This window comes from Pantherophis guttatus, chromosome 4, assembly GCF_059756535.1.
Source record: "Pantherophis guttatus breed Tessera chromosome 4, ASM5975653v1, whole genome shotgun sequence".
Taxonomy (NCBI): Eukaryota; Metazoa; Chordata; class Lepidosauria; order Squamata; family Colubridae; genus Pantherophis; species Pantherophis guttatus.
Genome location: NC_142066.1, coordinates 38765745 through 38837833, shown reverse-complemented (window position 1 = coordinate 38837833; position 72089 = coordinate 38765745). Strand labels below are relative to the sequence as shown.

Here is a 72089-nt window from a genome sequence, read left to right as displayed (position 1 = left end):
CCAGGATGTTACCAAATATTACACTGGGATTCAATATTTATGACAGCTATTTAAATTCCAAATGGACTTATTATGCTGCAATACAATTTCTCTCTTCAAAAAACAAGCTTGTGCCCAACTACAAGTGTGGCATCCAGGATACTCTCTTGGCAGTTACCGAAGATCTGACTTCTGAACGCTCCTATCGGAAACCCAATATTTTGGGCATCTACAAGATTCCACAGGTAGGATATTTCTATGTAGAGAAGGAGGTAGAAATGCATGAGAGCTTTTTCATGCCTAGAGATATTTCTCATAGCTATTAGAAAAAGAAAGAAGAGGAGAGGATGATTTTTAATTAATGATTTTTAAACTCAGGAATAGATTGTTTTACTTTGCTTTCCTATATTTAGGATACTTCTACCCCAGCAGAAAGATATTTTGCTCAGAATTGTATTCCATTGCCTGCTGTATTATAGCAAAAAAGGGATGAATTTCATTGTTTTTTACTTAAAATATGATACAGTAAAAAGTAGAAATTGGAAAACAACAAAAGGCTTTTTAATAAAAAGATAAAAATATCTTAAGTACAAAAGGCTTTGGTAAAGGGGGCATTTATTATAAAACTTGTATGATTGCAATAAAAGTAAAAAAAATCAATAAAAATCTTTTGTAAAATTATATGACTGAATAAGTCCTAATTTCTATACCTAGTGAAGTAGAAGTACAGGGAACCTTATGACCTTTTGAAAAACACTATTTTTTATCTGAATGTCTTTTCAGTTCATATACGGTTCTGGAATGGTGGTGACAGAAAAGGACCAACTGTTTTACTACTATCAGATGACTCCAAATGTACTTTATCAGTATAGAGGGATTATGAAGTTACTCCAGCATTTCAACTGGAATTGGATTGCATTCTTTATTGCCAATGGGATGCATTTAGAGACCGTCATGAATGTCATCATTCCAGAATTTGCAAAAAATGGTATCTGTATTGCAGATATATATACATTCATTATATGCCATGGTGAAAACCACATGAAATGTGTAGAAATGTGTTACTATGAAGTCATGAACAGCAAAGCCAAAGTGCTGGTTTTCAGTGGAGACATGAGTTCCATGATCGTTTTGAGATGGTTGCTATCTTCTGAATTTGAATATGTGGTAGAAAAACCTAAAGGCCATGTTTGGCTTATGACTGCTGGGATGGAACTAAAAAACATCATTGCGCCTTCTAAGATGCCAATACTCGAATTCCATGGGTCATTTTCGTTTACAGTTCATTCTGAGGAAATCCAGGGATTCCAGAAATTTCTCCAGAACAGAAACCCTTTGAATTCCGAAGGAGATGGTTTTATCAGAGATTTCTGGGCTCGGACATTTGACTGTCCATTCCAGGATTCTAGGTTCCATCCTAAGAATAGGGATGCCTGCACAGGGAAAGAAAAACTGGAGAGCCTTCCTGAGCATGTCTTTCCAATGAGAATCACAGGCCAAAGCTATAGCATCTACAATGCTGTTTATGCCGTGGCTCATGCCTTACACACCATCTATGTTTCAGTCTCCAGACACAAGGCAAAGGAAGAACAAGAGAGGAGGAAGTGTCTATATCAGCAGCTCTGGCAGGTAATGACTTTGAAATTGTAAAGGAATGATGTGTGATACTTTTGATATGGCGAAGTTGCAGTATCTATCCGTCCTAGCCAGTATAATGAAGGAGCACCTATAGTTGGTTTTATAGGTAATGAATATTATATTCTGGTTGATTAAACTTTAACTGCCAGCCTGAATTCATTTCCATAAAATTATTACAATTTCAGGTATGAAAGAGAGAATAACATCAATCTGAGATACAGCCGTATATACAGTTGTATATGAGATATAATGGCAACTGAAGCTTAAAAGTTATATTATGATCATGAATTTAAAAATACATTATTCTACTCTTTATTTCATTTTTTTTTCATAAAATTATCATGATTTGGTTTCAAACAGAAAGTTAACCAATTACAAAATATAGGTATTTAATATATGAACAGAAAAGTATTGATATAAGAAAGTGTAACAAATAAGGGAATTGTGTATGATGCTGACATAACTTTTTTAATGTCAGGTAAACCTCCTTTACAATGTCCCTGAATCCAGAATTGGAACTATCAAAATCTTAGTCACCTATTCCCCCCCTCCCCTCCTCAGGTTTCTAATCTGCTGAAAACATTATCATTTAACAACAGTGCTGGAGATAAAATTTCCTTTAGCCAGGAGGGATCTCTGCTTGCAGGATTTGAAATCATTAATTGGGTCACATTTCCAAACCAATCTTTCATTGGATTGAAAGTTGGAAGGATGGATCCTTCGGCACCTCCACACAAACAACTTATCATTAAGGAAGAGGAGATAGTATGGCATCATGGATTTAATCAGGTAAATAGTAATTTATTACCCTGCATTGAAAATCTTTGGCTACTTGATTCTTTCATTGAACCTCCTGCCATTAATTCCAGTGAATTTAGCTTGAAATACATTCCCTTCCAGTTCTTCCAAAGAATGTCATCTATTTTTGATCAGAATTCTCTAGATTTTCTTCCATATGCAGCCAGTTAAAGAAAACTATTTAGAAAATTTAATCAAGTACCCTTAAGATTTTACTTGGTCAGGGTTGTCCAGAAGTAGTCTTATCTTCCAGCATATTATGAATTCTGCATTGATAATTTAGAATTCGAAAATCAGAATTTCCATTTTGTGAAAAAACATCATTTATAAATTTGATAATATTGAACTGGACTTTCTGAAATAGGAGTATCTCACTCTCACAAAATTCACACTTTTTCCCAAGCTGTAGAAATCTCAATTAAATCAATTATTTAATATTAAAGAATCATGCTTTATTACATCTTGAAAAATGTTTCACCAAGAGTTAATCTACTTAGTAATTTGAAAATGTCACTGCATGCCATGTTGTAACCCAAGCATTAATGTTTCTGAGACTAAATCTTTGAGATTGATACTCTTCATCTTATCTTGTCAACAGACACAACCTATCTCTGTGTGTAATGCCAATTGCCAGCCTGGTTATCAGAAGGAGACAAGGGAGGGAGAACCATTTTGTTGTTACAATTGTGTGCCTTGTCCAAAAGGGTGGATATCTAACAAAACAGGTAAGGTGGTAGCTAAAAATAAAAGATCAAACAAATGGCTGTAACATGTTTCTACCTTTCTTAAAGATAAAGGTTTCCCTTGTACATAAGTGCTAGTTGTTCCCGACTCTAGGGGGTGGTGCTCATCTCCATTTCAAAGCCGAAGAGCTAGAACTGTCCGAAGATGTCTTCGTGGTCATGTGGCCAGCATGACTAAATGCCAAAGGTGCATGGAAAGCTGTTACCTTCCCACCAAAGGTGGTCCCTATTTTTCTACTTGCATTTTTTTAAAATGTGTTTTTGAACTGCTAGGTTGGCAGAAGCTGGGACAAGTAACAGGAGCTCACCCTGTTACACGGCAATAGGGATTCAAACCACTGAACTGCCAACCTTTCAATCAACAAGCATAGCGTCTTACCCATTCAGCCACCGTGTCCGCTTCTACCTTTCTTATAATATGAATAAAAACAACCTATTTGTCTATTCAGTGTCCTACATGTGTGTTGAGAAAATGGAACATAAAGCCAAAGAATTGTTTAACATACCTGGACCACTTCTGAAATAGCTGGTAACCCAATAATATTAGTTAATAATAATAATATCAATAATATTATCAGAGATGTTCTCCCCACCTAGATCTAAGCTTCAGCATAAGCAAAATGGGGGAGATTTGGCAGGAGACTTTCGGCTTGTGTCCCAGTTTTGCATCACTCATTCTTTTCATTATTGCAATGGATTTTTTTCCTCAATATTATTCATAAATATCATGATTTGCTTTGTTGTCATTATACTTTAGATTAGTTCTTTTTTTAAAAAAAAGACATTCTTTTTTTTATTTACTTTTATTGAAAAGTTTTACAAAGAAATTTCCCTCCCCCAATATTCCCCCCACCCTTTTTCCCTCTCCATCATCCCCACACCCCTTCCCCCCTTCCCATCCCACCCTCCCCCCAGATTTCCCAGAGCAAAATACAGGGTATTTAAAATTAACAATCATAAGCTAAATTAGCCTAACTATTCTTAAACTACCAAATCCCCCCCTGAAACCTTAACTCCACTATGGATAATACTTCTAAAGTTTAACGTTCATTCATAAGCTATTTGATATTTTCTTGTCTGATACTTATTTTGAATATAATCAATCCATCTTCTCCATTCTGATATGTATCTTTCTTGTGTATAATCCTTCAAATATGCTGAAATTTTCGCCATTTCCGCTAAATTTGCTACTTTCAATGTCCACTCTTCAATAGGAGGCAAAGAGTCCTTCTTCCAGTATTGCGCGACCAACAGCCTAGCTGCTGATATTAAGTTCAAAATCAGTTTAGTCTCTAATGCTGTACAATCCGTCGTTATACCCAATAAAAACAATTGAGTAAATTTCAACCTTTTTTTCAGAATGTTCTGCATCATCCACCAAATTTTTATCCAAAATGCCTTGATTTTCTTACAAGTCCACCATATATGTTAATAAGTTGCATCATCACATTCACATCTCCAACATTTAGCTTGCAAATTCGGATACATACATAATAATTTTTTTAGGATCTAAGTGCCATCTGTAAAACATTTTATAAAAATTCTCCCTCAAATTTTGTGCTTGTGTAAATTTAACATTTCTAACCCAAATCTTTTCCCATGTTTCCATCATCACAGATTCCTGAATGTTTTGTGCCCATTTTATCATACAACCAGTTCCATTTCTGAATCTATTTCCAATAAAGCATTATACAACCTTTTAATATGCATCTGACTTTGATCTCTAATCTGTTTTACCAAGTTTTCCTCATTTTATTTAAAAGTAGTTTTTATTGAATATAAATATTAAAAAGACATACGTAACATATACACAACAAACATTTATACAACATATACACAAAAAGAGTATAATTTCTTCTTAAGCATTTTTTCAGAGTGACATTCTACAATTCTACTTATGATATATTCCTTCACCTCTCCTTAATCTAATAACATTTTTAATTATATATATATATATATATATATATATATATATATATATATATATATATATATATATTTAAGTCGGTAATATTTCCCCCTATATTTTTTGTATATTTCTGATTTTTAACCAATTATACCAATTATTCCATATTTTATAATAGTCTGATTCTTCTCTTTCTTGTAATTCTTTGGTTAACCTATCCATTTCAGCGCATTCTAAAATTTTTCCTATTATTTCTGTTTCACTTGGTGTTTTTTCTTGCTTCCAATTTTTTGCGTAGGTTATTCTTGCAGCAGTTAATATGTGAATTGTGAGATATTTGATATCCTTAGGGTATGATTTGTTAAAGATTCCTAATAGAAATGTTTCTAGTTCTTTTTCAATCTGTGTTTTTGTTATTTATTCCAACCATTTTTTGATGTTAGACCAAAATTTCTTTGCTGCCGGGCACATCCACCATAAATGATAGAAAGTCCCTTGTGCCTTTTTGCACTTCCAACAAATCGGGCTATTTTTAGGTTGTATTTTTGCCAATCTGGTTGGAGACATATGCCACCAATAAAAAATTTTCAGTTGGTTTTCCTTGTACGCCGTTGCTTTCATTAAATTTAGGTTTACCTGCCAGAGCTTTTCCCATTTTTCCAAAGGTATTGTGTGTTTGATGTTTTGAGCCCACTTAATCATCGTTTCTTTGACTGTCTCTTCTTCCAATTTATAGTGTAGAAAATATTTGTAAATTCTACTAATTAATTTATTTTCTGAATCTAATATAATTTTATCTATTTCTTGTTTTTTATTATAAATTTCATATGTTTTTATATGTTCTCTGTATTTGGATTGTATTTGAGTATAAGTCCACCAGTCTATTTCTCTGTGTAAATCTGTCTCCAATTGTTGTTTTGTCTTTAATTTGCCTTGATAGTCAGTTATATCTTTATATCTAATTATTTTTGTCTTCTCTGTTAAATTTGGGTGCCTAATTGATTCTGCTGGTGCTAGCCAATTTGGTATCTTCATATAATGTTGTTTTTTAATTTTAAGCCAAATTTATAATAGTGAGTTCCTTATTGTGTGTCTTTTAAAATATGAATGTGTTTTGTATTTCTCATCCCACATAAAGGAGTGCCAGCCAGTTTGAAGTTCGTGTCCCTCAATTGTTAAAATTCTAGAGTCCTTTAATTCTATCCAATCTTTGATCCACGATAGTACTGCTGCTTGGTAATATACCTCCCAGTCAGGGAGTGCAGCTCCTCCTCTATCTTTTGTATCCTGAAGCAGCTTACATTTTATCCGTAGCCTTTTCCCTTGCCATATAAATTTAGATGTTATTTTATTCAGCTTTTCAAAAAATGATTTATCTATTTTAATTGGGGTGACCTGAAACAAATATAAAAATTTAGGTAATATAGTCATTTTGGTGGCCGAAATTCTTCCTAGAAATGAAATGTGTAAATTTTCCCATTTTTCTAAGTCTTTCTTTGTTTGTTCTAGTAATTTATTATAATTGTTTTCTTTAATTGCTGATGTTCTTGTAGATAACCAGATTCCTAGATATTTTATTTTTGTTGTTGTTTGGATTTGTACATTATCTGTCAATTCTTTTGTTTGGATTTCCGTAAGGTTTTTTACAATTAGCTTCAATTTACTTTTATTGATTTTTAGTCCGGCCACTTCTCCAAATTCTTCTATTTTTTGGAACAAATTAGGTATAGATTCCATAGGATTTTCTATCAAAAACACTAGGTCATCAGCAAAGGCCTGAGCTTTGTATTCTTCTCTATTGATCCTTAAGCCTTCAATTCCTTGGTCTTCTCTAATTTTTTTCAACAGGATTTCCAATGATAGAATATATAGTAAGGGGGAAAGTGGACAGCCTTGTCTGACTCCTTTTGTTATATTAAATTTGTCTGTTATATCATCATTCATAATTATCCTTGCTGATTGCTCGGTATAGATTTCTGCTATAATTTTCCCAAATTTTTCACCGATTTGCATATTTTGTAATTGTTCAATCATAAATTTCCAATTTTGATTATCAAAGGCCTTTTGGGTGTCAAGAAAAACCAATGCTGCCTGCTTCTCTGGGTGTGATTCATAATATTCTAGAGCATTAAGTACTATTCTCATGTTGTTCTTTATTTGGCGTCCCGGCAGAAATCCATTTTGGTCTGGGTGTATCTATGTATTTAATACTGATTTAATCCTTTCGGCCAAGATTGCTGCAAATATTTTGTAATTGGCATTCAATAATGAAATAGGTCTATAGTTTTGTATTAACTGGAGATCTGTATCTTCTTTTGGAATGATTGTTATTATGGCTTCTGTCCATGAATTTGGTATTTTGGCTTTCTCCATAGCTTCATTATATAATCGCAACATATTCTCTCCCAATACTTCTTGCATTGTTTTATATATTTCTACCGGTAGCCCGTCGGGTCCCGGTGTTTTATTGTTTTTTTGCTTTTTCAGTACTTCATCTAATTCTAATTTGGTTATTGGCCTATTGAGAGTTATTCTTTGTTCTTCTGTGATTTTTGGCATTCCTGATTTCCCTATGTACTGTTTTATCTTGTCTTCCTCTATTTTCCCCTGATTATATAAATTCACATAAAATTTCTTAATAATTTCTTTTTTGGCCTCTTTGCTATGTTGAATTTCTCCTTTATCATCTTTCAATTGGTATATCGTTCTTTTTTTCTGTTTTTTTTTCAGGTTATAGGCTAGCCATCTGCCCGTTTTATTTGCGTGTTCAAAATAATTTTGTTTCGCCATTTTTATTTTTTGGGCTAGTTCTATTTGGTTTATCAAATTCAATTTATACTTAATCATTTCCCATTCTTCTCTTATTGTTTTATTCTGGGGCTTTTCCTGGAGTTTTTGTTCTATTTGTTTTAGGTCTTTCTCTAAATTATCTAATTGTTTTTTCTTCTCTTTATTCTTTTTCCTCGTATATGCTATTACTAGGCCCCTTATATATGCTTTTAAAGTATCCCATGTGTTTTGTAAAGAAGTTTCCTCTATTTTATTTATCTGAAAAAAATATTTTTACTTCCTTTTCTAACATCGAATTAAATTCTTTTTCTTTACATAATCTTTATGTAAATCCATCTCTTACGTCTTCTTTCCCCTTTCCAGTTTATGAATAGTGGATTATGGTCTGCCCATTGGTTTGTGCCTATCTCAATTTTTTCTACTTCTATTTTGATATTTGGGGTCATCCATGCCATGTCCAGTCTTGACCAGGAGTTATGCGGATGGGAGTAAAAGGTGTATTGGGCCTCTTCTTCATGTGTTTCCCTCCATACGTCTTCAGCCATAGTAAAGAATTCTTTTGGAAGTATTTCTTTTTTCTTTTGTTTTTTTCCCCAGTTTTGTAGTCCTTCTTTGCATTTACTATTGCATTATAATCCCCTATTACACAAATATCGTCATATTCTAATTCTGCTAATTTTATGTGTAGATCTTTAAAAAAAACCTGTAGTTTTTGGTTAGGTGCATAAATCACTACAATTAACATTTTCCTCTTTCCTATTTCTAGTTCAACCATCACCACTCTACCTTGCTCATCGGTATAAACTAGTTTAGATTGTATTTTTTCTTTTACGTAAATCACTACTCCTTTTTTCTTTTTTTGGGCCAGAGATGAATATAGTTTTCCTAATTTGGGGTTTTCTAGGATTTTTTGATAGTCTTTTTGAATGTGTACTTCTTGCAGACATATCACATCTGTTTCTAATTTTCGTAATTTTGTGAAAATTTGATTCCTTTTCTTTGGGACATTTAAGCCATTAATGTTTACTGAAAAGAGTTGATCTGTTCATCCATTGCCTATCGTATCTGTTTTTTTGTGTTTCTTGTTTCCATCCGTGCCTTAGCTTTTGCACCTTCTCTCTGTTCTCTCTCTTTTTCTTGCCTCTGTCTTATTTCTTGTTCTTGATTTGTTTCTATTGGTTCTTCTTCTTGACTTTTACTATCTGTTTCCTCCTTGCTTTCCTGTTCTTCTTCTAGTCTAAAGTGTGTGTTATAGAATTCTCTTGCCTTTTCTAGAGTGTCTATTTTATATTTTTTGTCTTCCCACGTAATTAAGATCCCCTCTATTGGCAGCCATCTGTACATTATCTTGTATTTGATCAACAGTTGTGTTAAAAACTGATATTGTTGTCATAGATTTCTTACTCTTCAGGGTATCTGTTTTAAGATTATAATTTCTTTATCATTATAGATCACCATTTCTTCTCTAGATTTCTTATAGGCTTCATCTCGGATTGATTTTTTTAAGAATTTGACATGGACTTCTCTCACCAGTCTGTGTTTTCTTATATAATTTGTTTGTACGTGGTAAGTTTCTTCCAATTGTCCTTTTATTTCTTCTGGCTCTTTTTGTATCATTCCTGCGATAATTTCCACCATATTCCCTTCTAAATCCTCATTTTTTTTCTTCTGGGATATTTTGAAAACGCAAGAAGTATGAGGCCTTTTCTATTTTGAGCATGGCCAAGGAATCTGACATTTCTTTATTTAGTTATAGGATTTTTTGTTCTATTGCTTCTACTTTTAATTCCACATTATCTATTTTTGTTTCAGTTTTCCTAATTCTCTGTTCATTTTCTGCTATAGAATTTTGAATGCCCCCAATTTTATCTTTCATGGTCTTGATATCCTCCTTGACTTCTCCTAATTCATTTCTAATCTCTGCATGGAACGTTCTCATTTCTTCCTGATTTTCAGCTATTTTTTCTTGTGTTTGGAGCAGTGTTTCCTGGATCTTTTGAAACCTATCTTGTATTACATTTGGTGCCATTTCCAGTTTTTCTTTTTCTTTTTCTTTCCCCATCATGCTATCTATTGTTTTTTGTTGTGAGGGGGTAGGAGTCATTACTAACGTATTGGTTGTAGGTTTTTTCCCTGTCTTTGTTATGGTGGATGTTGTAGACATTTTCAATATTCGTGTAAAGCTTTCCAACCTTAACATCAATTATTAAGTTATTCCTTAGTATCTCTTTTCCCCTCCAAACACTGCTTATACACCGCACAGCTTGTATATAGTTATATTATATTATATTGCCAATTATCCCAATTGAGCAATTAATTCTTATTCACAGTATAAATCAATTTACTTATCAATCAAGATTTTAGTTTAATTTTCTTAATTTTCTAATTAGCAATCTTTTCAATTACCTCCTTTTTCAATCAGTCTATCTCAGACATACAGTCAACTCATCTGTTATTTTGTATAAAAATCAATCTTTCACTTTAACAATAATTCCTTATCTAACCACAATTTCACAATACAATTTATAGCTATAAAAATATTATCAACTTATATATTTCTTTCAAATATTAAACTTACTAACTAATTAAACAGTTCAAAATTAATAATTCCCTTACCTCTTGTCTTAATTTTTATTTTCTTTAGTCTTTATTGTCTTCTTGCTTTACCTCTCTCAATCAGTTCTTTCACAGTCATAAAAAACGTGATCTGTGTCCGTCTCAGTCTTTTTTTTTTTTACTTCTCCCAGTAATCGGATCTCTGCATTCAGTTTTCAAATCTTTTTTTTTTAACTTAAGTTCTTATTGTCCAAAGTTATTTGTAAATCCAAAGTCCAAAATCCAGACAGGTCTTCTGTATCCGTGAATTTCACCACTTAGTCTGGTATTCCAGTCTCTGCACTAAGTTTTCCGATATTTTGGGGTTTGAATCAGTTATAATTCCCAGGTTCAAACGACTTGTCTATATCCACAGAGTCCACAGGCTGCTCCCTTTGCTCAACTGTAAAAGTCCGCACTCACACCGCTTCGAGCGCTATTTCTCCTTTTCTTATGTTTGCTTAGTCATTCTATGGGTTCCTCTCTTCCGCGCTGTAGTTGTTTCCCCTTTTTTCCTTCTCCTCTTGTATCGCCGCTGTTGTAACCCACTTGTCTTCCTCTGATTCGATCGCGTGTCCCCTGTTTACCGCCTCTATTGTAGGTGATCTATCTGACAGTCACTCGGATTTGCTTCCAATTTTTGCTTCGATCTAGGCGGGCGCCATCACTCCTGTCCGCCGGTAAGGCCTTCTCCACCAATTTAAGAAGTTGATCGCTCGACCTCCCTGATGACAGCGCAATACCAGGGGGCTTCGCGAGTTCCTCTTTCGTTTCCCGATCCCTCCAAGTTCGGGAATGCCCTTAAAGAGCAATTAATGAGGAAATTTGGGTATCAGAGATGGAGCCTCTGTTTCCTCACCCGTTCGTGATGACGTCACCGCCAGAAGTCCTCAAGTTTTCCTCATTTTGCATGACACCAATTTTTTGATCTTCTCTCCATCTAGCTTGAAGCTGACCATACTGAAACCAAGTATAGATTATCCCTTCTTCTTTCAATACATTTTTTTGTCTATACTTATATTTTCTATTGCATGTCTGGGATTTGTCCATATAGATATCTTGTAGTTTAGCTTATACTTATACTTTTTCCAAACCCTCAGCAACGCATTTCTAAGTATATGACCCTTAAACACTTTATCCACCTTTTTTTTTCATATAACAAATAAGAGCCCATTTTTCTTCTCTGGAGCTGATGCCACAAAGTGTGTACCTAATCTTGAATTTATCAAATATTTTTGGTCTGATAGTCTAATATGTGTTTCTTGCAGACAAATAATATCGTTCTTAAATTGTTTCAAATAAAAAAAAGATATTCTTTTTAGCTACTCGATATTCATGCAGGCAGGAAAATGATGTAAACATTTTTTTTTTTAAATTACAAGTTCCCTAGAACATTGCCTAATATTCATAAGGAGACACTGGTGCATGTCACAATTCATAGGCTTTAATGTTAAGTCTGATTAACAATAAAGCTAAGGTGTCATTCATCCAATTATACGGCAACTATTTTTTAACCTATGGGGAAAAAAGTCATTACAAGTTCCAGTGCTACTATACTGCTACTAGAAGGGAATAAAAACAGAGACATTATTACTTTATTCCTTTTAATTTTGTGAACTTTTGCAGATATGGACAATTGTTTCAAATGCCCACAAGATCAGTATGCAAACAAGGAACAGAATGGATGCCTTCCAAAGGTCATTAATTATTTGTCCTATGAAGAACCACTGGTTATCAGCATAGCCACTTGTACAGTCTTGTTGTCAGCTATTACTGTTCAGATCTTGAAAACATTTTGGAAGCATCACAATACTCACATAGTGAAAGCAAACAATCGTGACCTTTCCTACCTTCTGCTCATCTCACTTCTGCTCTGTTTTCTTTGCTCATTGCTCTTCCTCGGCAAGCCACTAACAATAACATGTCTCCTCCGCCAAACTACTTTTGGGGTCATTTTCACCATGGCAGTTTCTTGTGTCTTGGCAAAAACTCTTATTGTAGTTCTGGCTTTCATGGCCACAAAGCCAGGATCCAAGATGAAGAAATGGACAGGGAGAAGATTGGCAATCTTCATTGTTCTTTCTTGTACTTTTCCTCAAGTAGGCATCTGTGTTGTGTGGCTTGCAACATTCCCCCCTTTTCCAGATAGTGATATGGTTTCAATGAGTGAAGAAGTGGTCCTTCAGTGTAATGAGTCATCACCCCTCATGTTCTATCTTATTTTGAGCTACCTGGGATTACTGGCCATTGCCAGCTTCACTGTAGCTTTCTTTGCTCGGAAGTTGCCAGATACTTTTAATGAAGCCAAATTCATTACTTTCAGCATGTTGGTGTTTTGCAGTGTGTGGCTGACTTTTGTTCCAACTTATCTGAGCACCAAAGGAAAATATACGGTCAGTGTGGAGATCTTCTCTATCTTAACCTCCAGTGCCGGATTACTGGGATGCATCTTTGCTCCCAAATGCTACATTATTCTATTGCGACCTGAGCTTAACAAAAGAGATAACTTAATCAGCAGAAAAACCTGAAGATGTCAATTTTGCAGTGGCTGCATCATCGATATTACCAGAAATGGGTTGGAATGACATTTAAGTGGCATAACTTTGTGTATTCATGAGCTAAATTCTTTGTTTGTTTGTTTGTTTGTTTGTTTGTTTGTTTGTTTCTCTCTCTCTCTCTCTCTCTCTCTCTCTCTCTCTCTTTCTCTGTTTCTCTGTTTCTCTCTGTGTCTCTGTCTCTCTGTCCCTTCCTTCCTTCCTTCCTTCCTTCCTTCCTTCCTTCCTTCCTTCCTTCCTTCTTTCCTTCTTTCCTTCTTTCCTGTTTTATATCTTTTATATTTTATACTCAATACTCATTTTCTGGAATACAGATATAGTGTATCTGACATCTAAACCAACCAAATCCCTTTGAAAATGTAATTTAATTTTATTACAGTTTATAGAGCGCACAGTATACTGCATGTCCAATAAAGTGGAACTTTCCTGGCAAAAAGCAGAGGCAGTGTTTATATACATTTGGCCCACTACATATGAATGATATGGGCACAAAAAAAGGTAAAGATACAGTGGAAATTAAAGCTTGATGTTGGAATCCTTGGGATAAATACCTTTCTTTGGCATTTTTATTATTTATTGCTTCCCACTAAGTCAGCATTCTAGCTGTGCTATAGTTGAGATATAGTCAGCTGATAAGATTAATTTGGGCCATAGGTTCCTGATTTATTTTTTCTCCTATTGCCCCTTACAATCTATTCAGTTTGCTGTGAATATTTTCTTAAAAAGGCAATATCAGCAATTAATCTTCTTTTATATGTGGATATACAGAGATCTTGGAGGTATGGAAGTGAATATAGCTGACATGTACATTAGGGCTTAATATTTATGGCCAGATTACTGCTTTAGGTACTGTTAATTGTGGTATCCTTGGTGGTGCAATATTGAGCTGGTTCAGTCCATCTGTGTTAATAGAGAATGAGAGGTCCATTCCATTGCCATTCCCCAGTGGAGTGCCACAGGGCTCTCTATGTTCCCTGTTGCTCTAACATGTTTAGGAAACTGCTGGGTAAGATCACCATAGGATGAGACATTATCAGTATTCAGATAAGAGCCATCTTTACAATACAATCCAAGATAATCCAAGTCATGCTGTAGCTGATCTTTTGCAGTCACTGGAGGCTTGAGGATCTGGGTGTGGAACAACAAGTTTCGGATAAGATTTCAGGCTATGGGTTCAAGGACCCCTTCTATCTTGATATTTGTCATCTTTAGTTCTGGATAAGATTGCAAAATTTATTTGTTCTCCTAAAGTCACAACTATGACAGATCTAGTGCACAACTTGGGTGTTCTCCTAAACTCACAACTCCTGCTTAAAGTACTGATGGCAGTCATGTCTGAGGATGTCCTCATTTAGTTTATGAGGCCCTGAATATATTCACTCATGTGTTGGTCATCTCGCAGTTGGATTACTGCATCCCAATCTGCAGGAGGCTATCCTTCAAGAGTATTCAGAAAGTCTACCCACCAAAGAATGCAGGTCCTTGGCCATTTCTGGGGGATCCTAGGGTGGTACATATAACATCCCTGTTGTTTGAGCTGTGCTGATTACCAGTTCCCAATCAAGGTGTTTTATATTACTTTTAAAACTGAATCTGGCATGTGTCCAAGGTATCTTACCCCAATTAGACTAGCCCATCCAACTACTTCCAGTGGAAGGATTCTGGCTGGTGTTGTCAAGGAGAACAGCCTTTTCCATTATGTCCTATGGGTTATGTGTTTTCTAATTCAAGATCACATAGGCACTGATCCAACAAGAACAACAATTGAAAATATGAAAACTATTTCTAGTCAGGCTCTAGGGAAGGCCCACCGAAGTCATGATTTTCATGAAATCTCAAGCTACCTCTGACCCCACTACAGGGATAACAGATTGAAGTTCTTCAGAACCAAAAGCCTATGGAACTCCATTGCTAGCCCTGCACTGCTCGCCCTGCAGTGAGGTTGATTAGCCCTCCCTGTGAGAGTATTTTGCTTATATATTTCTCCCTGTTCCCATTTTAAGGTCATTTCAGCCTGTGAATGTTTTTTATATGGGCAGTTTGAATAGTTAATATGTAGTGGAAAGAGGGCACCTTAGAATTCTGATAAAGAATTAGCTTATATGCATATGGGAGGAATTACCTTTTATTACAAAATATGTCTGGATAGCTAACAAAAGTGATAAAAATCACAAAAAATAAAGAAATTGTAACTGAAAAAGATCAGTAAAATTCATACATCCAATCCATCTTCTACAATCCCCTGGTCTCCATTCATAGTATCCCAGTGTTTACCAGAAAAAAGAAAAGGAAAAGAAAAGAAAAAGAAAAGATCATTAAGGATGTCTACATTATTAAGAGAAGAATTTCAACTAGAAGTTTGTTACATTTCTCAAATAATTTTATTAGATTGTACAGAACATACACTAAAAAAGCATAAGAGAAAGAATAAAGAGTAATAAGAATAGAAGTGTGCAAAAGGATAAAGAAGAAGAAATATGCACAAAAATATACAAAGTATTCCTTCCAATTTCTTCTTTGATGGATATTATTATTAGCATATACTGCTGTTACCTTAGCTACAAGATGCTAATGCAGAATATTAGTTTGGCTGTCAATATAACAGCTCTGTTGTAGGACATGCTCGTGCATTTCCGAAGGTGAACCACAGGAGAGTGAACTGGCTTCACAGCAGAAAGGAAGACAAATATCTGTTCCTGCAGCATCTTCCTAGGCAGCCTTCTCTTCCCGGAACCATCTCACAAAAAGGCATCACAAATGGGAAGTTCAGTGCCAGCAGGAATTGGACAGCCTGCACAAAGCACCAACTCATCTTTTTACCAAAGTGGTACCTATTTATCTACTCCCATAGAACATGTTTTGAAATGTTAGGTGAACAGAAGCTGAGGCAAGTGACAGGAGCTCACTTTGCAACACTGAGGTCAGACTTGAACCTCTGGAACAGAGTTCATCTCCAGCATTATTAAGCCACTGAACCATCTTGCCTCTTTCCATGGATATAATGAACATTTACTTTCAATTCTTCATTTAAAGCTATAATAAAATGTCCATTCCTCCCCTGCCCCCGCCCCCCCCCAAAAAAAGAAAAGAGGAAATATGTTTTAAACTATTTTCCTTTTTTTGAATTTTAACAATCATTAAATCCATAAGACAAAATTTGATTTTTCTCCATCTCCTGGAAAAGGTCCACAAAGGGATTCTAGTTATAAATAAATTCCTTCAAAAAAGAAAATTATTTCACAAAGTCTGTTAGCTTGTCCATTATTGCCAATTTTGTAATCTTTTTTAGCCCTTTTTCTATTTTGGATATTGTAAGATATTTCCGATGCTGAGCATATAAAAGTTATGTTGCTGTTGTCATATATAGCAATAAAATACTCTGGAATTTTTTTTCAAAGTTTTATCCGTAAACTTTAACAAAAAAAAGTTCTGGTCTAAATTGTGTATCGATTTTCAATTTTTTTTTTAATTATGTTACTATTTTCCCTTCAATATTATTAGCTCTATTGTCTATCAAAGGCAGTAAAAAGCTCATGTGAGTCTTTCATTTCTAACTAACATTCATAGGACTTTATCCATCATTTTATAAACATTTTCTTTGAGATTGTAGTATAAGGTAAATTTCAATCTGTTTCTTTCTATTGATTTTTTTCCCCCAGCTTATCACACAACTTTTAATTATGTCTTCGGTTTAAGTATGTCTTCGGTTTTCAATTTTAAGAAAAGTTTATATATTTTACTGACAAGTTTAATCTTTTGTACACAATTCTGTTTCAAAGATTGTTTTCAAGGCAAATACAAAGACATATATAAAATGAGGAGGGTGTATACAAAAATGCATATCGAGAAGGGGACGTTGGCAATTCCTGATACGCCCCTTCTCGTTGAGTGGAGACAGCAGCCAGATGTGGGTTATGCTCATTGGTCAAATGTGGACTGAGCCTGTCAATTAATTATTAAATCCTGCCCCTATTCCTAGGGATTCCAGCTTTGGTGAAGGAGGAAGACAGACTCTGAGTGTGGAAAGTAGAAAAAAATAAACAAACTGTTAGATAAATTTTACTCTTAGTGCCCAGACTGATACTGGGTGGGACTGGCTGCTATCTCCACTCAACGAGAAGGGGCGTATCAGGCATTGCCAACATCCCCTTCTCCCTTGAGAGTGGAGACAGCAGCCAGATGTGGGACATACCCAAGTTCACTGTCCCAACTCATGGGAGAGAACAGTCTGGGCCGAAAATCTCCTCCCTGACCCCAACACCTTGTAATACTCTTCTCCCAAAATCAGCCTCTGCAGAGGCAAATTTATCTAATTTATAGTGTTTAACAAATGGAGAAGGAGAAATCCAAGTAGCTGCTCTGCATATTTCAGACAATGAAGCCTTGGAGGCAAAGATCGCAGTTCGTATGCCATCTTAATCGTTGTTCGGATCCATCGACCTAACGTCGAAGAAGATACCTTATTTCCTAATGAAGCCGGAAGATAGGAAATGAACATTGACTCTGTCCTACGAATATCAGCCGTCCTCTGGATGTATAACTTCAGTGCCCGTCTGACATCCAACATGTGTAATCTGTTTTCCAATGGATTGGAAGGTGAGGAATAAAAATCTGGTAAAACAATTTCCTGCAAACGATGAAAAGAAGAGTTAATTTTAGGTATAAAAGTAGGATCCAATCTGAGGACCACTCTATCTACATGGAATACACATAAATCATCTCGGACCGACAATGCTGCAAGTTCTGAAATACGTCACGCCGAAGTAATCGCGACTAGAAAAACAACTTTTTCTGACAATAGACGTAAACTGGTAGAGTCTATTGGTTCATATGGCGAACCCATAAGTGAATCCAACACAATTGAAAGTTCCCAAGAAGGGTATCGATGTATTACTGGTGGAAAAAGGTTAGCTGCTCCTCTGAGAAAATTTATTTATTTATTTATTTATTTATTTTATTGAATTTCTATACCGCCCTACTCCCGAAGGACTCAGGGCGGTGCACAGCCATGAGATAAAACACATAAATATACAAAATTTAAGATCAAGTAAAATGAATTAAATAAATTTGGCTGAAATTAATACTGATTAAAAACCCATAATTTTAAAATACATTTAAAAATTTAAAATTTACAGTTTAAAGGGAGAAGAATTAGGCGAGGCCGGCTTGATGAAATAAAAGCGTCTTCAACTCGTGGCGGAAGGTGCGCAGATCCGGAATCCTCCGTATCTCTGGGGGGAGCTCATTCCAGATCGTCGGGGCCCCCACAGAGAAGGCTCTCCCCCTGGGGGCCGACAGCCGACATTGTTTGGCCGACGGCACCTGGAGGAGCCCCTCTCTGTGGGAGCGTACTGGTCGGTGGGAGGCTGTTGATGGTAGTAGGCGGTCCCGTAAGTAACCAGGTCCTAAGCCATGGAGCGCTTTAAAAGTGGTAACCAACACCTTGAAGCGCACCCGGAAGACCACCGGGAGCCAGTGCAGCTCGCGCAGGAGAGGTGTTACATGGGAGCTCCATGTTGCTCCCATAACCACCCGCGCGGCCGCACTCTGCGCCAGTTGGAGCCTCCGGGTGCACCTCAAGGGGAGCCCCATGTAGAGAGCGTTACAATAGTCCAGACGAGAGGTGACGAGGGCATGAGTGACTGTGCGTAACGAGTCCCGATCTAGAAAGGGACGCAACTGGCGAATCAGGCGAACCTGATGAAAAATCCTCCCGGTCACGGCCGTCAGGTGTTCTTCTAAAGACAGCCGTGAATCCAGGAGGACGCCCAAGTTGCGAGCCCTTTCCATGGGGGCCAGTGATTCGCCCCCAATAGCCAGCGATGGCGTCAGCTGACTATATCGGGACGTCGGAAACCACAGCCACTCGGTCTTGGATGGGTTGAGTCTGAGCCCGTTTCTCCCCATCCAGATCCGTACGGCCTCCAGGCACTGGGACATCACTTCAAGGGCATCGTTGGGGTGGTTCGGGGTGGAGATGTACAGCTGGGTGTCGTCAGCGTACAGATGGTACTTCACCCCGAAACCACGGATGATCTCGCCCAGCGGCTTTACATAAATGTTGAACAGAAGGGGCGAGAGAACCGATCCCTGCGGCACCCTGCATATAAGGGGCCTCGGGGTCGATCTCTGCCCCCCTGTCAACACAGACTGCGACCGGTCAGAGAGAAAGGAGGAGAACCACCGTAAAACGGTGCCTCCCACCCCCAACCCCTCCAACCGGTGCAGCATGATACCATGGTCGATGGTATCAAAAGCCGCTGAGAGGTCTAACAGGACCAGGACAGAGGAACAACCCCTGTCCCGAGCCCTCCAGAGATCATCAACCAACGCGACCAATGCCGTTTCCGTGCTGTACCCAGGCCTGAAGCCCGACTGGAACGGATCTAGATACGCCGCTTCATCCAGGTACTGGGGTAGCTGTCGCGCAACCACACTCTCAACAACCTTCGCAACAAAGCAAAGGTTGGAGACTGGACGATAATTAGCCAATATTGCCGGGTCCAGGGATGGCTTCTTGAGGAGAGGCCTTACCACCACCTCTTTCAGGGCGGCGGGAAAGACACCCTCACCCAACGAAGCATTTATAATCCCCTGGAGCCAGCCTCGCGTCACCTCCCGGGAAGCCAGCACTAACCAGGAGGGACACGGGTCCAACAAACATGTGGTCGCGTTCAATCTACCCAGAATCCTGTCCACGTCATCTGGGGTCACAGGATCAAACTCATCCCAGATAACAGTCTCAAGACCTGTCTCCGTCACCCTCGCTGGATCTATCCCGTCAGAGTCCAGACTTGCCCGAATCTGAGTGATTTTGTCATACAGATACTGAACAAAATCCTCGGCTCTTCCCTCCAAGGGGTCCTCCCGCGCTTCCTGATGGAGCAGGGAGCGGGTCACCCTAAACAGGGTGGCCGGGCGATTATCTGATGACGCAATAAGAGCAGCAAAATGAGTACATTTTGCTGCTTTTATCGCCACTAGGTAATTCCTAATATGGGATCTTACCAGTGTTCTGTCAGATTCAGAAAGACTGGCCTTCCAACAGCTCTCTAGGCGTCTTTTCCGGCGCTTCATCTCCCTCAGCTCCTCGGTGAACCAAGGAGCCAGGCGAGATCGGCGCCGGGTCAGAGGCCGCAAAGGCACGACTCGGTCCAGGGCTCCAGCAGCCGCCCTATCCCAGGCGGCCACTAGGTCCCCAGACGAGGCGTGAGCCAGAACCTCCGGGATTGGCCCAAGCTCCCTCTGGAACCTATCAGGTTCCATCAGGCGCCTGGGGCGGTACCATCTTACCGGTTCCGCCTCCCTGCAGCGGGGTGCCGCGGTTCGAAGGTCAAGGCGAAGGAACGAGTGATCTGACCATGACAAGGGCTCGATGACTATATCCCCTATCTCAAGATCACTCAACCACTGTCCAGAGACAAAAACCAAGTCCAGTGTGTTTCCCCCAATGTGCGTAGGGCCATGAATTAGTTGGGTCAGGTCCATGGCCGTCATGGAAGCCATGAACTCTCGAGCCACCTCAGACGCCTCACCCACGGATGGCAGGTTGAAATCCCCCATGACCATAAGTCTGGGGGTATCAACCGCCACCGCGGCAATAACGTTGAGTAGCTCGGGCAGGGCTGCCGCCACGTGGCAGGGAGCCAGGTACGTGATCAGCAAACCCCTCTGAACCCCATGGCCCCACTTCACAAAGAGGGACTCACAACCAGCTGTCTGAGGTACAGTGGTCTCCCTCGGCCTAAGGCCTTCTCTAATAATAACCGCTACTCCCCCGCCCCTCCCCTGTGGCCTTGGCTGATGGAATGCGTGGAAACCTGGTGGGCACATTTCTACCAGAGGGACCCCTCCCTCTGGGCCCAACCAGGTCTCCGTAATACCCGCCAGGTCCGCTCCCCCCTCGTAAACAAGATCACAGATGAGGGGGGCTTTATTTACTACAGACCTGGCGTTGCACAACATCAGGCGAAGGCCCGGGCCCTGAAGGTCTGTACTACCTGGAGCACGGGTGGAGCTTTGGGGGCCGGAGCACTCTACCGCTTGAAGACAGCGGGCACGTGCTCCCTTAACATGATATGGCCCCCTGCTCCCGCCATATCTACCTCTCCCACACACAGTACCGATGGTAGAAACACAATCTGGACCAGCTCGACCCCCTCCGGATTCCCCGCCACCCCCGCCGGACGTCCTGGCCAAGCCCGACTCTCCCCCTAGTGGGTTATCCCCCAAACCCACAACCCTAATTTCAATCCCACCCCCCTCCCCCCTCCCCAAACCCCTTAAAAGTTTAGACAAGGACAATTTTAAAAAACCCCGCAGCCCCCTCTTTGCGGCATGCCACCTCTCAGGACTCCAGAGCCCGTCATCGAGGTAGGCCCTCGATAGAATGGAGGGCCAAGCCTGCGAGAGGGGGGAGTCTCGCAGACCAAGAAGCTCCGCTGCTGAGTACATTGATCATCATACTGGGTAATAAGACCATATCCTGAGGGTATATATAAAGGACTGGGGAGAAGACAGAGGAATGGGGAGTCTCAGAGACATGTTTACAGGACCAAGTCCCTTGTCCCCTCACAACAGAGGCCATGGTCCAAGCCAAGACGACCACAGTTCCAAGGGGGAAAATAGTTCCAACCACCCTCTCACGGTGGTTAGGTCAGCTGGACAGTCCCCTCATGTGGTGAGATGGTAGCAATGAACCGATGCATAAAGACAGCGTCCAGGGGTCAGGTCCAAAATCGCCCTCTCACGGCGGTTTGTCCGGAGGTAAAGACCTATGGTAAAGTCTCCTCGCTGGTAAAATCCCCTCGCTGATAAAGTGCATTCATGTAAAAGCCTCCCGGTTCAGCCCTCAGGGGCTCTAGTACCTGGCCACCCTCTCACGGTGGCCAGGCAAATGTCCAGCCCCCTCAGCTGACGGGATGCAGTCTTGTACCGGTCTCCCATTCAGATGGAAATAGCCCTCTCCAGAGTCAGGGGGTTCAGAATAGTAACAATAATAGGGCATCGCGCCAATGGGTCACACAGGCTGATAGTTGGTCCGGTGGGCCCAGGTTTAACGAGGAAATGACGAATCATGGGATCTTGTGACAATGAATTATTGGAATTATATGTCAGGATAGATGAGATAGCAGCCACCTGTCTCTTGAGAGTGTTGGGAGAAAATCCTTTTTCTAAACCAGCCTGTAAAAACATCAGTACCTGCAAAACAGAAGCTTGAAGAGCAGAAAAACCTTGGGTCTCACACCAAGATGTAAATGTGCGCCAAGTTGCTGAATAAATTTGTTGTGTTGATGACCGCCTAGATGCCTGCATGGTTCTAATTATTGGAGATGGAATGTGATTTCACTGGAGAGCATCCCGCTCAACTGCCATGCGGTCATCTGTAGCCATTGTGGTTCCGGATGTGTGATTACGCCCTGGCTGAGGCAATTTGTGATACATGGTATCCTCCAAGGAGGAGTCACTGATAAATTCATGAGGTCTGCAAACCATGACCTTCTTGGCCAATGTGGCGCTATTAGAATGATTTCCGCCCTTTCCAGTATTAGTTTCCGAATTACCCTCGGAATTAGAGGAATTGGTGGAAAGGCGTACAACAGACCTTGTGGCCAAGGGAAGCTTAGAGCATCCACAGCTTCTGCAACATTGAACGTTCTATCTTTTATGACCCTGGCCACAAGAGATCTCAACCCGGGTTACGATCCGGGTAGAGGAAAAACTTACCTTCAACTAAATCAAATATAGTTCCTAAATGAAGAATTCTAGTCATCTAGGAACCATAATTCTAGAATCATAGTTCCCAAATGAAGAATTCTAGTCGAGAGTTTTAGATGGCTTTCTCTATGTTAACAGAGAAGCTGTATGAGGCCAGTGTCTGAATGGTAAATTGGAGATCTGAAATGTCCTGCTGAGGAGTTAAACAGAAGAGACTTAAACAGAGCCTGGGGAAATAGGCTCGTGAATGCAGGTTGATCCGGAGGTAAGCCCTCAACCTCCGACAACTCTGGTTCCTGAGGCTCCATCTCTTCCGATACAGAGTGTCTACTGACATAGGAGACAGATGGAGAATCTGAGCCCGCAAGCGAGAGGGCATCTTCCAAATCGACTCTTTCCAACGAAGCCGAATAGTCCGAATGGACCGAATACACTGTAATCGGTCTGGCAGTAGAGAAAGTATGAGTCGACAGGGATCGTTGCCCCATTGCTGCAATCATACATTGAATGTCCTCTGGACGTAAAGGGGTAGAATCATGGTCTCAGGCTGGGCCGGCCTCTGTAGAGGCTTGAACCAGAGCAGAAGATACAGGTGAATGAACCACCAACCCAGCTGGAGTGCTATACTCCACAGCAGGGCTGGATTTTCCTATAGGCTAACTAGGCTTCAGCCTAGGGCCTCAAGATCAAGAGGGGCCTACATTCAAATTGTTAGCAAAATTAAAATTACACTTTCATTATAGGTGAAAGGGCCTCATAAGTGGAATAGCCTAGGGCCTCTTTTCATCTAAATCCGGCCCTGCTCCACAGCATTGATACCCCACAGGCGGGGGAGATCCCAATAAGTCAGCTGACTCAACTGACACCAGGAAGTCTTGCAGCAACATCTGATCTGGGGTCGGAGAGAGGTCACGTCTATGTTCCCCTGGAGAAACCCTGGCTGTTGTAGATGATGTAGGACCACTGTCCTTGGCCTTGACTACAGGCTTCCATAGAAGCTTTCCCTTGCGCCTAGCAGAAAACTTAGCCTGAGGTTTAATGGATACTCCATCCCCTTGCACATGCTTGGCATCTTACGCTTGGAAGCAACTGACTGTTCCCTTACTGTGGCCTGGTGGCCATGTTTTGACTTGTCCAGAGCCTTAGGCATGATAGGCCATATAACACCCAAGAAGTGGAAAATGGACTCCATGTTAAGCAAGGCAGTCCTGTATCAGGGGAATGTCAAATTCTAGATGCATTCTGAGATAAATATGCGAGGCAGCAACAGAGAAAAGAGAAGGCAATTAACCCCAAGCCTGTAAGGTGAAGCAATGTCTGCCAAAAGGGCTGAAGGCAAGGTTAGGCCAGGGTAGCAGGCACAGCCAGAAAGACTGGAGGCCTGAGAGAAGCTCAACGTGTCGCCTCGCCCCTAAACATAATGGCGGCCAGAACTGCCAACTCAGGGATCACAAAGCTCCATTACTGATCAGAACAGCAATGTCAAACAGCTGAGATGCGGACTGGTAAGAGAAGTCAAAGAGTCGAGCAGGTATAAATTAGGGTGATTTTACATATCACCAAGCCCTTGTGATGTGACCACAAGTGGCAAACCACAGGGAGCGCGAAAACTCCACTTTGAAGCCGGCGGCAAGGTCAATCAGCTGAGAAGCGGTTAATAGTGACAGCGGGCAGAGCTTTGTTCATTTCCGCAGGAGAGAATCAGAACCTAGAGGAAAAGAACCGACAAGCAGTGATAGTCAGGGAGCGCAAAGACTCCACTCAGAACCTGGCAGCTAGTCTCAAACAGCTGAGAAGCGGCTCTATTGAGTCTGCTGGAGAAAAGCTGTGCCTGAGTGAAAGGCTGACAAGCGGTGAGAGACAGGGAGTGCGAAAAACTCCACTAACAGTTATGCGGCTGGCAGTGACAAAAATGGCTGCCCAAAGACCGTGGGGAGTGCAAGACTCCGCAAAGAGAAGTCGCTGTTTAAAATACAGGGCTCCCCTGGCAAAGCCGGTGATTTTTAGCCACCCATGGGAGCGGAAAGCTCCACCAACATACAGAAACTTACCAGTTCGATGAAAGGATGTCCAGCAAACAAAAGAATAGCCAAGTACGACATCCAAGGTCAAATCCAAACAATCAGGTATGAAAGAAAACAGTCTAACTCTGAAAACTGTCAGAGCTAGCTATCCACAAACTGTGCCACCATAAGAGTGGGAGTGCTAGACTCCACATTATTGTTACTTCGAACAGGAGGAGGAGATCCCCATAAATCAGATGGCTCAACTAATAGTGGGAAATCTTGTATTGACATGTGATCCTGGGTCAGAGAGGAGGCATGTCTACATTCTCCTGGAGACCCAACCGTTATAGCCAATGGGGCAGAGCCAGTGCCTTTGTCTTTGCCAATAGTTTTTCTTAGTAGTTTCTCCTTGCGCTTAGGAAGAGCCTCAGAACAAGGTTTAATTGCTACTCCTTCCCCTTGTGTATGCTTGGAAGCTTCCATTTTAGAATCCACTGACTGCTCTCGCACTGTGGCACTAATTTTGACTTGGCCAGAGCCTTAGGCATGACTGGCCTTAATTAATCAATCGGGTTGAAAGGACCCCCTAAAATTTTATCAGCCCTGTAATAGGTCAATGTAAATTTAAAAGTAGTTTAAATTAATATAAACATGTTATAGATGTAAATTATATCTCCAACACCATTTCCAGTAGCCAGATGTGGCAGTCTTAGTTTATAAGGACAGAATATGCTTATAGCCAGTACAGAACTAAGGATTGGAGGCTTGATAGAAAAAAACTGTGCCCTTGCCCTTAAACAAAATGGTGGCCGAGCAGTCACCTAAGAACTCGAGCTGGCGTAACTGTCAAAAACTGAAGCACTGCTCAGTCTCAAATGAAGGCAGATCTGTCTTAAACAGTCTAATTTGGCCAAATAATCAAAGCACTGATAAACGGAGATAGCCAGAGAAAGTCAAGCCTTGTAGTCGAAAATGTTAATTAGCCTCAATCAGCTGTGAGGCAGTTTAAAATAGCAGGGAAAAACTCTGCGCTTTCTTAAAACTGCCGACAAGCGGCAAGAATCAGGGAGCGAGATAACTCCTCAAATGCAAAAGTTTATGGCTATAGTGAAATAGCATCATCCATATTAATCATATGTTAAATGTCCTCTGTGCGCCAATTGATTTGCACTTGATCTTGAGCCTGGTCCACTTCATTAGAAGTTTGGACAGGAACAGAGGATGTAGGTGCATTAAGCACTGAGAACGTGGGAGCGCTAGACTCCTCAGTAGTGGTTGTACCCATAACGGGATTAGAACCTCAAACTTCAGATGATTGAACTAAGAAACCTTAGAGTCAGTATAATTATTTCTTTTACATGACTTTTTAACAGTCTTGTCCTGACTGATGACAGCACTGGGAGTCACCAAAGAATGTTTTGCGGTTGTGCGCATAGGAAGTACACATTCCTTTTGTTTCTGATTATGATCCTCCCTAAATGAAGCCTGTGATTGCTCTCTTACTGTGGCCTTTCGGCCATGTTTGGATTTTGAGATAGCTTTAGGCATAATAATAGATTGAGAATCAGACCAAATCTATAATCAGTAAGATGTAAGTTATTTAAAATATTTATTATTTTTCAATAGTTTGAAAGGATAGATAAAGGCTAATATGTTTAATGTTCTCAGGTAAATGTAAAATTCTAGCTGCGCCAGTAATCAAAATGGCGTTTCAGCACTCAACTGGCACAGCCTGATAGGCTGGAGGCTCTCAGGAATGGAACTTGAGTTATTGCCGGTATTCAAATGGCAACCGGCTCAACTGTCAATGTGAGCGCGAGGCTCAACTGTAAGGCAGAGATAAAATTCCAACAGTTAAAAGCCGTTAAGGTAACTATAAGTACCTATGTAGAATAATTATTAAATGAGGCTTTAATTGCCCTTGGGAGCGTAAATTGATATTGGGAGCATGATTCTCCTCTTTCGGCTAGATTTGAAGCCGCAACTCAGCTCTAAGCAGCTGAAATCAATTTATGTTAGAAAAGGTTTTTAGATGATCTTGGGAGCGTGAGACTCCTCTTTTCAGCTAAATTTTTAGCCGCATTTCAGCGCTAAACAGCTGAAATCAGTTAAAGTCAGCAGCAGCAAAGGGAGGCTGTTTTTAAAAGCGTCAAAGCCGACTTTGATGTAAAGATTGTAGCAACAATCTGTAAAGCTGTGACTTTATTCAGTGGCCAACAAGCGGTTAGCATGAGGGAGTGCAAAACTCCACTTTAATGATCAGCTTAAATTAGCTGTGGCAAGTTGAGCGCAAGACTCAACAATTGGTTTTTTTTTTTTTGTTTTTTGTTCTTGTTTTTTTTTGTTGTTTTGTTTTGTTTTGTTTTGTTTTTTTTTTACATTTAAAATAGCTTCTGCTGATAAAGGCAAAATTAAACCCCCCGCCCCCTTAAGGGAGCGGAATGCTCCAAGGAAATGATTAACTGACCAGTTTCAACTATGTTTTCTGATGCTGAAAGTAGAAAACGTCCTCAGATGTCCTAAGAATCTTCTAAAGTATAGGTGAATTAAATTAAAATGTTCAGTAGATAAAAGAACTGAAGAAATTAAGCAGAAATAACACTCTAACGCTGAAAAGCAGATAGAGCACACTTTCCACACAACTGTCCAGTCTGACGACTGAGCAAAAAAGCTGGAATCCCTAGGAATAGGGGCGGGATTTAATAATTAATTGACAGGCTCAGTCCACATTTGACCAATGAGCATAACCCACATCTGGCTGCTGTCTCCATTCTCAAGGGAGAAAGAGGAGAACATAACAAAAATTAGAAGAAGATTGAGAGACAACATGAAAGATACACTACAACATAAATTAGCAATAGTTGAGGCTGTCAAAACAGCAAGAACCAGACGTTTGTATCTCCCTTGACACCTGGAATGTCAAAGAGGAAGTTAAGAAAAAAAAAAGGTGGGGTGATTTTTAAACATTTTTAAATATCATGCTGAAACTCATAACAATATTAATAGAAGAGATTATTTCTAGCTCAGGGTTGACCTTTGGCATCTGAATTACCTAATTGTATAATGAAACATAGAATCTTTGCAAGAAGACAATGAAGCTGGGAGACCACCAAGGATACCCAAAATTAATATTAATACTTCTGAATCACAGACCAAAGCTATAGCATCTACAATGCTGTTTATTCCGTGGCTCATGCCTTACACACCATCTATGAAAGAGTATGAAAGTATGAAAGAGAGAATAACATCAATCTGAGATACAACAGTATATACAGTTGCATATGAGATATTGGGTCAACCCACAATCAATTGGGTCACATTTCCAAACCAATCTTTCATTGGATTGAAAGTTGGAAGGATGGATTCCTGGGCACCTCCACACAAACAACTTATCATTAAGGAAGAGGAGATAGTATGGCATCATGGATTTAACCAGGTAAATAACAATTTATTACCCTACATTGAAAATCTTTGGCTACTTGATTCTTTCATTGAACCTCCTGCCATTAATTCCAGTGAATTTAGCTTGAAATACATTCCCTTCCAGAGAGGGTGTAGTATCAGTTCTTCCAACATATTGGAACATATTAAAAGAACAATTACTGGGATAGATTGTGGGAGACAAACTACAAACTAATGATGTCAGCTGCTTACAGGGAGAATCTTTATAAAATGTTTTATTGATGGCATCTGCCACTAGTGAGATTGGCCAAGATGTTCTTGAACAGATCCCCAGAATGCTGGAGATGTGGTCATAAACAAGGAATGTTCTGCCATATATGGTGGACCTTCCCTAAAATCCAAAAATACTGGTGTAAGATAAGAAAGTGGCTGGAGGGGATAACAGAACAGAAAATAGAGATGAAGCCGGAACTTTTTCTCTTGGGTATTCTTGAAGGGAAAATGGAGAAAAAAATATAGTATATAATAATACACATACTAACTGCAAGTAGAATTGTCCTAGCACAGAACTGGAAACAACCAGATATTCCTCCAGACCAAATTATAATAATAATAAAAAACTGTGATTGTCCAGAAATGGACAAATTGTCCATGGAAATGAAGGAGAGGGAGCAAACCAAGTACTATCAAATTTGGAACAGATGCTATTCCTGGCTTGAGAGGAGATGGAAAAAATAAGAGATAACTTGTTAAATATAATATGTAAAATTGTTGAAGAAATATAGGATATGAAATTGATCTATGAATGGAAGTAACTGTAAACATAAATAAGGATGTAATTTAAGATAAAGATATATAGAAATATGTATGTTATGATAGAGATACCAATATAGAAAAGCTGTTATTAGTGGAAAAATTTTGTTAAGTTGTTTTTCTGTTTTTTCTTTTCTTTTCTCTCTGTGTTTTATTTTTTGTATTTAAATGTTGGAATTTCAATAAATACTATTTTTAAAAAATAAATAAAAGAACAATTACTTTCTTAATCAACATCTCCCAATATTTTAATGAACAAGAAACAAAATTATAATTAATAATATATGCAAGCTGACATTATAGTAGGGAACAGAACATATTTCAAATGCTGAAATAAAAAAAATGAAGACTTTTTTTTGTTGCAATGAATAATTATCAGCACTGACTTTCACTGTGAAGGAAATTAGTGAAAATTTCAGAATGCTACCCAATATTACTCTGGGATGCAATATTCACAACAACTATGTAACTTCCAAGTGTATCTGTCATACTGCAGTGCAATTTTTCCATCAAACAACCTTAACTGAAGCATTTAAGTTATAAATAGATAAAAGATTCCTGCTCCTTTTTCATAGGCTATACAATAAAGATGCAATCAGGGATGGGCCTTTATGACTTCATCCAGACTGACAAGTTGGTGAAACAAGGATTCATCCCTGCACTACGGCTTTTAAGCATATACATCAATTATCTAATTAAATCTTCCAAGAGTGGATTTCCATGCTCCTAAACTAAGCTAATCTCACAATTTTACTTTATGCTGACCATGCAGTTCTCTTTTCCTTATCTTTTGCAGGCATAAATGGGAGCAATGTGGCGCTCTCATGTAACCCCCTCCTGCGCGAGCTGCACTGGCTCCCAGTGGTCTTCCGGGTACGCTTCAAGGTTTTGGTTACTATCTTTAGAGCACTCCATGGCTCAGGACCAGGGTACTTACGAGACCGCCTCCTGCCACCAATAGCCTCTCACCGACCAGTTCGCTCCCATAGAGAGGGGCTCCTCAGGGTGCCATCGGCCAAACAATGTCGACTGGCGGCCCCCAGGGGGAGAGCCTTTTCTGTGGGGGCACCTACCATCTGGAACGGGCTTCCCCCGGAGTTACGAAACATCCAAGACTTACGTATTTTCCGCCGAGCCCTGAAAACATTTCTATTCCAACAAGCTGGTCTGGCCTAACTCTCCCTTTTTAATTGGCTTTTAAACTGTCTTAAATTGGGTTTTAAACTTCTTTAGATAAATTTGGATGTTTTTTTTTAATCTTTGAGCCTAAATTACTTAATCTGTTTCTTAATAGTTTTTAACTTCTATATGTATTTGTATTTATTATGGCTGTTCACCGCCCTGAGTCCTTCGGGAGTAGGGCGGTATACAAATGTGAAAAATAAATAAATAAATAAATAAATAAATAAAGTGGGCACTAGGAATCCTGGCATCCTACTATAACGAGAAACAATGAATAATTATGATAAATTTAAAGTGCTAGTTTTTTTAAACAAAAGTCAAAAGTAAAAAATGGACAATTGATTCTCATGAATTGGAACAGGTGATATGTTACATTTGTGTGTAGTAATTTCAGGCCTCAAGAAAATAGACATCCCAGGTAAGTCACTGTCCAAAGGAACACACAAGCAATAATTAAATTCCATAAGCAACAAGGGACAAATTATATCCCAGCAGCAGTTAAATTGTTTACAGCTAAAATACTTGCCCAAATATTATATTGCATACAACTCAGGTCACCTAAAGGTTTATGAAATCATCTTTTTCCTCCCCCCAGAACTTTGTTTGGCATCCCAAACTGTCTTTCCTCCCCCAGTAGCAATGCAATACTGAGGCTTGAAGCCAATGTGCCAAATATTAAGGCTCAGGGCTGGCCTAGGATCTTAATTTCAGGCCTTAAAAACATGTTTGAGTCTACAGGCCTAATGCCTTTGCTGCAGTTAGTTAATTACCAAGGGTGAAATGTAAAATTTGTTACTACTGTGGGCATGGCTTGGTGGGGTTAATGTGACTGGGTGGGCGTGACCAACTTTTTTTTTTTTAACTTTTCAAAGCATTTTTTTTACAACCTCTTCAACTGAAGAGGTTACAAAAAATGCTTTGAAAAGCTTCTGCCGATCAGGCACTCAGCTGGGATCATCAGAGAGGCTTTAAAAAAAAAATGCTTTGAAAAGCCTCTCTGACGAACAGGCAACATAGCTGGATCGTCAGAGACTTTTCAAAGCATTTTTTTAACCACCTCTTTGGCCGAAGAGATTGCAGAAAAAAATGCTTTGAAAAGCCTGACGATTCCAGCTTTTTTTTTTTTAACTTTTAAAAGCATTTTTTCGTCAGAAGAGGTTGTAGAAAAAATGCTTTTAAAAGTAAAAAAAAAAGCCTCTGATGATCATGTGGCTCAGCTGGACATGGTGGTGGTGGTGGGGAGGGGTGCAGGGATTTTGGCTACCGTTCTCTGAACCACCTGCCGCCATCACTACCGGATTGGGCAATCCCGTCTGAACCGGGAGCATTTCACCCCTGTTAATTACCAATCCCACCAACACTCTACCTGCATAATATTTATTTATTTATTTGTTTGTTTGTTTGTTTGTTTGTTTGTTTGTTTGTTTTAATTTGTATACCGCCCTTCTCCAGCAGGATTCAGGGCGGTGAACAGCCAGAATATAACAGAACATACAAAATTTAAAAACAGTTTAAAAATAATTAAATATTTTTGGCCGCAATTTAAAACAACCCAATTAAAATCAATTAAATTTAACCAAAACTGTGGGATCAAGCCCGCCTGGCTAGGTGAAATAAATAAGTTTTCATGGCCCGATGAAAAGTCTGGAGGTCTGATATTGTACGTATCTCTGGGGGGGAGGTTGTTCCAGAGGGCCGGTGCCGCCACAGAGAAGGCTTTCCCCCTGGGGGTGACCAGCCAACATTGTCTGGCGGACGGCACCCTGAGGAGGTCCTCTCTGTGTGAGCATACTGGCTGGTGGGAGGCTATTGGTGGCAAAAGGCGGTTTCGTAAATACCCCGGCCCTAAGCCATGGAGTGCTTTAAAGGTGGTCACCAACACCTTGAAGCACACCCAGAAGACCACCAGGAGTCAGTGCAGCTCGCGCAGGAGAGGTGTCACATGGGATCGCCTCGTCGCTCCCATAATCCCCCGCACAGCTGCATTCTGGACCAGCTGGAGCCTCCGGGTGCACCCCAGGGGGAGCCCCATGTAGATAACTCTGTAATCTAGGCCTCTCCTAAATATTTGGCCCAATTAATTCTGGAGAAGGCCAAATAAATAGAGTGTTGAGAGTGTGGTCGCGCGACAGTTTCCACAATTCCTGGAGGAAACGTCTTATCTAGATCCGTTCCAGTTGGGTTTCAGGCCTGGGCACAGCACGGAAATGGCATTGGTCGCGTTGGTAGATGATCTCTGGAGGACTCGGGACAGGGGCTGCTCCTCTGTTCTAGCCCTGTTAGACCTCTCAGCAGCTTTTGATACCATCGACCATGGTAATATGCTGCACCGGTTGGAAGAGTTGGGGATGGGGGGCACTGTGTTACAGTGGTTCGCCTCCTTTCTCTCTGACTGGTCGCAGTTTGTGTTGGCGGGGGGCAGAGGTCGAATCTCGAGGCCTCTCATATGTGGAGTGCCTCAGGGGTCGGTCCTCTCGCCCCTTTTGTTCAACATTTATGTGAAGCCACTGGATGAGATCATCCGTGGCTTTGGGGTGAAGTAGCACCAGTATGCTGATGATACCCAGCTGTACATCTCCACCCCAGGCCACCCCAACGATGCCCTTGAAGTGATGTCTCAGTGCCTGGAGGCTGTGCAGATCTGGATGGGGAGGAACAGGCTCAAACTCAACCCTTCCAAGACTGAGTGGCTGTGGTTCCCAGCATCCCTATATAGTCAGTTGACTCCATCACTGACTATTGGGGGCGAGTCTTTGGCCCCCTCGGAGAGGGCACGCAATCTGGGAGTCCTCCTGGATACGCAGCTGTCCTTGGAGAAACATCTGATGGCTGTAGCCAGGGGGACCTTTTGCCAGGTTCGCCTGATTCGCCAGTTGTGATCCTTTCTTGATCGGGATTCCATGTGCACAGTCACTCATGCCCTCGTCACCTCTCACCTGGACTACTGCAATGCTCTCTACATGGGGCTCCCCTTGAAGAGCACCCGGAGGCTCCAACTGGTCCAGAATGCCGCCGCGCGGGTAATTATGGGAGCTACATGGCGCTCCCACATAACACTGTTCCTGCACAAGTTGCACTGACTCCCAGTGGTCTTCTGGGTGTGCTTCAAGGTGTTGGTTACCACCTTTAAAGCGCTCCATGGCATAGGACCTAGTTATCTTCGAGACTGCCTGCTGCTACTGACAACCTCCCATCGCCCCATGCGCTCCCACAGAGAGGGCCTCCTCGGGGTGCCATCATCCAAACAATGTAGGCTGGTGAACCCCAGGGGCAGGGCCTTCTCTGTGGGGACACCTACCCTATGGAACCAGCTGCCCCCTGAGATAAGGAGAATCCAAGACCTTGGTGCCTTCCACCGTGCCCTTAAAACTTTCTTTTTTCATCAAGCCGGGCTTAATTAGATAATTAACATATTTTTAAATTTTAAATTTTTAAATGGTTTGTCATTTTAAACTGGGGCCAAATTAATATATATTCTTTTAATTGTTCTTAATGTTTGTACTGTATGTTTTTATCTGGCTGTACACCGCCCTAAGTCCCTTGGGAGAAGGTGCGGTATATAAATTTGAAATAAAATAAAATAAAATAAAATAAAAAGAAGAATCAGGGACATTGATCCACAAAGTGATATCATCACTCCCCCTAAATTCTATTGCCAATTTTCCAACAGTAGAAAAATAAATTTTGGGCCCCCATTATTCAATAAGTGAAAGCCTAATATTACCTGTGACTTATGAGTGAATTGTTTACAGACATAAACTATGTATTATTACTGTAATACTATGTATTACATATTATTTTATAATAAAATATGACTATCCTTTATTGAAACATTTGTATAGATGTCTATATACCTGTTTGTTCATTTTTCTTTCTATTTGTATGTAGGTACATGTTTTTGGATCAGTCTTGACTCCTAACTGAAGTCCATGGTTTTTATTAGCAATAATTTTCTGAAGCAGCTTGCTATTGCCTTCTTCCTATACATGAAAGAAAATGACTGAACCAGTTTACCAACTGTCTTAATGCCCAGTTCCCAGGCTCTTGCCCTGTCCTGCTTGTCAGCTATATTTAATTAAATAAATAAAGGGACGGAAAACAAATGTAAGGAAGTGACTTTCTCTAATGTGGATCTGAAATAAGGATCAAAAATAATCTTTTTCAACTGGATAGAAAGATCATCTGTCAGTTTTTTCAGAGAGATATGGTGGGGAAAGAAGTTATGTTAATGAGAAAAGGCCATGTGAGTACAGAAATTCTATAAGAAGCTAATGGATATATTCACATTGGGTATATCTACATCTTGTATTTATATTGCTCATGTGTTGTGTTTATACTGTCTTAAGATAATATTTGAAAGCCCGAATAGGTTATCAAAATGAGTTTTATGCAGAAATTTAGGAATCAAATTTCCATTTAGTTAAAAATAAATAAAAAAGTTTAATTCAATCAACTTTTTCTTTCAAAAAATTGTTCACAATATGATTGAGAACATAAAATGTTCTCTGCAATTAGCGGAAGGCCTACAATTACTTCTGTAATGTTCATTCCCTTTGGGGATTGCTATGGATGATAACAAAAGGAAGGGCAACAGCTACTAAGGATGCCATAAATGTATTTCTAAATACTACAGCATCAAGAGATCCATTTGACAAGACACAACTTGACTTTTTTTCTTATTTATTTTTTTCTTCCACCCTATCAGCAAAGAGGGCAATCATTCTAAATACAGCTGTTGTGATTGTGAATACTATACTAGCAGTTCAACAACTACAAATAGAGAAGTGTCTGCAGCAAAGACATTAGCAACCATAATGATACTGTTAATGCTATTGCTACTGTTACCTGATGTAGGATGCAAGCTTGGATATATTAAATGTGAGAGAGATCATGTTCCTCAGAACATTCCCAAGTATTTTAAGTCAGGAGATTTCATTTATGGAGGCATTATTTATCAAACTGCATTCTATATGAATCCCTATATATTCAACCAATATCCTTCGGGCTCACCTTTAGGAAAAATGTTTGTATAAGGATTTTTTTTCACTACATTATGGAAGTGAACACCTCCTCTATGATCCTCTTTGACAAGATGCTTATTGGGGCAATTGCTGTGATTTAACATACCAAAATGTTTTAGGGAAGCACATCATTATGGTAAAAGAAACCACTGTAGAGCAAATCCTTTTTCAATTACTCTTCTGATTAGGTGCATAAGCCATGGTCCACTAACAACAGGAGAATTTCAGGTTGCCAACTCTGGCTGAAAGTATTATTTAATGTTCATTTAGGCTTATTATTGGCTTTAAATTTTTATTCCTGATTTTAATTTTTCCTTCTTCTATGCCATTAATAAGTCTGAATAACAATATTTGAAGGCTCCTTTATCAAATGAGGTATGAATTTTGCTGTAACTATTTTCATCTTATACATTCTCCATTTCCAATACCATTTTTTTATAAAGTTATTTCAAACTATATTAGCTTTAATGATTCCTCCCTTTTCCTTATCTGCTTAGCCTGGAATGTTACATGTGTCCCATTCTTTCCCAAACTCACTGCCATATTCCTATTCAGCAATTACTGTAAAATGGTTTAGATCTTGAGTATTGTTATAACGAAGGGCCATGAATGGGATGAAAGAAGTATTTCAGGAAACTGAAATACTCTTTGCAATATAAACATACATGCAGTTTTAATCAATAAACAAATGTTGCTTCCTTTAAAAGTTTCAAGGATGACATATGATCCAAGATTGAACATTTCCTTTGCAGTATAGTGACCGAGAACTACCAGCACATGTTGGCTTTGATATTTGCTGTGAAAGAAATCAATGGAAATGCCCAAATGTTACCCAATGTTACCCTGGGATTTAATATTTATGATAGTCACCTGAATATAAAGTGGACTTACCATGCAGCAATGCAATTGATTGCTCCAAATAGCAAACTTTTGCCCAACTACAAGTGCATAATTCAAGACAATCTTTATGCAGTTATTGAAGAATTGATCTCAGATATCATACATCAGTTTCCAATTCTTGTGAGTCTTTATAAAATTCCACAGGTAAGTTTCTATCTGTCCCTTTCTCCTATGCTTATGCCTATATTTATGTATGTTGCATTTATTGTGGCTAATCTGCTGATAGATTCACAATTTAAAATTGGTGAAAATTCAATTCCTAAACTAGGACCTAAAAATTATTAAGGTAGCCTCTAAGAATTTAGGCAGTTTCAAGTAGGGAATATATATATCTATAAAGGTATATATTAAAATCTTTATGGTTATGGTGGGACACTTATCAATAATAAATTGTATTCCAATATCTTTCCTGAACTATTTTGTGCTTTTTAATAATTTAATAAGATAGCTAGTTCAGCCTTTGTTTTTTCAAGTGATTTTAAATTATCCATATAGAGTAAATATGAATTTTTTATTCTTATTTGGCCAATTCAAATTCATGGTTTGTCTTGGTCAAAATTATTGTCAGCAGGGCCATTGATAATATAAAGAGTAAAGGCAGAAAATGATTCACCCTGGAAAATTCCATGTTTGATTTCAACTTCTCCTAACTCTTCTCCATTAGCCATTATATTTGTTCACCAAAACTTCACTGAAGTATCCATAAACTTCCCAATGTTTCTGCTGTTTCAAAAAATATTAAGACATTCCAATTATGTGAAACAGAATCAAATGCCTTTTTATACTCCATCCAAGTCATAAACATGTTTGTTCTTTTTTGATTTTTTAAAAAATCAATTTGTCAATCAACAACTAATGCTTCATTCCTCTTAAATTTTTGCAGTACTCTTTTTGTTCAAAAGAAGATAAATAATTTCTTTTCAAATAACATTTGAATTTGCATTTGCAATTACACTAATATGTAGTTCATATCTTATTGGAAAGACATTCCTAATTCAGATGAAGGAGAAGGGAAATGAGCCTAGAGATTAACTGAATTAGACATGTCCTTCCAGTTGTTAGCCATTTTTCATTCAGACTTTCATTATAAATAAAGTTTCATTTTAAAACCTTATTTATTTGATCTGCCAACCTCAAACATAGATTTGTCAATCATTTTAGTGAGAATCGATGAATTGCATCTGGTGCAGGAGACTTCAATTTTTTATTTTCTCTGATTCCTTTTTTACCATGTCCACAGTTATTCTAATATCTTCCATACTAAGTACTTTCATAGCATTTTTATCTTGCTTAATCCATGTTGCATTCCTTTTTTTTTTTACTTCTATTGTTTTCTCCACAAACTGCTACAAAATTTTAAGATCTCTTCTTTGACAGGGTTTTCATTATTTATGGTCAGTTCTTTCTTATTTTCAAGGGATTTGTATAATTGATACTGATTTGTTCTAAATTTCAAATTTGCTGTAATTGAATTATTTGATTGTAATATATCTTGATCCTCTTTGCAATAGCCATGACTCTTTATTTCAATTGTTCTACAGCCTTTGCGATTCCTTTAATCTTCAGGTTGTGCTACACACAGAAAGACTAATTTTGATTTTGTTATTTTTCAAGTTTTCTTACCTCAAATTCCTCAAATCTGTGCTAACTTTATTTAACTTTAATTCCAGCAGCATTTTCCATTTAGATTTTCCTTTCTTAATTGCTTAATTCTGTTGTATTTTAAGGCACATTTTTCAATGGTTACATAGATTCGCTTGTTTGGGCCAATGCTGCAATTAAAATAATTTTAACAGCTTAATTAATGTTCTTCAAAGTTTTAGCCAAAGGTTTTCTGTTACTTTAATTCAGTTTTGGCCAAAGTATTCCTTCAGCTCCCTTCATTCAGTTCTTGATTTTCCCAGCTAGTTCTTCATTAACTAATAGTCTTACAAATCTTTAGCAATTTTAGTTTCTTCATTAACATAAACTGTCTCTTCAGTTTCTAATGTTTGTGTTGACTCTGGACAATAGTATCATTACTGGTGATTCTGAATAAACCTGAAATTTAAGTTGCTTATTTTTAATTGCTTTCAGTTCAGCATTGGTAGAGACTTTGTGCTTTAAAATTAAAGCTTTTAGGTTCATTAGTCTGGGCTCATTATTATCTAAATCTAGATGTTGCTCTCTCCAAAACTGATACATTGCTATGCTTTTCCTCTTTGACAGTTTATTTGTTTTAAAGTAAACTTCTGCCTCTATTTCTGTAGGCAAAGTATCAGTTTAATATCACTATAGGGTCATAATGCATAGGGAATGGTCATTATTATGACTTACCTTGTTTTTGTTTTTTGGTCCAATCCATTCAATTTAGCTTGTGCCTGATTAATAATTCAAGTGTACATGCCACAACTAAGGCCCAAGTATTGGTAGAGTTCATGGTGTATGCTTGTAAGCATTTTAAATATTGTGGGCAAGCATTTTATCAGTCTTTAGTTTTCTGGAGTTGTCCCTTTTGCTGGGATTTTTTCAGTAAGATACATTTTGCTAATTTTTAATCGGCCATTGATGTATCCTTTACGCATTGCTTTATTAGGTTGTTTAGCTATAAATCAAATCTTTGAGTCAAAAGAGTCTTGGTAGTACAGTGGTCTAAGGCACCCTGTTATTAAGCTGGTTATTAAGACCAGCTGCCTGCAATTACTGCAGGTTCAAATCTCGCCAAGGCTCAAGGTTGACTCAACCTTCCATCCTTTCTAAGGTAGGTAAATTGAGGACCCAGTTGTGGGGGCAATAAGCTGACTTTTTGTATAAATATACAAAAGGATGAAGGCTATTGCTGAGCACATTGTAAGCCACCCTGAGTCTCTGAAGAAGAGCGGCATATAAATCAAATTAAAAAAAAAAGCCATACAATTGATAATTTCCAGGGCATGTCCTGCTTTTAATTCTTCTCACTCAATTTGTATTAATTTCTGCTATTATTAGTTCTTCCATTTGATTTTTACTAAATTCTTCCTTCAATTCTTTTATCCATTCATTATTTTCCAAAACATTGTTTTATTTAGTTTTTGTTTTTCCATTTTCAGAATTTCTCTTGTTTAATTGAAATAGCTGATTTTGATTAAAATGGATGATTTATGCCTCAAAGCATTAAATTTTCCCAGCTATGTTGTGATTTATTGCTTTCCAAACTTTCTTTAACTGTTGTGGTGTTAAGCCAACATTTTTTATTATGCTTTTCTTCATCCTTACATTCTTTAACTTTTATTCTTTCATTTTCTTCATTATTCACATCTGATTTTAATTTCTTTATCTTGGCATGCAGTCTTAATTTCCACTTCAGAATTGAATATGTTTTTGATTTGGGTTTTTCAGTTGCTACCCAGTTATTCTGTAACTTATAATTTTGGTTCATTACACAGTTAGACACATGTTCAGACTGGATTCATCATTTTTGCCCACATATTGGCTCCTTTCCAAGGCCTGGTATAGGCAGATGTGGATCAGTGGAGGGTTTCAAAAATTTTTACTACTGGTTCTGTGGGTGTGGCTTGGTGGAGTGGCATGGTGGGTATGGCTTGGTGGGCATGGCAGGGGAAGGATACTGTAAAATCTCCATTCCCTCCCCAATCCAGGGGAAGGTTACTGCAAAATCCCCATTTCCTCCCAATCAGCTGGGACTTGGGAGGCAGAGAATGAATTGGGTGGAGAGGAGTCAGAATTTTTACTACCGGTTCTCCGAACTACTCAAAATTTCCACTACTGGTCCTCCAGAACTGGTCAGAACCTGCTGAAACCCACCTCTGATGTGGATGTTTGATGGTGTTACAGATATCATTATAGGATTTAAACCAGGTGTGAAATCTAAACATTTTCACTACTGGTTCTGTGGGCATGGCTTAATTAGTAGGCGTGGCTTGGTGGTCAGGTGACTGGGTGGGCGTGGCTTAGTGGTCAGGTGGTGTGGCCAAGTTGATGTCACTTCTTTGCCCTTTTTAACCTACAAAACACAACAAAACACAACTGGCTCACCCACAATGTAAAAGCAGCTGTGCTAGACCCAAGATGGCCCCTGCAACAAACAGGAACCTCACAGGCACAAAAAGCCCCCCCAAAAAACCAACTTTCACACTTTACACACACACAACACAACACAACACAACTGGCTCACCCGCAATATAAAAGCAGCTGTGCTAGACCCAAAATGGCCCCTGCAACAAGCAAGAACCTCACACAGCCACAAAAAGTCCAAAAAACCAACTTTCACACTTTACACACACAAAATTCTACATACAGCTTTGTGAGATTTTGTGTGTTTGTGTAGTTAGAGTGAAACACTACAGAAACACACAAAAGCTGCACAAATATTATTTTATTTTATTTTTATTTTTATATAAAAGCAGCTAAATTTAAAACTTCCTAAACTTTAAATGGCTAAGTCTAAAAAAGGGACAACTAAAAAAATCTCCAATTAACTATTTTTTTTAAAACTCCCAAAGGGGGGAAAAACTTATCCAATTGAAGGGACAAGGCAGGCAGGCAGATAGAGCTTCTCACCGATGAGCTTGATTGCAGGCAGGGAGATTCAGTTGCTTGCTGATGCAATGGATTGCAGGCATTACAGCAAGTGAAGCAAGGCAGGCGTTGCAACCAGCGGCTCAGGATTCAGTCGAAGAGCAAAGGTAAAGAAGTTGGAGGCTGGGGGGGAAGGGATTTTTGCTACCGGTTCTCCAAACTGTCCGCCCCATCGCTACCTACTCACCCGAGCCGGTACGAACCAGGAGCATTTCACCCCTGATTTAAACTGTTCCAATTAAAGCTGCCTTTTGCAATTGAGTTATTTTTATTATTGTTGTTTGGTGCCTTTCAGTCTGTGTAGATTCCAGATGGCTGCCTGAACATGTCCCTGCAGTTTTCCGGGCAAGATTTAAAAAGTGGTCTGTCATTGCCTCCTTCCTAAGGCTGAGAATCAGAGAGATAGAACTGGGCCAAGGTGCTTTGTGCTTAAGGCAGAACTAGAACTCCTGGCCTCCTACCTGAATCCATAAACATTACACAAAATTGTCTCTTTTGAAGTTATAATATGGCGATAATACATCTTTAAAAACAAACAAACTTTGGATTAGGGTTTTTTGTCAATCTTTGTTGTAGTAAATATTTTAACAGATATTGCTGCTCATCAAGTTCATACACAGACCAAATGTACCTAATCTTCCATTATATTTTAAACTGATTTTAAATTGGAATTTTTTAATTACGGCCAGAATATTTAATTATTTTAAACAGTTTTTAGATTTTGTATGTCTTGTTTTTTACTTTGGCTGTTCACCGCCCTGAGTCCTATATTGGAGAAGGGCGGTATAGAAATTTAAACAAATAAATATATGCTAAGGAGAAAATCTACTTTATATCCACTACACTTAACATATGGGACTTATGAATACATATCTTTAAAAACAAATCCCTGAATGAAGTTTGCCTGTCAGTAATATACAATAATAAATCATAGTTTTCTTCAATGATGTTGATGTTGATGTTGATATTAATGTTGATGAGTGGGGGAGGAGGAGGAGGATGAGGAGGAGGAGGAGAAGGTATCTTACCTTCCCAATCAAGCCTATAAAGTATAAAGTAGCCCGGTGTTTCCTGGTAGTCTCCTTTAAAGTAGATAAACTATAAAAATGATAGGTAAACATTGTTACTTTTTGAAGTCACAGAGTTATATTCAGCCATATCCTATGAGCTCTAAAATGTATCAACTTTCAAAAGAAAAAAATTGTCCTGTTTAGTTGCACATACAATATTGGAAAAAAAATCATTGTCCTGAGCAATTCCCCCCCCTTTTTTTTTGCAGCTCATGTATGGATCTGCTAGAGTTGAAGCAGGGGATGCCAATCTCCCTTCCTTCTACCAAATGGTTCCAAATGGAATTTATGAGTATAGGGGTATCCTCCACTTACTTCTACATTTCAATTGGAGATGGATTGGATTCTTGGTGGCGAATGGGATGGACTTAGATTGGTTTTTACAGATCCTGGTACCTGAGTATTCCAAAAAAGGCATTTGTTTTGCCTTCATAGAGTTATTCGACAGTTCATGTTACAATGCCAATAATGGATTTTTTTTCAACTGTATAATAGCATTTTATGTCAAAATAATGGGTAATGAAGCCAATGTCTTGATTTTTAATGGAGATACACATTCCATGATCATTTTGAGATATTTACTAAATACTGAATACAAAGAACTATTTGGAACCCAAAAAGGGAAAGTATGGATCCTGACGATTGGGATGGAGTTGAGATACTTTGCCAGTAAAAAAACCTGGGATTTGCAGGACCTCCTTGGTGCGATATCATTTACAACTCATGCCAAAGAACTGAAAGGATTCCGGCAACATATTCAGGATCTAAAGCCTTCTGTTGTAAAAGAAGATGGTTTTATCAAGGATTTCTGGACTCAAGCATTTGGATGTGCATTTCAAGATTCTGATCTGGGAGATGAGAAGGAGAATATTTGCAGTGGAGAGGAGAATTTAGAGAGTCTCCCTGAACATGTTTTTCCAAAAAGAGTAACAGGCCACAGCTATAGCATCTACAATGCTGTGTATGCTGTGGCTCATGCTCTGCAAGCCATGTATTCCTCCACATCTGGAAGAAAGTTACTGATGAAAGAAGTGGGAAAGAAGCATCATCGTCATGGCTGGCTGGTAATATTTCAGTCTGTGATATAGTCAATATATGTGTTGAAAGTTCAAATTTATGATATGCAATACATTGTCAAATCAAGGGGATAGTTGCAATAACTTTTCCCACAGTTATTGAAGTTGTATCTATTGTAAATATTGACAATAATATATGAATATCATTGACTCTAATACACAAATAACTGATTAAAGGTTAGAAACCTAATTAGAATGCCACCAATAGAAGCACAAATATTGAGTTACAGCATTATAGGAATAGAAATGAAGCAAATATCGAGCAGTCAAGAATAAATGGAATTAGTAGCAATTTTTGAAATGTAAATTTAATTTGTACAAAATAAAATCTTCAAACATTTTATGACTCAGATTTATATCACTCAAAGACATTTGGAATACTGCATTCAGTTTTGGTCACCACGATGTAAAAAAAGATGTGGAGACTCTAGAAAGAGTGCAGAGAAGAGCAACAAAGATGATTAGGGAACTGGAGGCTAAAACTTATGTTGAACGGTTGCAGGAACTGGGTATGTCTAGTTTAATGAAAAGAAGGACTAGGGGAGACATGATAGCAGAGTGCCAATGTCTCGGGGTGGCCACAAACCAGAGGGAGTGAAGCTATTCTCCAAAGCACCTGAGGGTAGGACAAGAAGCAATGGGTGGAAACTAATCAAGGAGAGAAGCAACTTAGAACTAAGGATAAGTTTCCCGACAGCTAGAACAATTAAACAGTGGAACTACTTGCCTTCAGAAGTTGTGAATGTTTCAATACTGGAAGTTTTTAAGAAAATGTTGGATAACTATTTGTATGAAGTGGTGTAGAGTTTCCTGCCTAAGCAGGGGTTTGGACTAGAAGACCTCCAAGGTCCCTTCCAACTCTTATTCTATTCTATTCTATTCTATTCTATTCTATTCTATTCTATTCTATTCTATTCTATTCTACTCTACTCTACTCTACTCTACTCTACTCTACTCTACTCTACCTACTCTACTCTAAAGATGACTCAATATGGAGTTTGTACAGCATCCACTATCTCAATATTTTCAAAAGTATTTCTTGATTAAGAGGAAAGCAAAAACACAAGCATTTTTGTTTGTATGTTTGTTTTTCATATGTTGACATTTTACTTTTGTACATCAGGGCCTCAGTAATGTGACTTACAATTCTAAATTTTTTTACTAAGAAACATTTTTTATTTTTATTTATTTATTTATTTTGTCAAGCATGTATTAGATAACATATATAAGTGTAAACATGATTATGAATACATGAAATAGATAAGAATAAAAGGGAACATTAGGACAGGGATGGTAGGTGCTTATGCACACCCCTTAAAGACCTCTTAGGAATGGAGTGAGGTTGTCAGTCGACAGTCTAAGGTTTAAGTTCTGGGAGTTTGGGGAAGTCAGGTAGTGCATTCCAGGCATTAACAACTCTGTTACTGAAGTCATGTTTTCTGCAATTAAGTTTGGCACGGTTTACCATACATTTGTATCTATTGTGGACTTGTGTATTGTTGTGGTTGAAGCTGAAATATTCATTGACAGGTAGGACATTGTAGCAGATAATTTTATGTACTACGTTTAGGTCGAACCAAAGATGGTGAAGTTCTAAATTGTCTAAGCCCAAAATTTCAAGCCTGGTGGCATAAGATATTCTGTTGTGAGCAGAAGAGTGGAGGACTCTTCTCATGAAATACCTCTGGACTCGTTCAATTGTACTAATATCCAATATGCAATGTAGGTTCCAGACAGATGAGCTGTATTCCAGAATTGATGTAGCAAAAAGTTTTGTATGCCCTAGTTTGCAGTTCAATATTACCGGAAAAGAAGCTACGCAAGATTAGGTTAACAACTCATAATGCCTTTTTGGCAATGCTGTTACAGTGAGCTCTGGCACTTAAATCATTTGAGATGAATACTCCAAGGTCCTTGACAGAGTGAGAGTCATCTATGAGATCATATCTGCCCAGCTTGTATTTTGTGTTCTGATTTTTTTTTTTTTGCAAATGTGTAAGACAGAGCATTTGTTGGTTGAGATTTGGAGTTGCCAGTTGTTTGACCATTCTGACCCATAGTCAAGGTCTTTTTGTAGGGTAGCAGTATTGTCTGTAGTGTTGAGTAGTTTTACATCATCAGCGAAGAGAACACAGTTGCTTATAATATGATCACAAAGGTCACAAAAGTATAAAGAGTGTGTATCCTAAAACGCTTCCTTGGGGGACACCACTGTTAACAGGTGCAGGGTTTGATATGGTGATCCCTATTTTGACTACTTGTTGCCTGTTTGATAGGAACACAGCTATCTACTTATGCAGGGATCCTGAAATGCCATAAGATTTTAGTTTTAGAAGTAGTTGGTTGTATACCACTGAATCAAAGGCTTTACAGAAGTCTATATAAATTGTGCCTATTGCTTTACCCTGGTCAAGATGTGAAGTCTATATGCTTTTGCAGTGTAAGAGTTGAAGATTACAGGACAATGTTTTTCTGAAGCCAAACTGCTTGTTAGAGGGTAGGTTATTTGTCTCTAAGTACAAGGTAATGGATTGATTTATGATTGATTCCATGACTTTGCAGGTGACACAACATAATGAGATTGGTCTGTAAATTTCAACTAGGGTCTTCCTTTTTGAAGATAGATATGACCATGGCTAGTGGCCATAAGTTAGGCAAGGAGCTGGTTCTGAAAGATATTTCATAGATGATGCTAAGAGGTTCTGTTATGGTGGTTGAGAGCTTTTTTAAGAAGGAGGTACATAATCCATAATACCAATAGATAGAGATGGTTTTAGGTTGTGTAATGCTTTTTCATTGACATCTAGTAGATTGTTGTAATTAATTGTGGTACAATTGGGAAATGTGGGACATGATCTGTTGCTGTTTACAAAGACTGAACTGAAGAATGTGTTGAAGAGTTTGGCCTTAACGGTTTCATCATTACAGTTTTTCCCGTTTGTCCCTTTTAGTGGTGGGATGGATCTTGAGTCTTTAAGTTTGTTGTTTACAAAATTATAGAAGGCATGGGTGGATTTTGCGCATAGTAGGTTTTCCTCTTGTTTGCTGTGATAACTGATGCATTCTGCCTTTATCTGTCGGTATAAGGATTTGTAGTGACTTTTGAAGTTAGCTATGTAGCCAGTTTTGTTTTTGCACCAAAGAGTTTTTGGGGTTTTTTTTTTACTGAAGCTTCCTTATTGTTATGGGTAATTTGTTTTTCCAGGTTTTGGGGGTTATTAGTGGTATATGCAGTTTGATGATTCTTTTGACTTCATGTAAAAAAAATGTTATAATGGTCTTCGGCAGTAATGAAGCCAGTGAACAGAGTTTGCCAATCAAGAGATGAGAGGTCGTCAGTTATGAGATCATAGTTGCCTTTTCTAAAGTTATACTTTGGGATTCCGTCATTATGATCATCTTTCTAAGGACATAAATTGAGACAAAAGTCAATTATTTATTTATTTATTTATTTATTTATTTATTTATTTATTTATATATTTATTTGTTTGTTTGTTTGTTTATTTGTCACATTTCTATGCTGCCCAACTCCCTGGGGACTCTGGGCGGCTTACAACAAAAAATAATGTGAACAATATACCATAAAAGTTGTTTTAAAAAACATTAAAAACCCATACACTCCATTCATGGCTGGATCTCGCAAGATTGCAGCAGTGAGATCAAGGGCCCCAGGCCTGCTGAAAAAGCCAGGTCTTCACTGCTTTCCAGAAGGCCAATAGGGTGGGGGCGGTCTGGACCTCAGGAGGTAATTGGTTCCAGAGAGCCAGGGCATCCACAGAGAAGGCCCTCCCCTGCGGGCCCACCAGCCGACATTATTTAGCTGATGGGACCCAGAGGAGACCAACTCTGTGGGATCTTACCGGTCATTGGGAGCTATGCGGTAGAAGGCGGTCTCGAAGATAGCCTGGCTCTAAGCCATGTAGGGCTTTAAAGGTAATAGGTTGAATTCAACAAAGGTTGAATTGTGTCTGGAGACTGATAGGGAGCCAGTGCAGCTTGCGGAGAATTGGTGTAATGTGGGTATATCTAGGTGCACCCACCATAGCTCGCGCGATTGCATTCTGGATCAACTGTAGTCTCTGAACACTTTTCAAGGGTAGCCCCATGTAGAACATGTTGCAATAATCCAACCGTGAGGTGACAAGGGCATGAGTGACTGTGAGGAGAGCCTCCTGATCTAAGTAGGGTCACAGTTGGTGTACCAGGTGAACCTGTGCAAAAGTCCCCCTAGCCACAGCTGTCAGATGTTGCTCTAATATTAGCTGTGAGTCTGGAAGGACACCCAGATTGCGAACCCATTCTGAGGGGGACAATTTCTCTCCCCCCCCCAGGACCAGAGATGGATAATCGACATAGTCTTTAGGAGGCAATACCCATAGCCATTTGGTCTTGTCTGGGTTAAATCTGAGCCTGTTGACTCCAATCCAGATCCTCACAGCCTCCAGGCACCGGCACATCACATCCACTGCATCACTGAACTGATGTGGAGTGGAGATATACAGCTGGGTATCATCAGCATATTGCTGATATCCCGCCCCGTATCGTCAGATGATTTCACCCACGGTTTCATGTAGATGTTAAATAGGAGGGGAGAGAGGACTGAGCCCTGAGGCACCCCGCAAACAAGGGGCCTAGGGGTCGACCTCTGTCCTCCTACTAATACCGACTGTGACCGACCAGAGAGATAGAAATAGAACCACTATAACATGGTGCCTCCCACTCCAAACTCCCTTAGTCGTCCCAGAAGGATACCATGTCAATGGTATCAAAAGCTGCTGTGAGGTCAAGATAGAGGAATGACCCCCATCTCGGGCTCGCCAGAGATCATCCATCAGTGTGACCAAGGCAGTTTCCATGCTATAGCTAGGCCTGAAGCCAGACTGAAAAGGGTCTAGATAATCTGTTTCATCCAATGACTGCAGGAGCTGAAGTGCCATCCTTTTCTCTACAACCTTTCCCACAAAGGGTAGGTTGGAGACTGGCCGAAAGTTCTTTAATTCTCCAGGATCCAGGGAAGGCTTCTTGAGGAAGGGCTTACAACTGCCTCCTTTAATGGTTGTGGGAAGGACCCCTCCCTCAAGGACGCGTTAACTAAAGCCTGGAGCCAGCCTCGTGTCACCTCCCTGCTAGCTGAAACCAGCCAGGAGGGGCACAGGTCCAACAAACAGGTGGAGGAACTCATTGCACCTACTGCCTTATCCACTGGCGTCACTGGCTCAAACTCATCCCACACAATAGGACTAAGACCCGCCCCCGTAATCTCTGTCGGTATTGCCCAATCAGAGTCCAGGTCCATCCGAATCTGAGCAACTTTATCCAACAGAAACTGCACAAACTTCTCAGCTCTACCCTGCAAGGGCTCCTCCGCTCCCCCTACATTAAGGAGTGAGTGAGTCCCCCTAAATAGGGTGGCTGGGCGAGAAGCTGCGGATGCAATAAGTGCAGAAAAATGCGAACATTTTGCCGCCCGTATCGCCACTAAATAAGTCCTAATAAAGACTCTCAAGAGTGTTCAGTCAGATTCAGATTTACTGGTCCTCCAGTAAGACTCCTCCAGAGTCTCTTCTGGTGCTTCATTTCCCAGAGCTCCTCGGTAAACCAGGGAGCTTTCCTAGATCCCCTGCCATTGAGAGGTCGCAAAGGCACAATCCAGTCCAATGCCCCAGACGCTGCCCTCTTCCAGGCAGCCACCAAGGTCTCGGCTGGACTGTGGACAAGGGAGTCAGATATCTCTCCAAGCTCCTTCTGAAACCCTTCCGGGTTCATTAGGCATCTGGGGCAGAACCACTTAATCGGCTCCACCTCCCTATGATGGAGGAATGGTGTCTTAAAGTCCAGCTCAACATGAATGATTTGACCACGACAAGGGAAAAGCATCTATATCCTTTAATTCCAGATCCTGTCTCCACTGCCCTGAGAGAAACACCAGGTCAAGCGTGTGTCCTCCCCTATGGGTCGGACCCTGAACTACTTGGGTCAGGTCCATGGTTGTCATGGAAGCCATGAACTCCTGAGCCACATCTGAGGATTCGCCAAGTGACGGCAGGTTGAAGTCCCCCAGTACCATAAACCTGGGGAACTCCAGTGCCAACCCGGCTATTGCCTCTAGCAGCACAGGCAGGGTTGTTGTAACGCAGCTGGGAGGCAGGTACATCAATTACAGGCCCAACTGAACCCTTCAGTCCGGCCTCAAGAGGAGAGACTCACACCCAACAACCTCTGGGGCAGGGATCCTGCGAGGACAGAGATTCTTCCGGACAATAGCTGCCACTCCTCCACCCCTTCTCTGGAGTCGCGGCTGATGCAATATCTGAAACCCATCTGGGCACATCTCTGAGAGAGGAACAACCCCCTCCTGGCCCAGCCAGGTCTCAGTTATACATCAGCCTCCTCCTCTAGGATTAGGTCCCGAACGAGGGGAGCCTTGTTAACAACAGACCTGGCATTAAACAGCAGCAGCCTGAGGCCAGGGCCCTGACATCCCAAGTCACCAGGTATACGAGGTGAACCTGATGAACTAAAACCAGAGGGGCTGGAACAAGTAATCGCTTTGAGGCAGTGAGTCCTAGTTCCCTGAGAGCAGCCTACCCCTTGGCTCCTGCCATATCTACCTCTCCCAGTCATAACCGCAATATTCCGGCTCTCCATCCCCCCAGAGATCCCCTTCCCCACCTCAGGGCCCCCTTTCCTCCCTGGCAGGCAAGGCACCCCACTCATACCAAACTGGGGGTCATATCTGAGTCCCCATCTGCTTCTGCTTGCACACTCATCAGAGGGACTCCATTCCCTGCCCCCAGCTCCCTCATTCTCCCTAATTCCAGCCACTCCAAACCCACCCCTTCCATTCTAAAATAATTTAAATTTCAATTCATCCCAAACACACTCACACATACACACATACGCACCCTCCCAAGATAAAATCAATATATCGAGCAACAGTAAAAAATGGTCTAAGCTTCAAAAGATGTCAAATAAAATTGAAGCAAGTCTGGGAGTTCTCTAGGGACTTTACTGATGGCTTAAGAGGAGCCACATATTGAGGTATCCCAGCAAACAACGAATGCCCTCCAGTCACTGAGCCTTAGCCCTGTCCGATTATTTCCACAAGCCGACGGCCACTCCACCATCTTGCCTTGGGAGACCCAGTGCGTTTCACGAAGACCTCCGATTTTTTTCTTCAGATGGTCCTCCTTGTTGAAGTCCTGCTTTTCTCTCCACTAGGACAGTCTAAGGGGCCACAACTTGGCCCTGTTTAAAAATGTTTACACGGGAATAAATCCTAGTTCTTTCTAAAATCAATCTCTAACCCAGGATAGCTGTTTTATCAGCGGTATGGAAAGTGAAGATTAAAAGACAATGTTGAGCCCTGGCGAGGACTCACCACATATGGACACTTATGATGGGGGGGGAGAGATCCGGGCCAGCGACCAGCCTGTGGCAAGACTTCGCACGGCAGCCCGGAGAACGTATTTCATTGGCGAGGGTTCTGGCTCTCTGCATGGCACCATTTGACGACGTCATCGGCAACACACACTTGGTGGGAAATTGAAACTACGGTGGGAGGGGCAGTTTTGATGATGGGTGTGCCGGATGATGGCTTATAAAGAGTGTTAAATAGCGCTGCGTGGCAATTGCACGCAGCCCTGACTTTGACCCTGTACTTCGATTTGTGCTGTGCATCTGGCCATGTTGGTGATTAAGCCGTTCATTTACTTTGAGGAATCCTGCTAGCCTGCTGTGGTTTTTTTCCCTTTCACACGGACCGGGACAAGACAAGCCGAAAGAAAGTCAGTGCTCCTCAAACTCTTTTCATTCACCTCACTGTTGGCTTTAGTATCCTGTTTGTTTCAAAGGCTGTTTAGGGAATGGCGGAGGGGACAGTCCCAGAGGGGATTGAGATGGAGATGGTGGCTGAAGACATTGTAGAGGAAGGGCTGCTTGTAGAAGAGACACAGGTAACTGCTGACCAGCCAGTGGTCAAACCAAAGGTGCGGCAGACCAGGAATGGGGCTTGCCTAGAGGAGGAGGTGTCCTCATCGCAAGGAGCAAGGGCTGGTAAGCAAGCCACAGGGGAGTGGTGGCACAGTTCTGCCCTTATGGGACCTAAAATACCAAAAACCCCTCGTCTGGGAGCATCTTTCCAGGGGTGGAGAGACTAGCGTTGGACGGTGGATGAGGAAGGGGAGTGGGGATATCCCACAGCTGCTGGCTCTAGTTCTGTGGACTTGTTGTGGGACAGATTTGGAGAGGCCAGTTTCCATGATGCTCCATCCTGGCAACTCTGGGCTATGGGTTTAGAGCCCCCACAGGGACCCTCTTGGTAGGATACAGGGTTTACTAGTTCAGAAGCTCATTTCTGTGTTTCCAGCCCCAAGCTTTGAGTAGCTCAGGTGCCCAGCAGGCCCATTGACCACCCGGTACCTTGGGACCATGGGTCATCGATGGGGGAGGGTGAATGGGGGGTTGGACCACCACCCTCAAAACCTGATAAAGTGCCAACAAAAGGGGTTCAGGGGCCTCCAGGGGGCAGGTCACGGACAGATAGAATCGATAGGAGAGGCACTGGAACAGCCAGAACTCCAGACCCCTTTCCAGCTTGGCTGCCAGGGCTGTGGGCCCCTCAAGCTGTATGGGGCCCACCTGCTGTACAAGCCATGTTTGATGGGAGTTCAGACTGGATGGCCCTATTCTTAAGTCAGGTAATAAGCCACCTGGATTTATACGGCCGTTGGTACCTTTCCCAGTAGGCGATGGTGGTGGCTATCATGATGGTCCTGACGGGAGAGGTGGCAGATTGGGTGGCAAGCTTACACAGCAACCATGCTGGAGAACTTGTGGATGTAGGGAAGTTCCTAGAAGCTCTCCACTCCCAATTAGTGTGCAAATCACAGAGGGAGATCTTTTTGGCCTCAGGCAGAGAGGTGCACCGGCTAAAGATTATGTTCGTGAATTCTGTAAGATTGTGGCCCACCTGATGGGTTGGCTGGAATGTCTTCTGGTCCATCAATTCTGCAAGGGCTTGGACTGGGACCTCCGACAAGCGTGTGTGTATCGAGGGCTGCCTCACCGATTGACCGAGTGGTTTAAAGCAGCCTAGAACTAGATGTGGGCTTGAAGGAATTCCATGCAAGGGGTGAGGGGACGACCCCTGGACAACCGAAAACACCCATGGAACGGGCTCAAAGCCCTAAAGAGACAAAACCTAGCATTGCTCCAGAACCAGCTGAATGGGCTCGCTGGCCATTATTTCGATGTTTTTGATGCAACCAGATGGGACATCGGGCAGCTGAGTGTCCCATGCCAGTCCCACGAGTACCAACCCAAAAACCACCTGTTGGGAGTTCAACGAGAGGACGAGTCAGGATGACGCCTGAACATTCACAAGTGACACAGACCCCCGCAATGGACAATAAGCCTCCAGCTAGGGAGGCCAGGGTTGCACCAAGTTTGGGGAAGTTTCCAGTGGTATCCGAGGATAGTGACGATGAGGACCCAGAGGACCCTATGATGAGAGACCCCATCCATCCTTTTGTGATCCCGGTTGTACTAAGGAACTCCTGCTCAGATTCTGGGTTGAGATACGGGGCTTTGGTGGATTCGGGCTGCATTCAATGTCTTATCTGTTGAACTGTACTAGATGATTTGGGGCTTTGTATTATATGCTTGAAAACCCCTGTTACTTTTGAGCAGATGGATGGGTCACTATTGGAGGGGGGGGCAGCAACTCACCTGACAGAAAATGTACATCTGGAGATAGGGGACCATCAAGAAACCATTCAGTTCATTGTCGTAGAAAAGATGATTGAACCAATAATCTTGGGATTAGCATGGCTTGATAAATGGGGCCCTACAATATGGTGGGAAGGCGGATACTGGAAATTACGGTTAGCTCTCGGCCCAGACCCACCTGCTGCTGACCGAGCAGGGGGTCTAGTGAAGGGGTGCACTCCAGTGAGGGTTCATCCAACTCAGGGGTTTCCTAACATCGATGCAGATCTGACTGCTGTGTTTAGTGAGGAGGAGTGTGAGGTGCTGCCACCTCATAGGTCCACAGACTGTGCCATTGAGTTGATTCCTGGGGCCACGTTGCCAAAACCACAAATGTACTCAATGACACAGAAGGAATTGGAGGAATTGAGGAGGTACATTGATAGGAACTTAGCGAGAGGCTTTATCAAACCCAGCAGGTCCCGTATGGCAGCCCCTGTGCTGATCAGAGAGAAGAAAGATGGGGATTACGTCTATGTGTCAACTTCTGGGACCTTAACGATGTATGTGTGGAGCATTTATACCTGCTGCCTTTGATGAAGGACCTTTTAGCTACTTTGGCTAGTGGTCATATCTTCACAAAACTCGACCTACGTGAGGCATATTACTGGGTGCGGATCAAACCAGGGGAAGAGTGGAAAACCATGTTCAATTGTCCCCTGGGAAGTTATCAGTTCCAGGTTATGCCGTTTGGGTTACAAGGGGCCCCTGCGGTGTTTATGCAGTTGATCAATGAGGTCCTGCATGAACACCTGTATAGAGGGGTCCTTGTATACCTAGACAACATTTTAATTTATACCCAGACCATGGAAGATCACACCCGTCTAGTACGCCAAGTGTTGGAAAAGTTGTTGGCAGCCAAGTTGTTTGTGAAACTGTCAAAATGTGAGTTTCACAAAACAACGATAGATTACCTAGGATATTGAATATCATCACACAGGGTGGAGATGGATCCTTGTAAGGTTCAAGCTGTTTTAGAATGGCAAGCCCCACGAACTAGGAAACAGCTACAAAGTTTTCTGGGGTTTGCCAATTTTTATTGGCTGTTTGTTCCTTCTTTTGCTGAGGTAGCTTTACCTCTGACGAACCTGTTGAGGACCAAACCCTCAATATTAAAACCCAAACCAGGACAGCCACCGAACTGGACGTCTGATTGCCAGTTAGCATTTAAGCAGTTGAAACGACTCTTTGCTCATGAACCCGTACTCAAACATCCGGATCCTACTCAGGCATTTGTTGTTCAAGTAGATAATAGTGACATGGCTGTGGGGGCAGTACTTCTACAAAAGGATGAGCAGGACCAATTACACCCATGCGCCTACACCTCCCAGAAACTGACCCCCATAGAACGTAATTGGACTATATGGGAAAAGGAGGCATTTGCTGTCCGTTGGGTGTTAGTGACATGGTGTCACCTTCTGGAAGGTGCATCCCATCCGTTTGAAGTATGGACGGACCATAAGAACTTGGAAGCATTGCAAACAACTCGGCGGTTGTCCCTAAACAGGTACGGTGGGCACAATACTTCCAATGGTTCTCATTCCAGTTGAAATACATCCCGGCTGGGAAAAACTTTTTAGTGGATGCTTTATCTTGGATGCCCCAATACAACAGTAGAAGGGAGGAGATAGTGGAAGCCCTTATACCACCCAACCAGCCATCACAAATAATATTAGCAATCACTCTGTTCAAGGCCGAGCTGCAGGCAGCTGTACAGAACGACCAGTGGCTGACACAGAATCAGGCATTGATAATCTATAGAGATGGATTGGCCTGGAAAGGGGATAAGATGTACATCCCTGAAACCCTGCGAACCACTGTTTTGTGGGGGTGTCATGATTCCAAGACAGCAGGACATTTTGGATTCTTGAAAAGACTCCACCTCATTAGAAGGCAGTTCTGGTTGCCACGTATGCATGGAGACATTGAAACATATGTCAAGGGGTGTCCAACCTGTGCAGCAGCCAAACTGTGATCAGGAAAGCCCATGGGATTGTAACAGATAGTAGCAAATCCCAGTAAGCCATGGGAGGAGATCGCAATGGATTTCATAGTCGATCTCCCCCCTAGTAATGGATACATCAGATCTGGACGATGGTGGATTTGTTCTTGAAGCAGGCCCATTTTGTACCATGTAAGGGTAGATGCCTTACAGACCTATTTCTCCAACATATCTACCATCTCCATGGGGTACCCAAACAAATTATATCAGACTGTGGGATTCAGTTCATTGCCAAGTTCTGGAAGTGTTTTCTATGATTGATAAGGTCCACCCAGGGCTTGAGCTCAGCATTCCATCCGAGCACCAATGACACAGTTGAACAAGCCAATGTCATGGTGGAATAATACCTAATGTGCTATGTTTCGTATTAACAATCAAATTGATCTGTCTTTTGCCATTTGCAGAAGCGGCCTATAACAATATTACCCATTGTAGCACAGGCCTTTCCCCTTTCCACGTGGTGTACGGTACAGATTTGCCGGCTCTACCAGAGTTAGATCCACCATCAACATATGGAGATACCCTGGCTGGATGGGCAGAGAAAATCCATTTAGTGTGACCAAGTGTAAAAACAGCCTTACAAAAAGCTACGGATGAATACAAAGCATACATAGATAAAAAAAGGGCAGACCTGAAACCATTCTGTATGGGTGATCGGGTCTATTTATCAACCAAATATCTAAAACTGAAACTACCGAGTCGGAAGCTTGGATCAAAATACATAGGCCCATTTCCCATCAAGCGGGTGATCAATCCTGTGACTGTGGCTCTCAAGTTACCCCTCCCCCCTTTTGGGGAAGATACATCCTGTGCTTCACAGTAGCTTGTTGAAACCAGTAACAGTGGAACAGCCTGTAGATTCTCCTGGCCTGCCAGGCCCAGTACATACAGACCATTATGAAATAAATAAGATCCTGGACTCTAGGGTGCGGAGGGGTAAGATACAGTATTTACTTCAATGGAAGGGGTATCCCTTCTCGCAGGCTACATGGGTGGATGCATCGGACATTTACGCCACACATTTAATATGGCGGTTTCATTGTAAATACCCAAACAGACCTGGGGCGTTGACATGCTGTTCTAATGACACTAATACCTCTGCTCTCCTCCATACAGGTGGGCCCCTGGTAGAGGGGAGCCGCCTGTCGAGCCCTGGCGGGACTTGCCACACATGGACACTTACGATGGGGGAGGTGAGAGATCCGGGTCAGTGACCAGCCTGTGGCAAGACCTTGCATGGCAGCCCAGAGAACGTATTCCATTGGTGAGGGTTCTGGCTCTCTGCATGGCGCCATTTGATGACGTCATCGGCAACACACACTTGGTGGGAAATTGAAACTACGGTGGGAGGGGTGGTTTTGATGATGGGTGTGCCGGATGATGGCTTATAAAGAGTGTTAAATAGCGCTGCGTGGCAATTGCACGCAGCCCTGACTTTGACCCTGTACTTCGATTTGTGCTGTGCATCTGGCCATGTTGGTGATTAAGCCATTCATTTACTTTGAGGAATCCTGCCAGCCTGCTGTGGTTTTTTCCCTTTCACATGGACCGGGATAAGACAAGCCGAAAGACAATTTGGCTGAAAATTTTCCCAGAAGGAACTCCCACTGCAAAAAATGCTGATAAACTTAGTGGGTTTCTCTGCATCTACCTTCAGCTTGATTAGTTGTGTTTCAAATCCTAAAATTTTACTCTTCAAGTAAACCACAACTGAGCTTGTCCATAGATTAAGGGTCATCCAAGCTTATTCTGGACATTGGCTTCTTCCTCCCTGAGCTGCCCTGAGCTGTCCTGAGCTGCCAATCATGCTGTGGTCATGTTTGAAAAGGGTTCATTTATTTGTAGACCATAGATTGGGTTTAAACTGTTGCAGAAGATAAGATCAAGGCAATTGTTGAGTCTAGTGTAGTTTGTTACAAGTTGATCAAATCCCAGATTAGTAATGGCATTGTACATGGTTGTATGTATTGGTTCTGTTGTACATTCATTTATGATCCAATTAATAAGAGGTAGAATGAGGTTTCCAAGAAAGATAAGGGGGTGCAGGCAGGAGGCTGCCGATGTTAGTAGTGAAGTTAGTTTGTTCACATGTACAAGGTTGTAATCAGGAGCTCTGTAACTAAGTAAGAAGCAAAATATGGTGTTTAGGGAAAACTCATATATGATGGTCTCAGGAAGAGCAAGTTTTTGAATATTTTTTTAGATTTAGGGATTTTTTTTATAGATTATGGCAATACCACCCCCTCTACGGATTTCATGGTCGGACCGGTAAACATGATAGCCTCTTATTATTATTATTATTATTTATTCAATTTATATACCACCCTTCTCCTAGTGGACTCAGGGCAGTGCACAGCCAAAACTAAAATACATAACAATACAAAATTTAAAATTAATTAAAAGAATTATTATTATTGTGGTAATGGGGTCTGGGAGGAATGGATTCAGCCATGTCTCGCAGACAAATATAATGTCGAATATAGCTGTATTTAGTAAGAAGAGGAATTCTGGTATTTTGTTTACGAGGCTTCTTGCATTAAGTAATTTACATTTAAGGCCTGTGGCAGTAGATTTTGAGGACGTTAGGGTGTACATGACTAGTATTGGTTGCTAGGGTGGTGGTTGTTGAGACGTGGGCCATTGTTCTTACTTTTAACGCAGTCAGCATGGTAGTCAATGTATATCAGATTCTCCCTGATCTTGGCATCTTTTGAGTTCAGCACATATTCATGGACTAGTGTGGATAGGTCAGGCCTTGAGCAAGTTTGTTATGGTTGGTGTTGCTTCTGGCAATTGAGTTGATACTATATATGAATTTGCATTTGCTGGTCTTATTTTTGCAAGCAACTCTGCAGAAGTGTGGAGCCACTGAGCCGTCACCATACTTGAACTCAGGTCCGTCCTGGGAAACATTGATGATTTTCTCAGGAGAGACGGTTGGTATCTGACATTTGTGTACCTTTCTAATATCATCAGTTTCATTGGTGTCCTCAAGTCCAAATAAAATACCATTGGGATGTTTTTGTCTGCAGTGGTGTAGGGTTTCCTGCAGTGGTAGGATTCAAGTAATTTAACAACCGGTTCTCTGCCCTAATGATTTCTTCCAACAACCAGTTTGCCAAACTGCTCAGAAAGTTAACAACTGATTCTTCCCAAAGTGGTGCGAACTGGCTGAATCCCACCACTGGTTTCCTGCCTATTAAGGGGGTTGCACTAGAAGACCTCCAAGGTCTTTTCCAACTCTGTTATTCTATTCTATTCTATCCTATTTTATTTGTTTTCATTCAATGGCAACTTTGAGGAGTGAGGAGATGTTATTTTTCTACTTCTCATCTATGTACTATTAAAAGGATTTATAAAGACAGCTGCGGAGGACTTTATATAAAAGATCCATTGAGAATATGTTAGATTTTGTGCCACAACAGTGGTTAGAATTAGGGCATCACAGACTATTCCCCTAGATTATTGAGAAAGACACAAGGTTTAAGAGATACTTACAAGGTTTCAAGGACATTTTGAGACTTACATACGGTAAGTCTCAAAATGTAAGTCTCAAAATGTCTTTGAAACCTGGCTTTCAACTAGGTCTGGTGTTAGTGTGTGTGTGCCAATTTTTTACTGTTATGGTTACTCTCTTTTTTGAGCTGTTATATTTTGTTTTTATATTTTCAATTGTTTTAGTTAAATACTGGTTATGTTGTAAGCAGCCCAGAGTCTTTTGGAGTGGGCAGTTTAAGTAAATCCCATAGGTAACACATTCCAAGACTATGTGATTGTCATTGGTGACTTTTTCAGGTGGGTTCCAATAAGCAAAGTGGGAGAAGATGAATTTGGCTATTGACCAGGTGACTTACTTAACAAGTATGGTGCTTTGAACAACAACAACAAGTTGTAAAATAAGATGCAAATCATTTAATAACTTCCATTGTTGAGTTGTAATGGAACTTCTGGTCTCAATTCTGGTCATAAATCAAGAACAACAAATAATGGCTTATAATAATAATAGCAATAATACAGCTGTTAAATATAAATGTGTAATGTTTTATTTTCTGATCTAGTTATTCCATTTTATGAAATCTGTATCATTTAACAACAGTGCTGGTGAAAGGATTTTCTTTGATCAGAATAGGAAGTTAGTTCAAGAACTTGACATCATCAACTGGGTTACATTTCCCAATCAATCATTCACTCTAGTGAAAGTTGGGAAAATGGATCCTCAATCTCCTCCAGAGAAAGCATTCACTATTAACGAAGATGCAATAGTATGGCACAGCTGGTTTAACCAGGTAGGAATTAACTGAAAATATTTTATATATTTCCCATAGTCATACTTCAGCAATATGAATGACAAGGACTTGTCTCTTTCTTTCTCTCTTTTCCTCTTTGGTTATCTCTGTATTCAAGGACTACATTTAACTGGCTGGTAATGTTTCTATAAATCTCAGATATTCTCTACATCAGAATTATTGTGATATGAGATGAGTAAGTCAACTGAAATTGATTAATTGAATTTTCTCTAATGAAAATTTATTTATTTTTAAAAAAGATTTGTCTAGCCACCCGTATCTATTATACAATACTGTATACCTTGCCTGGACTTCACCTTTAAATCACTCCAAGCTTGTCAGGAAAAGTTATGTCTTTACAAATTTTTGGAAACTTGACAGATCTCAGGGTAAAAGGTTTTAAAGGGCAGGGGGCCCTGTGAAGAATCTGAAATCTCATTAGATGGCAATTTTTGAGGGATAGGAGAGACAGGTCTATCTGAATTGGTTATTGATTCAGTAAATGCTTTTCTAACTTTTTCTCCCAAAACTATTTTGTGATATCCTTGGCAACTGGTGGAATATACAAGGTAAAGTATGGCTTTTTTCATTTGTCAATGGAGCCAAAAATTCTCCCCCTTAAGGTTCCTTCCAATGACATCACATCATCAAGGAGTAGTTTTTATTCAATGGAGAAAAAGAAATATCAATGAAAAAGAAAGCACATAGATTTTTTTCCACAAATGGAATAATACAAAATGGAGTAATGAGAATGCAATAAAATGTAATAATTTCTGTTACACAATTATTAAACCTGAATATGAAGAATATTCTATAAAATATATTTCTGTTCGATCCGTTTTCAAAGTGTTTCATCTTTCAAAATTGGTTAGAGAAATATTCTGTAAATACCATCAATCTCAGTAAGACTCAGCAAGAAATTTCAGTTCTGAAGATGGCTAATTCTCTTATCAGAACTTGGTTTAACTAGACCAAAAAAAAATTCACATCAAACTTGGTTAGATTAGAATCTCAGTCACAGACTAGAATCAATCCTTTAATAGTTCATCATCACACTGGACAGTGATTTGGGTAGCATATAATTTAATATAATAAATAAAAAAATATATAAAACTGCTCGTCATTGCTACAGAGATGCTAAGAGAGGGTGTCCTTTAAAGAATTCAATTATGTTCAATCTTTTTGATATGCCCATTAGAGTTGCTTTATATTTAGCCAATTTCTTGGTGGCTTTCGGAGGCAGCTAATATATGTTGACATAATAGTTATCGGTAACCTTTGAACCACTAGTTCCTACCACATATGTCTCAACCTATATGAATAATTAGATGCATGGATATATTTGTTACATGGGTAATGTTAAACTGGATAAAATTACCTACAAAATGATACTTGTTTTCCATTCCATGCATTTATTTATTTTTTATTTATTTTATTTATTTATTTGTCAAATACATAAAAGATAACAGATATAAGTATAAACATTATTATGAATACAGGATAAGGATATGAATAAATGGGGACAGTAGGACAGGGATGGTAGGCATGTTTGTGCACTTATGCCCTAACATGTATATGCAACTTCAACTTCTATGGCTGAAAAATTTCTGCTCATTGGAAATTACATAAGGTGATTCATTATTTTGGGGCATTCTGAAGTCCCACATACAAATAAAAGGAGAATTTAAATTAATTATTTTTAATTCCAATATCATTAATATTAATCAAAATTTCAATTCAATAGGTAAATATTATTTGAAATAACATGATAATGTCCAATGGATTTAATAATTTTCTCCTTCCTTCACATTAATTATTACAATTTCTTTCCAAGTTTTGGACGGACTCTGTGGCAGTTCTGGTTCTCAAATAGCTGGAAAAAAAGAGAAACAAATGGAAAGGAAAACCATGTTTAATGTTTTATTTGTTTATCGTATTTACTTAAGATTTTATAGCCACCCATTTCAACAAGTGACCCAGAGCACTGTGTGTGTGTGTATACATACATACATATATACATCATACCAAGTGAAGTTATTGCTTCATGGAATTTAATACACCCAGGAAGCAGAGCCTGAGGCCTAGGCACACAACCATGTCTTCACAGCATTAAAAAACAATGTGAGATTTGATGGGAAAATATTCTAAAGGGCAGGGGCTACAACAGAGAAGCCACATCTTCTGGTTCCTGCAAGAATCTATCCACTACTATCTTCCTAACTATGATGACCTTTGTACCACATATTTTAATGACACAATTAAAAATTTGATGCCCCATAATTACCTTGCTCTTTCTTTATTAATGGACAGGCATTGCCTCTTTCTCTCTGTAATCCTTTTTGCCAACCTGGAACTAGAAAAAGATGGAAAGAAGGGAAACCTTTTTGTTGTTATGATTGTATTACATGCCCCAAAGAATCAATATCCTATCACAAAGGTGAGTAAGTATGCATAGATAGATCATATGATTTATTTTCAAAAGAAATATTCATGCAAGATATATAGATAAGTAATGCAATCACTGCTAGGTTCATATAGTTATCTATGTTCTTCACTGCTAACCACTTCTGTATTAGATTTGCACTTTATAAATACATTTGCATTATGTTAAAAAAAATAAAAAATAGACTTTAAGAGAGATATAGCTAAATTTTATGATGTAATGTCACTTGAAATACTGTTGCCTCTTACAATGACCTTTATTTTTTATCCCTTCCCTTTTCTTTACTTCTTAGAAATGAATCTATTTGCTGGCATGGCAATTATGCCACTCATCTTTGAGATGAATGTGCACAGAAGATTTCAAATCTTACTTTTTTTTCATGCCTCCTTCAAGATCCTAAAGTCAATATATTATAATTTTACTTGAAAACTTCTATTTTGCAGACATGGCTGACTGTGTCAAGTGCCCTGATGATTACTATGCTAATGAAGATAAGAACACCTGTATTCCCAAGATTATAAGCTTCTTGTCTTATGAAGAACCTTTGGGCATCAGTTTAAGCACCAGTGCTCTTTTATTTTCATTGGCAACAGTTATGATATTAGGAATATTTCTGAAGTACCACAATACTCCCATAGTGAAAGCCAACAACTGTAGCCTTTCTTACATGCTTCTTATTTCACTCATGCTATGCTTCCTTTGTGCATTGCTCTTCATTGGACAACCAAAGAAGGCAACATGCTTTCTCCAGCAAATAGCCTTTGGCATTGTCTTCACATTGGCTGTTTCTTGTGTGCTAGCAAAAACCATCACTGTGGTTCTCATTTTCATGGCAACCCAACCAGGATCCAGGCTCAAAAAATGTGTGGGGAACAGCCTGTCTTGCTCTATTGTTCTTTCTTGCTCTTTTTTTCAAGTATGCATCTCTCTGGTGTGGATGGCAACTTCTCCTCCTTTCCCAGATATGGACATGCATTCAGTACCTGAAATAATTGTTTTAAAGTGTAATGAGTCATCACCAATCATGTTTTATTGTGTCCTGAGCTATATGGGTTTCCTGGCAATAGTCAGCTTCACTGTGGCTTTTTTTGCCCGCAAGTTGCCAAATAGTTTTAATGAAACCAAACTTATAACATTCAGCATGTTAGTGTTTTGTAGTGTTTGGTTCACTTTTGTCCCCACTTACTTGAGTGCCCAAGGAAAATATATAGTAGCTGTGGAGATCTTTTGCATCTTATCCTCCAGTGCTGGATTGTTGGGTTGTCTCTTTTTTCCCAAATGCTACATTATTTTGTTGCAACCTGAGTTGAACAAGAAACAATTCTTAAGAAGAAAGCTTAAGAAATAAGCTCCTTTTAAAAGCATGCTAAACTCCTTCAAAATGCATAGTACACTAGGAATTTATTGCTATGATGTGAAAAATATTAAATAAATGCACACCTCTACATAGGTGCTCTAACAAAATGAAGCAATTAACTAAAATATTAAAGACCCATGCCTCTTTAGCTGACAAGTATTTCCCTATTTATCAAGTCCTTATAGTTATTGTAGAATGATTTCAGCAGTATATAAGTAGGGCATTCTTCCCTCAAAACAAATTAACTTCACAATGATTAGATATACTGGGATCTTCTCCCTCAAACAACAGGCCTTTAATATGGGCAGGAGAATGGGAAGTGAAAGGCTCTTTGGGGGGAAAAACGGCAGTGAGTGATGGGAAAGGTAGAAGGCCTTTCAAAATCTCTACTTCCAAGACATGTTTTTGATCCTGTTCTGCTGTTTTCAGGCAATTTTTCTACATGTATGTCCAAGCAGAAGCAATACTACTTCATCACTATTCCCTTTCTACTAATGTACCAATTATTGAATTCCAGATTGTTTAAGTTAAGTTGTGGGATGAGAAGTAAAAAAATTGGCAATCTGAGACCATGTCTGGCTATCCTCCATCAACATGACCATCAAAGAAGATGGGGATCAAGATTATTGGAGTATTCTCACCTTTGACATAAAAATATCTCCTGCCTTTTGCTGCACAGCTGTTCACCTTCCATCATTCCTTTTTGTCCAAGACAAGCTGCCTTTGATCTTGTGCTCTGAACTGCACTAATTCTTCTCACTAAGACAATAGGATAGGGAAGTTTGAAGTAGAGCACAATCTAGAATTTTAGTGCAGGTAGGGATGTTTGCTGATGATCTGATTTCCAAGATGCATCAGGAGAAGAGGAAGACCTTGTGGGAAATGAGACTGGGTGATAAAGAGACAGAAAGTAAATAGATTCCTCTGTCATTTGTTAGCAACTGGACTATAAAGGGTTTTGATGCCTGAGTAAATTACTGTTCTTCCTTGGCTTTTTACATACACAATTTTTGAGCTAAGCAAACAAAGGGAGAAGTGAAGTGAAAAGAGCTACCTCTTTTTCCCACTTGAGAAAAGAAGAGGGAAGAGAATGGTAGTTTCTGGTTTCCATTTTCTCACTGAATGGGAGAGATCTGATAAATGGAGAGAAAAGTGATTACTATTTCATTACAGCTTGAGTTTCTCAATTCAGAAATGCAGAAAATATACACAAGCAACTATTATTTACAACTGAAATATCTAGCTGCTTTTAATAATTTCAATAATTTCATTTTATCATCCATAACTTCAGATTACCATCCACAAAAACCTAATGTAGCTTCTTCTTACTGCATGCTAAAAAAATTCTAGATATCAATAAAGGTTTAGTATTGTTGTGCCAATGATGAGAAGAATATCTACATTCCTAATATAAACTTGATGGTTTATGAAAAAAAATCTTTGGATCTCACTTTTTTAGCCAAATGTAGCTTCCGAGCCTTGCATATTTTCCAATGAAACAGACTGACACAGAAATATCATTTTATTATGATTTATTCAGAACATTTTGACTAAGAAGGATTCCAGTCATTCCATGAGAGAATCTTGATTCTCAGCTTTCAGTTCTTTTGATAATTAACACATCAAATAAAATGCAAGAGAAAGTTGACTGGACAGGACAAAAATAACCTCTCCTTTGCATAGAAAATCAGTTACATGGAATTAAACATGTTACATATTTGCATCCCATAATACCACACATATTCATTTAAATGAAATTTGATAAAAGCAGGGGTGTGAAATTTAAGATGTTAATGATGAAAAAAAGTCATAAATTTATTTGGAGTTCACAGAGAGACAAGCCAGTTACCAACTAGCACTAACAAGCTTTCTCTTATAGAAAGACAAACTCCAGTCACCCTATCCTGACCTGAGAAACAAGACAGCTTTTATCTTTTCAGATTAGGAATGTTAGAAGCTATCAATCAAATCATTCAGCAATAGGATAAAGCAGGGTGTTAAACCTGTGTCCTGCAAGCTGGATGCATCACACACTGGCCACGCCCACGCCTGGTTCAGCGAAGGGGGGGGGAAGTTGTGATACATCACGTGATGACGCCATGACAATGTACATCTGACGCCCCTGGGATAAAGAGTTTTCTGCATTCCAGTCTGCAATAACTTGATCACATAAAAGAGAGAAAAATAAGTTAAATTAAAATACAGACTAACTATGTTAGTAAGTATAACAATATTGCAAAGTCCATGTTGTTGGTACTGCAAAGTCAACCCTGTGTGGCCCTCACTTTAGCCATTTATACACTTTCATTTTCTTCTGTGAAGAAGAAATTCTGTGAAACAATGTCTGTGACTGATTTTCTACAAAATGGAACAAAAATTAGAACTCATCTTTCTCAAACTGCTGGGAAAGGTTATCTGCTGGCCATTCTACCAAAGATAGATGATAGCTGAACGGATATTAACTAAAATATATACCCGAGAAAAGATAGAATTTGCTTAATGGAACTAAGAATAAGCTATGTTGCAACATATTAATTTCAGAAGTTATTAAGCTCAAACATAAACATTTCGTAATTTTAGTGATTTTACTATAAAACACTATTCAAAACAGAGTTTTAAATTTTCATGGTAACACATAATGCATTTGATTACTGCAGCCCATGAATGTTTCTGGCTTCATAAATTTGTTTTCCCAAGGTATTATTAAAACATAGTTGCTGTCAGTACTATGCTAAACCAACATGGCTATCCATTTGGACTTTTTTTGTAAAAAGTTAAAATAATTTATTTTAAAAAAATATGAATCATATGAAAATATGATAAAAGATTCCATTTTAAAGAAACTATAGTTTAACCTATCAAAAACTTAACTGTAAAAAATAGACTACAAATAAAAATTAAAATGATCAAGAAAATGATAAGAGAACACCTGTCTGATCTTGATGAACATAAATCACTGGGACCTGATTGTTTACATCTCAGAGTTCTGAAGAAGTTTGCAGATGTTATCTCTGAACCGTTGTATCATATCTTTCAAAAATCCTGGAGTACCAGGGAACTACCAGAAGATTGGAAAAGAACTCACATGGTTCCCATCTTCAAAGGAAGTAAGCAGTGGGGTATTGCAAGGTTCCATCTTAGGCCCAGTACTCTTCAATATCTTCATAAATGACTTAGATGAGGAACAGAAGGAGAACATATCAAATTTGCAAATGATGCTAAACTGCCAGGAGTAGCCAACACCCCAGAAGACAAGTTCAGGTTCCAAAAAGACCTTGACAGACTTGAACAATCCAACAACATGAAATGTAATGTGGAGAAAAGCAAAGTTTTAAACCTAGGCAAGAAAAATCAAAGGCATAAGTCAGATCAGAGAGACCTTGAAGTCCTAGCGGACGATCACTTAAACATGAGCCATCAGTTTGGTAGCAGCCAAAAAACCTAATACAATTGTTGGTTGCATAAATAGAGATATAGAATCAAACTCACATGAAGTATTAGTTTGCTTTGTAAATTCTTAGTATTTACATATGGCTAATCCAGAGAAAAGAAGGATTAGGGGTGACATGATAGCAATATTCCTAAAATTCAAAAATTTTAGTAACCAGCTCTCTGCCTAGTTGCTGGGTGGGTGTGCCTACTTGGCCTCCTCCACCATGGCAGGAGCCCCATTTTTCACCCTCCCCAGGCTCTGGAGGCTTTCTTTGAACCTCCAGAAGGGTGAAAACTGCCTCCCCCAGGCTCCAGAGGCCCTCCAGAGGCTGGAAACAGACCTGTTTCTGGACTTCAGGAACTTCTGGGAGGCCTGTTTTTAGTCCTCCCCAGATTCTGGAGACTTACCTCAAGCCTCCGGAATGGTAAAATGGCCTCCTCCGTGCTCCGGAGGCCCTCTGGAAATGGGCCTGTTTCCAGACTTCCGGAACTTCTGGGAGGCCCATTTTTCACTCTCCCAGAGCCTCTGCATGGGCCCTGTACTTACTTGGCATCCAAAATGCGCCGCATGAAAACTCCTGGGAGGGGAGGGACAGGGTGGGCAGGACCAGCCAGTCTTTACAACTACCAGTTCGGCAAACCAGATGTAAAATTAGCATCCGGTTAACCTGAACCAGTCCAAAGTGGCTGAATCCCACCACTGAATATTCCCATATTTGAGGGACTAGCACAAAGAAGGGGGGTCAATCTATTTTCCAAAACACCAAAAGACAAGACAAGAAAGACTGGATGGAAACTAATCCAGGAAAGAAGCGACCTGGAATTAAGGAGAAACCACCTAACGGTGAGAATAATTAACCAGTGGAAGAGTTTGCTTTCCACTGCCTCAGAACTTGTAGGTATCTAATCACTGGAAGTTTTAAAGAAATATATAGGATCTTCTACTTGAGCAGGGAGTTGGACTAGAAGATCTCCAAGGTCCCTTCCAGTTCTGATTGATTGATATGCCAATGATATTGATATGCCAATGAGAAAGGTCTATGTGAATTAAGGGAACTTATAAGAAGGTAGTGGATACATTCACATTGGACTTATCTATATGTAATATTTATTATGTTTATGGATTGTGCTCATGCTGGCTTAAGATAATACCGTGTTTTCCTGAAAACAAGACCCTGTCTTATATTTTTAAACCCCAAAATAAGGGCCTGGCCTTATTATTTGGGAGGGGGGTCTTATTATTTTGGGATTGCAGGAGGTGGAGAGCATGGCCACCTCATGGCTGCTGCTGTGTTGCACTGCTATGGAATCTCCCTGGTGTTCTTGGCACTTGCCCACCTCCCATCGATCGATTGATCCATCCATCCATCCCTCTCCTGCAAACTCCCATCCTGCTCCCGTCTCTTTGCCAGGCAACCTCCGGCAACCCCAGACGCCAAAGCTTGCACCCACCCGTCTCCTTTTTCTACAGCACCTGGCTCTTTATCGAGGGGGTGGCATGTGGGGTGGGGGAGAAGCAAGAAATGTGGAGCGAGACGTGGCTCACTCCTCTTGCCGTCTCTTCTCCCCCCTTGCCAGGGACCAGGGAGACACAAGACACGCGTCTTACCTGCCTTGCAGCTCTGTCACATGTCTCGCTCTTGTCTGCAGGCAAACACATTGTAGAGTAAAATCAAACTTCCCATGAGTTCAAGAAGTTTGATTGAACTTGCGAGGTTTGTTTTACCCTACAATGTGTTTGCCTGCAGACAACAGCGAGACATGTGACAGAGCTGCAAGGCAGGTAAGACAGCTCCATGCAAGACAAAATCGCTCAGATCTGGTCACGTTTGGACTCTGACTGGGCAGGGTCTGGCGAGGAGATGGGAGCATGTCTTGAAGGTAACATCTGGGTTGACTTTGATCCTGTATCTACAGAGGAAGTGGACAGGATTGTTGGAAGACTGGGGGCCTCAATGTGTTTGTTGGACCCATGTCCCTCCTGGCTTGTTACGGCAACCAGAGAGGTGACTGGAGACTGGGTCCAGGTGATTGTTAACGCTTTGTTAAGGGATGGGGTCTTCCCCGCCACTCTTAAGGAGGCGGTGGTTCAACCCCTTCTCAAGAAGTCTACTCTGGATCTGGCCTCCCTAAACAACTTTTGTCCCGTCTCCAACCTTTGCTTTATAGCGAAGGTTGTTGAGTCCATTGTGGAACACCAACTTCCGCATTTCCTGGAGGAAATGGATTACCTTGACCTGTACCAATCGGGCTTCAGGTGCGGACACAGCACAGAAACAGCATTGGTTGCTCTGGTGAATGATCTCTGGCGGGCCTGGAATAGGGATTATTCCTCTATCCTGGTCCTTCTTGACCTCTCCGTGGCTTTTGATACCATTGACCATGGTATCCTACTGTGACGACTCCAAGGATTGGGGGTGGGGGGCACTGTTTTACAGTGGTTCTCCTCCTATCTCTCGGGTTATACGCAGTTTGTCTGGGCAGGGGGACAGAGGTACCTCAGGAGTCAGTTCTCTCCCCCTTGCTCTTCAACATCTATATGAAGCCACTGGGTGAGATCATTTGTAGTTTTGGGGTGAGGTATCATCAGTATGCTGATGATATCCAACTTTACATCTCCACCCTGGACCAACCAAGGGATGCTCTTTCCATGATGTCTAAGTGCCTGGAGGCGGTGCCGGTCTGGATGGGCAGGAACAGGCTCAGACTCAACCCCTCCAAGATGGAGTGGCTGTAGATGCCGGCATCCCTTGATCTAGAATCCCCATTGCTTTTGATGGGAGGGGAGCTGTTTACTCCCTTGGAAAGGGTTCGCAATCTTGGCGTCCTCCTGGATTCGTGGATATCCTTAGTTGACCATCTGACAGCTGTGACCAGGGGGGCTTTTGCACAGGTTCGCCTAGTGCGCCAGTTGTGACCTTTCCTTGATGGGATGCCCTCTGTACAGTCACTCATGCTCTCATCATCTCCCGCCTGGACTACTGTAATGCCCTCTACATGGGGCTGCCCTTGTGGTGCACCCAGAGGCTCCAACTGGTCCAGAATGTGGTTGCGCGGGTGGTTACGGGAGCTTCCTGTTACTCCCATGTTACACCTCTCCTGCGCGAGCTGTACTGGCTGCCAGTGGTCCTTCAGATCCGCTTCAAGGTATTGGTACTTACCTATAAAGCCCTACATGGCATGGGCCCGGGGTATTTGCAAGATCACCTCCTACCGGCCTCCCACCACCCAGTGCATTCACATAGGGCTGCCCTCCTCCGGGTGCCATCGGCCAGACAATGACGGCTGGTGGTGCCCAGGATGATATCGTTCTCTGTGGCCGCACCAACCCTCTAGAATGAATTACCCACTGACCTCCGGACGCCCCCCAACATCCGCTTTTTCCACAGTGGCCTGAAGACATGGCTTTTTCAGCAAATCTCCTGAGATCTGCTGGGAGTTTTTAGTTTTAACTGTTGGGGATTTTAATTGGATTATTTTAGCATTAATTTATTGTTTTGTTGTTTTATTGTTGTGAGCTGCCCTGAGCCCTTTGGGGGAAGGGCGGCATATAAATATGAATAAAATAAATAAATAAAATAAAATAAATGCACCCCAATGGTACCGTAACAGCAGCCTGACTGCTGCCCTTCCTCACTTATTCCCCTTATTTTCGGGGGAGGGCATATATTTATGCCCACCCCAAAAATCAGGCTTGGCCTTATTTTTGGGACATGACCTATTTTCAGGGAAACACGTTATCTAAAAAATAGATTGCTCAACAGGTTATTGAAAAGACTTTTATGTAGAAATTTGCAAATAACTTTTCTATTTAAATAAAAAAATAAATAAAGGTTTATGCCAATTTGTTCATGCCTTCCATTTCGGCATCTGATTTCTGAGTAGGTAGAAGAAAATATTTGACCCTTATAATTAGCAGAAGGTCTACAATTAATTCTGTAGCATTGAAATTCCCTTTGGGGACTGCTATGAACAATAACAAAATTTAAAATAGCATCTATAAACCTCCAAAACCCCAGTATCAGGAGATTGAGTTGGCAAGGCACAATTTCACTTTTTCCTTATTTATTTATGCATTCATTCATATTTTTCCCATTTGTCTGCCAATCTATCAGTAAAGAAAGCAAATATGGCTAATGTCATTGTCAATATTCTAATAGTAGTACAATAACTGCAATATAATGTGCAGAAAAACATTGTCCATTAGAATGATGCTATTAATGCTATTGCTACTGCTACCTGATGTAGGATGCAAGCTTGGACATAAAAAATGTGGGACACAGCATATTCCTATGACTGTTCCCAAGTATTATGAGCCAGGAGATTTCATCTACGGAGGCATTATTTATCAATCCTCCTTTTATATGAAACCTTACAACTTTCATCAATATCCTTCTGGGCCCCCTTTGGGAAAAATGTTTGTATAAGGATTTTTTTTACACTACAAAATGGAAGTGAATACCTCACCTGTGATTCTCTTTGACAAGGTGCTTCACTTATTGGGGCAATTGCTGTGACTTGATATAGCAAAATGCCTTGGGGGAGCACATCATAAAGGCAAAAGAAATTACAGTAGAGCAAATTCTTCCTGGTTGAATTCTTCCTCCGTTAACAATAGGAAAATACCAGGTTGCTCACCTCTGCCTCAAAGTATTATACAATGTTCTTTTATTACTTGTAATATATTTTCATTCCCTCCTGTTTTTAACTCCTTTCTGCCTTATTGTATGCCTAAAAAAATATATTTGAAATCTTCTTAATAACGTAAACATGATTTTTGCTGTATCAATTTTCATCTTGTATATTCCTCACTTACACTATCATTTTGTTATAAAGTTATTTCAAACTATATTTGCTCTAATGCTTTCACTTTTTCATAATCTACTTAGCCTGGAATGCCAGATGCCTTCCCCTCTTTTCCAAACTACCATATTTGCATTCAGATATTACTATAATAGGTATTTTTGAGTATTTTAGAATGAAAAACCATGAATGGGATGAGGGAAGTATTTCAGGAAACTTAAAAACCCTTTGCAATACAAATGTAAATGCAATCTTAAGAAATAAACACATATTGCTTCCTTTAAAAGTTTCATGGGTGACCTATGATCCAAGGCTGAACATTTCTTTTGCAGTGTGGTGACTGAGAACTACCAACACATCTTGGCTTTGATATTTGCTATGAAACAGATCAATGGAAATGACCAAATGTTACCCAATGTTACCCTGGGTTTCAATATTTATGATAGTCACCTGAATGCAAAGTGGACTTACCATGCAGCAATACAATTGATTTCTCCAAATAGCAAATTTTTGCCCAATTATAAGTGCATAATTCAAGACAATCTTTTTGCAGTTATTGAGGAATTGATCTCAGATATCATATACCGGTTTCCAATTCTCATGAGCCTTTATAAAATTCCACAAGTAAGTTCCCCCTCCTCCCCACTCACCTAAAGTGGTTGTTTTTCTATGCTTGAGTTTATGTGTTTTTTAATTTATTACGACTGATGGCAAAACCAAAGTTTTAAACTGAATTTGGCATTTTTATTCACCCATCAAATTTTTCCAAAACAACATAGAACAGTCCTGTAAATAGAAGTAGAAACAATGTTCTGCTTCAATTTAAAGGACTTTGTATTTTATTATTTTTTTCCAGTTCTTTAATTTCTGTTCTGCTATCTCCAGGTATTGCAATATTTACTATCCAGACTTTTTTTTTTGTCATTCTTATCACTAATTGTTAAGTTTATTATGTGGCAGATGCATATCTGTTTGATTTCTTCCTCCTCCTCTTCCTCCTCTTCCTCCTGTTTCTGCTGCTGCTTCTGTAACTTCTGTTGCTTCTTCTTCCAACGATATCAAATTTCAGTTTCCCTAAAAGTCATTGTATTACATAGTTCTTCTCTTTTTTTGACAGATTATGTATGGTTCTGCTAGAGATGATGCAGGGGATACCAATATCCCTTCTTTTTACAAAACGGTTACAAATATAATTTATCAGTATAGTGGGATTCTGCACTTACTTCTATATTTCAATTGGAGGTGGATTG

The 72089-nt window shown here is 40.1% G+C and overlaps 5 protein-coding genes across 5 annotated transcripts in view; all 5 read left to right on the top strand.

Annotated features, from left to right (window-relative positions):
- The first annotated feature begins 933 nt into the window (after positions 1–933).
- On the top strand, positions 934–1629 carry LOC148114033 (vomeronasal type-2 receptor 26-like). Its single transcript, XM_087893649.1, has one exon. The coding sequence runs from the start codon at positions 934–936 to the stop codon at positions 1627–1629; it is 696 nt and encodes a 231-aa protein (XP_087749775.1).
- Positions 1630–2328: 699 nt separating this feature from the next.
- LOC117660116 (vomeronasal type-2 receptor 26-like) lies at positions 2329–12977 on the top strand. Its single transcript, XM_087893648.1, has 4 exons — positions 2329–2406; positions 3014–3140; positions 3685–3687; positions 12076–12977. The coding sequence occupies exons 1-4, from the start codon at positions 2329–2331 to the stop codon at positions 12975–12977; spliced, it is 1110 nt and encodes a 369-aa protein (XP_087749774.1).
- A 22945-nt stretch (positions 12978–35922) lies between these two features.
- Positions 35923–42760, top strand: LOC117668920 (vomeronasal type-2 receptor 26-like). Its single transcript, XM_087893647.1, has 2 exons — positions 35923–36189; positions 41882–42760. The coding sequence occupies exons 1-2, from the start codon at positions 35923–35925 to the stop codon at positions 42758–42760; spliced, it is 1146 nt and encodes a 381-aa protein (XP_087749773.1).
- A 10703-nt stretch (positions 42761–53463) lies between these two features.
- Positions 53464–62595, top strand: LOC148114032 (vomeronasal type-2 receptor 26-like). Its single transcript, XM_087893646.1, has 3 exons — positions 53464–54023; positions 55635–55724; positions 61650–62595. Exons 1-3 carry the CDS (start codon positions 53464–53466, stop codon positions 62593–62595), a joined length of 1596 nt encoding a protein of 531 aa, XP_087749772.1.
- Positions 62596–67768: 5173 nt separating this feature from the next.
- The window catches only part of LOC148114031 (vomeronasal type-2 receptor 26-like), an 8328-nt gene continuing 4007 nt past the window's right edge, over positions 67769–72089 (top strand). Inside the window, exons 1-2 of the mRNA XM_087893645.1 lie at positions 67769–67819; positions 71957–72089. The exon at positions 71957–72089 is cut by the window's right edge and continues 706 nt beyond it. Of these exons, the coding sequence (XP_087749771.1) occupies positions 67769–67819; positions 71957–72089 (184 nt within the window). The remainder of the gene's footprint in view (positions 67820–71956) is intronic.

What these genes read in the sequence shown, in the direction of transcription:
- LOC148114033 (XM_087893649.1), top strand. Translation starts at nt 934, where the DNA reads ATGAATGTCATCATTCCAGAATTTGCAAAAAATGGTATCTGTATTGCA.
- LOC117660116 (XM_087893648.1), top strand. Translation starts at nt 2,329, where the DNA reads ATGGATCCTTCGGCACCTCCACACAAACAACTTATCATTAAGGAAGAG. An exon ending in GGCATCATGGATTTAATCAG is followed by an intron (nt 2,407 to 3,013) that starts GTAAATAGTAAT and finishes TCTTGTCAACAG; the next exon opens with ACACAACCTATCTCTGTGTG.
- LOC117668920 (XM_087893647.1), top strand. Translation starts at nt 35,923, where the DNA reads ATGTTGGCTTTGATATTTGCTGTGAAAGAAATCAATGGAAATGCCCAA. An exon ending in GTCTTTATAAAATTCCACAG is followed by an intron (nt 36,190 to 41,881) that starts GTAAGTTTCTAT and finishes TTTTTTTTGCAG; the next exon opens with CTCATGTATGGATCTGCTAG.
- LOC148114032 (XM_087893646.1), top strand. Translation starts at nt 53,464, where the DNA reads ATGGATCCTTGTAAGGTTCAAGCTGTTTTAGAATGGCAAGCCCCACGA. An exon ending in CGGCGGTTGTCCCTAAACAG is followed by an intron (nt 54,024 to 55,634) that starts GTACGGTGGGCA and finishes TCCTCCATACAG; the next exon opens with GTGGGCCCCTGGTAGAGGGG. An exon ending in GGGGGAGGTGAGAGATCCGG is followed by an intron (nt 55,725 to 61,649) that starts GTCAGTGACCAG and finishes AAGATCCTAAAG; the next exon opens with TCAATATATTATAATTTTAC.